We start from the raw sequence: 72089 nt of genomic DNA on the forward strand, positions 1-72089 counted from the left end.
TATATAGCCTTAAGCATGACGTAAGTGTAGGGCTTTTTATTAAAAAAAAGTATTATTCAAAAATATGCTGTAATTGCTGACATCTTAGGCTACAAAGAAGTGTGTGTTTACGCTTTATTATAATAGTATAGATAAACCATGCAATAGTTTATGTTGTACATTGTATGTAGACAATACACTTGCTGCGGTCGCACCAATTTATGTAGCGTGTCTTAAACCTTGGCACGGACTATCTGTGAGCAAAGCGCTTCCTTTATCTCAAGTCTGCTTTAAATATTGAAATGTTAGCTTTACAAAAATATCTGTTGTTAAAATTTTACAATTGAACTTATTTTTCCATAAAACAAGATACATTATAAATAAAAAACATGTTTTCATAAGAGAAGGGGGCAAACTAGGCGCGGAAACACAAGGCAACGACGCCTTTGTGTATCCACAATACCAATACCGGCATTTGGAGAAATGGTACGCTCGCTCCTTGAAGGTCCCTAAGTCGTATTGATTTGAAAATTCTGGATAGAATAGACAACACAACGCGGCTGATTTTCACTACGACAAAGCATTAAGATTAGGAACTCTGGTCATACTAGCTTCCGCCCGCGACTCCGTCCTCGTGGTATTAATAAAAACAAAAGAAAGTAGCCTATGCGTTTTTCCAGACTATCCTCTACATCTGTGCCAAATTTCATCCAGATCCGTTCAGCCATTTAGGCTACCAACTTTAACAAACATCCATCCATCTAAACTTTCACATTTATACGAGTAATATTAGTAAGAATAATGCATTTATCAGATTGCATTTAAAGTAAGTAAAAAGTTACAAAAACGTCTCTATTAACAAATTTAACATTGTCATCATATTCTTAGCAGATATTTAAAACCGTACCGTTTACAAACATACAGTGAATGCATGAAAAATGACGTCACTATTCGAAATGAAAATTTAAAGATCTTCAGCAAAGTAAAATACATGTTTTTAGTTACCGCAAAAAGTAATATTGTCTGAATATACACGTAAAAGTTGTGTAAAGTTCGCCTTGCCACATTAATCCTAGCTCGGCAACGTCCCAGTAGATACGTAAATCGGATACACAAAGCCACAGCTAGTATTAACACAGTGTTTAGTACTCGCTATTTTCTTTTTTAGAAAACAATACTTGAAATGTACTACTAATAAAAATTAATCATGGCCTTGTTTTGAATATAAAAAAACATAATAAATGCTATATTCTATAACACAATATATGTATATTCAAAAATGTATTTGCAGTTATATTTATATTAAAAAAAAAAAAACAGAATAACAATTAGCAACTTCAGCAATTACTTAAATTAAATTGGTTTAGCTGTGTACAATGCATTTCATTACAACTAACTAATCAACTGTATATTTTTATATGTTAAAAATTCCTTGTTTTATCACATTTTCTTTACATTGCACGCGCTTCATATCTTGAAGTAAATTGTACATATCACTACTCACTGTTTGTAAGAATTCCGTCCACAATCGCTTTAGACCGAAAACAAGCTGTAGGCACTAAATTAATGAACGTCTCAAACATTGGTATACAGCATGAATAGCTCTCTCCTTTGTAGTTTGACAAGCTTACTATGCTATTAAATATACGATAAATTTGTTTTTAATTGAAAAAAAAAACATGAATTATATTATATAGTAAAAACTATGAACGAACAAGGAGTTTTTAAAAATAGGATACACTCATTCGCAAAGAAATTTAAATCTCGCAAAAAATATTGAAATATGAATCTGACCTCTAAACGAAGGCCTATTGTTTCGTAGGGATTCTATAAAAAATAGTATTACAATCGTATAAAAGTTCTAGCACGTACAATTCCCCTTCTCATCGTGTCTCTTCGGGAAAATTGAGTTGTCCAACACAGTTTATAGGAAGGGCAGAGTGTGTTCTGAATAGTAATGTCCTTGTAATAACATGGAATTTAATGAGAGTGGTCTTTCAAAAGTTTGACTGAAGAGCCAGATTCATACACATTTTTTCCTTTTGCGGACACATTTATTCCAATATATAAGATCACACACAATCTATATCTATATCTATACTAATATTACAAATACGAAAGATTTGGATTTTTGGATTTTAATATGTATTGAAATAACTCATAACTACTCGGCCGTTTACCAAAAATTCTTACACCATTAAAAAGCTACGTTATCGATAAGTAACTTTTTTTTTAGCGGACGATGTCGTGAACAACAGCTAGTCATCAAAAACATTGTAATTTAACATATATCTTATATCTTTCAAAATGAAATGTCTTTAGAAGTCTTTCTTAATGTTATAGCTAGTACGTTAAATTAAATTAAAGCTAGTTACAGATATTTTTTGTCATTGGAACAGATGATGTAAAACCATTTTTAAATCTTTTTCTTCAATACTAACTGTTCCCATGCGGCTTCACCCGCATGAAATTATGAACGTTTTATATTATTGTTTACATTTGTCAAACTATCAATAGCAAATGTCAAAATGACATGACATGACAAACCTTGGCAATCTTGCTTCCTTGATGTTGGCAGCAACTTATGGTCTCTTTCTCACATTAGGGTTTTTATTTAAAATATTTACCCCTAAGTTCAATTGCTTGAAAATATATAGCCTAAAGCGTAACGTAAGTGTTGGGTTTCTTATTAAAAAATGATTATCCAAAAATGTGCTGTAATTGCTGACATCTTAGGCAACAAAGAAGTGTGTGTTTACGCTTTATTATAATAGTATAGATATATATTTTCCACGTCCTTATTTTTTGCATTCAATATGAAACAGAAAAACATTTTACGAATTAAAATAAAACCATATTTCCCAAAGACCAAATAAATCTGAAATAACGTATTTTAATTCAGGTGAGCCGCATTCGTGTAAAACTCTACGAGAGTACGAATTTCCATAATGGCCCCGACATTCGTAGGTTTCAAGCATTTTATTGGTTTTATGTTGGACCCTTTTTTAGTAATATTCCTACTCGCTTTTTTATTTTTACGAATATAAATATGAATGTTAGTAATCTACTTGTTTAATATCGCAAATATAAATATGTACGAGTAAATTTCTCTTGGATATTACTAACGAAAAGTTGACAGATGAAGTTGATTCGTGGTATAAATAGTTACTAAATAATAATTTAAATTTAAATTTACTGTGTCATATTAATTAATTATTAACTGTTTGTGGATTACCACAATCATTAGATTTCCTACAGATTTTTTTGTTCTTTTATTTTTTGTGTGTGAAGAAAATATCTTTATCCTTGTAGACTAGACAAAAATGCGATTCTCAAGAGATTTTTCTTTTTGTTTGTTGCTAAGATTTAAATCCAGTGTATGGTTATAAATTTCATGTGCTGAACAGTGCAACTGGCGTGCACAATGAAACTTCTTGAGATTTATATCTTCATTATATCTGTCAACGACGATAAATATATTATTAAAGTTTTGTTATTTAGATAACTGTTGTCATTTGTTATTTTTTATTAAGAGTTTATTTATTAGTTTGTTTGATAAGTCCTGTAAATAATTCCATACACTATTATCTTCATCACTTTATCGGATTATTTATCGATTTATGTAATATATACGTAGATTTATCCGTAAAACAGTTATATCATAAATGGCGATAAGATTTATACAGTTTATACTTTGGTACATACATTTTAGAGTTTATTACATTTGCAAATTGTTACCTCAAACTAGTCCTAAAAGTTAAGCGATAACGTTTTTAAAAAATGACCTTAAAATATAACCCGACAACACCACATGTTCGACATATAAATAACTTTTACATTGAAGTTAAAGCCCGTTATATATGTATGGACAAAACTTTAACAGAATAGTTCAACGGTTCATTTAATAAAAAGCATAATCAAAATCGGTCCACTAGCGGCGGAGTTATGACGTAACACATAAAACATAAAGACGAATTGAGTACCTCCTTTTGGGAAGTCAGTCAAACATATTAGTTAAAACGGAACTTTATTTGAATAAATAAAAATAAATGGATTTAATTAATTTTAGTTAAGATCTTTCTTCAAAATATGAAAAAGAATATTTAATATAAAGTTAATAAATATGAATTTACCATTGATGACAAAAAGCTGGCTGTCGGCGCATCGTTTTCCTGCACCATTTGTCTTTTGTGATAAATTTTCTCGCTTCGTTGAACTGTTCCATATTTTTTATGCGATGAACGGTAAATGTATTCCGCAAAATAAAATTTATAAAAAAACGTTACATTCATTTTTAATATATCTTCTTTTATTTCTATAATTTGTTTTCATTGCTCAACTATCCTAGAAATAAGTGTAATAAAACCGTATACGTATAGTTTTAAAAGAGTTCTCTGTTCATTTAGACACAGAAAGTCTATTAACAAATAATAGTTACGTTCTTTTGTAAAAGGCTTCTAAGCCCTCATATATAGAAATAAAATTTAATATATCGTCTGATAGAATTCTTGGAATTATAAAAAAGATAAACGTCATAATTTGGAACAGATAGTTATAGAGGTGCTTTGCATTGAAAATTTATTGCTTTAACATTTACGCTCTGCCCTAATAGAGGTGAAGCAGCAAAGCGAAGCCGCTATTAAGTTCTCGGTACTTTAGCAGGATTTATGTGTCTACAGCATCCATTTGCCATACGAATTAGGGAATGGAGTAATGGTTACTAGACGATGTGTGTGGTTTTATTTCAAAGTACATTGTTGTAATATGAAAGATTCTATTTTTAGAATTTATATTTAAATCTATTTACATTTATAATCTATGTACATTGACCTTTTTTTTAATTAATTATTTTTCAAGACGACCAACTTTTAATGCCAATAACACGAAGTTAGAAATGTTTCTGCGCCTCAGCAATAGAAACATCTATCGCATATATCAAATTAAAACATTTTCTAAATTAAATTATTAACATAAATGTAGATAACCATACTGATGCTAAATAAGTTTTTAATAGCAGTATACTGATATCGTTGATAATGTTATGGTAACCTAGTGGTCAGCATATAACTCAGAATATTAAATTTAATCCAGTTGTGAACGTGAAACGAGCGCGAGCGCACGTCAATATTTTTTAACAAAATTTCATGTTAGTGTAGTTATTTTTTTAAAAAATTAACATGGATTGGCTAGACACAAAGCCAGGTAAGTTTTACGATATTACGAATAATAAACATTTTAATAGATTTAAGATAACTATTGCGATTAAATACGCTTGTTTTAAATTCGCAAATTACTCCTTTTATCTATGTCAGAGGTTGTTTACAATGGCACACTTAACTGACTAGATAGTCGAAATCAAACTGTGCAGTCACAGATCTGTTTAGAAAATATAAAGTGAAAAGTATTAAACGTCAGTAGTTCATTGTACAATATTTAACGGTCATTGACCTCAACTTGTACACGGCATCCAATGCCTAAGAGAAATGACAAACAAGACATAACGTTATTTTTAAAATTAGTATTGATGTAAAATGGTCGAAGCAAAAATCGAACAAGAAACGTAGCAAAATGTGTGGGTATTTAAATTTTCACAATAACTACGATTACGAAAGCGATAATTTCAAATAATCCTCTTCATTTTTCTTGCAAGTTAATTTAAAAATTGCTTTTCTGTTGCAGTTTTATTTGCGGACAAATATCGCATAGAATGTTTGTCGCCTGCTACATTCCCGGGCGCATTGAGAGTAAGCAAGCTACTTAAGTAAATATTAACTATGGTTTATTTGTAATTTTCGTAAAATTCGTTTTTCTGTTTTTTTCATCATCGTATTGTGTTAATTTTGCAGGTTATAAAAGAATCGTTCTGTCAAGATGAATACGTGAGCATCGGCAGTGAAGTGAATAAAAATCCGATAGCAGCGGAAGAGTTACTGGAGCTATGTGCGGACGCAGCGCTTGATGGTGTATCTTTGGTCGCGGTTGAAGTCGCTACAAATGAAGTTGTTTCCGTCGCTTTCAACAAAATTCAAGTAAACACTATAAAATCTGCTCTAATTCAGTTCATCGTACTTGATACCAATAAGAATTTATACAGTATGATCAATTGTCTGTTCAAGGTACAATCTTCTAGTGGATCGGAGAAGCCATTTTTCGAAGTATTTGCGGATGAACGTTGCACTCAAGATTCCTCGCGTTCACTTATTCAATTTATGGCGACTGTAGACGGAAGGTGCCATCTATTTGTTAAGTAAGTGAAGAAGGTCTTTCATTTAAACTTTTAAAGCGTGCGCATAACTTAAACAAAACTATCGCATAACTGTTTAGTCGCGCTTTGATTCCTATGAGCTAATGAGGTGTGCACACTACTCGATTTTAAGTGCAACTAAATAGTTTAACTAAAATAATCGACAATCGCACAACTGTCGTGCGATAGTTTAGTCCAAGTTGTGCGCTCACTCTGAAAGTTAAAAATGTATAGTTAATTATTTATTATAAAATATTGTGAGAAGCTATAAACGGTTCTATATTCTTTTTTATTTCTATTATAGATACGGTGTTGACTGCAGTCTTGAACTAATGTTCCTTGCGACGTTACGAGAACATAGACATAAAAAATTAGGCATGATCTTATGTAAGTACTCTGTGGAACTTGGTAAGCAGATTAAAGATGGTCCTGTTGCCAAATTAACTGTACAAGACCTTGGTCCGAAATATTCTATGCTTAAATCGAGGGAACTTGTCGGAACCTATCCAAAGATATGTCAAGCTATTTGGACGTCTATAGGATCTCAAAAGATCGGCAAAGTTCTAAATTTTAAAGTTCATTTAACTGTACCTTTAAAAGAGTTTATTTTTGAAGGAAAGCCATACACGGAGCGAATAGGTGATGAAAACGCTTTTTGTGAAGTAGCCGCTATATCTCTATATTAGACTTAATTATTTTAAGTTAGTTTTAATTTAATGAGCAAGGTATTTAATTAACAAACCATCGTATTTACTTTAAGGAAAAATATGAGATAAAAACTTAGATTATATGCTAATAAAATGTGCGAATGTTCACTTCATTGTGTTTTTATTAAAATCCAGATAACTTTTTCAAAAACACGTATTTAATTTAATTTCTGACAAGAATAAAATGTTATTTGATAAACTTCACTGTAATGTGTTTTGTTTTGAGTAACGTATTGTTTTAAGTTAGCGCACAGACTAATGAACAGCGTGACTTCGCACAATCGATTTAGCAGTGTCATCCTTTTAATTTGTGCTTCTATTTCTACTCGATTAAAACGAATTTATAATTTATAAACAATTCGTTTTTAGTTAGTCTTATACAACGTTATACAGATACAAGTTTATGCATCAGTGATGGTATTGACCTTGCAAGAAAAAATCTAGCTTGTGTGAGACATGTCTGTACAATTAAATATACTATGAATTACTATTATGCATGCAGTCACGGCTTCAAGGTTAAGCCGATGCGATACCTAACGTGTGTGGCTTGCGTAATAGTTACAAAGTAAATAAGAAAGGTATTTACAAGTATATAGCTCGAACTGATCTTTATTCATAATGCGTTTTCGTTATCCATCCTTCATCAATAGAGGATAAATTTTAATCGTTCCTCAAGATCGGACGGATCTCAATAGGGCCGGGATCGAACTTAGCTTTGCAGCACTTGAAATTCAAATCCCGGACCAGATATTAATCCAACCCTATTGTTACCCGTTGCCATGACAACGCGCCTTGTTACCTTTTGATTTATATCGTTAAGGAATATAAGAATATTTTATATGCTTACTTTAAGTATACAATGTAAATGTTTTTTTTTTTTTTAATGTAAATGTTGTTCACTTAACTTGTTAAATAGAGTTTTTTCTTTATAATCATATAGCCCAGAACTTGGTCGATCAAAAATGCTTTCGAAGAAGACTCCTTTAAGTCAAGTTCCTATTCGTATCCTTTCTAGAAAATATTTGTATTTAATTATATAGCAAATTTATATGACGTTGAAGTTTCATGTGAAATAGATGCTAAAACAAATTGTACTAGGAAACAGAATGCATGCCAGTCACACAAGTGGATATGCGAGAGGCCGAGAATAGTCGAGTATCTAATGACTTCCAAAGCTAAGCCTTTGATCGCTTCCGGTTCCAGTGAGTGAAATTTAATATTACAGTATCCGGTACCAAGCTTAATTACCACTACGCTTTGTTGGATCATTTTGCGTTTGTTAATTTAAAAAAGTATGTGAATACGTTATTTCCATTTAAATTTTAGATTTTAGAAGTAAACAATACACTATCCGTATATATATATATCAAAACAATTAAGTAAATTGTTAGAGAAGAATAACAATAACTGAAGTCTTCTAATAGAAACTTCAGATTAAATTTATTCAACAAGGTCGGAATCTACAAAATATACTTGAATTCAGGTAACCATGTTCCTTGAAGAGCTCGTACAGCGAACCTTAATTTCCATAATCCTTCTGACGTCGTAGTTTTAAAGTATTTTCTTTGTACAACTAACCTTTTCGTATTCGGAGGCAACATTTTATTTTATTTTGTAGACGTTTTATGGCTGCTGAAATATATTCTTCATTCGATTACTTATATAACGTATTTTAAAATATATGAATTTGTTTTTTTAGTAATTGTAGTTGAATACAAGACTAATTTTATATTTTTTTCCAGTTTAATACTTTATTAGGTAAGAAAGCGATAACGCCAATCGGTCGTTGCCTTATTAAATCCTTACCCCGTACTTTTATGCATATTAGTGTCTCGTACGAATAGGTGAACGTTCTTATTCAAATGACATTAAGGACAAATAATGTAAATGACGTAATTTATTCTGCGTATCAGTCTTTAGTAGTTCATTCTAATATTGTTATTACTAACAGTGTGAGTAGTTTGGCAAGTTGTAGGGTTTCAAATATGAAATGATATTTTTTTTAATTGTATAGTTTTAAAAAACCGAAGCGCCAATAGCCTAATGGGGTACAGAGGGGTAGGGGTACAGATTTCATCACGCGGTCGAAGGTTCGAATCACGCCATTCGAATAACGTCGTGAACCATATCCTAACACAACTTAGTTGGACTGTTAAAAGAAATATTTGTTAATTAAGAAAAATCTACAATTACATATTTACGAGCTTCCGCCCGCGACTTCGTCCGCATGGAATTAAATAAAAACAAAAGTGAGTAGCCGATGTGTTCTTCCAGGCTATCTTTTCTATCTACATATACCAAATTTTATCGAAATCCGTTCAGTCGTTTAAGCTACAAACTCTATCAAACATCCATCTAAACTTTCGCATTTGTAATATTAGTATGATTAAAAAAATACTTTTAGATTAAATTTTGTATTACAAAAATCAGAAGGTCCTGATCAAGGTTAACTTAATCTTTTACGGTATAGGACATAAAGATATTTAATCGTTAAGACCGACCAAGAACTCGGAGGATATTAACTTTCGAAACGATCGTAAAATAGTTATAGTACAACCGTATCTTTAAATTCTTACAATAAGAAAGAAATGCAGTAGACAAAATTGAAATTTCTTTGCTATAAGTTAAGATCCAAGATTTCTTTGACTTGTAAAATCTTTACGCGTTTTTCTTATGACTAAATAGTAACCAATTTTAAAAAAGCCATTAAAAACATCCGAAAATGGCAACATAACTTCAAGTAAGCAGCTTAATAGATCACCTTGTTTAGGCTAAAAAAAAGTATTCAATTTGTTTTAAATTATTTTAATTATTAAAAATGTTATAAAACTATAAAATCTCTAAATTACTTTTAATAAAAAGTTAATTCATATCTTTTTTGTCATCTTTCGAAGCTTTGAAATAAAACTTGTTCCAAGAAAATTATTAATGGAAGACTTAAACGCACTAATTGCAGTCGCGCTAATTACACTGTGCTAGGTTCCTACAATGTACTTAACTTACACCTGTTAAATAATACGAAGAGATATTATTATGAACTTCTTTCGACTTTCTCGTATAATAATCCCTCAATTACGAGATGCGTGTCGATATAAAAAAGGAAATCAATATATAACTTCTTCTTGCCATTGCTTTTTTCAAGGAAAAAAAATTGAAGTAAACTTTCTATGAACTTGAGTTTTAAGTAACATATTTACAGTTAACTTTTTTATAACTTGGACCATACGCAATAGTGTACATTACCTTGTGCAACTAAACTGTTTACTCGTTGTGTTAACGGCGGAAAAGTGCATTTAATTCTTTTTCACAGTACGTTACGATGGAAAATAAAAGCAAAGGCTTCTTTGTGCCTAAGAATGTACAAACGCGTTTGCATTTTTAATTCCCTTAAGGCTTTTTATATCTCCTGTTGAAATTAATACTGTACATGATGGTTTAAGTATAACATTTACTTTATATATATTCACTTATCGAAAAGAAACAAATATTAACTAAATTCTTCACCAACGATATTTCCCTACCATTATTCATCTCATTGTCTTGCTTCTTTTTTTCTTCTTGCTTCATTCAGTTTCGCAGAAAGTGTAAACTAAATAAAATTATATAAACCAAAATTAATGTAGTCACACAAATACTTATAGAAAATATATAAACGTTGCAATCATCTGACCGTTTGTATTTTATAAGGTTAAAAACGTACAATAAAGAACGAACTTCCTTTAAATTTAAAACAAACTCAAACCCCCAAATGTACTATTATTCCGGCCACAAACGAAGCATAAAAATCAATGATCTACAATCTTCAAACAGCGATTTCACACAACACGGCGCGGGTACGTTCGTACCCTACGGAAGCAGTACTTCCCGTGCCCGCTGCCAAGCGCACGGTTCACTTTACACAAAACTGCTACGATAACTGTTAGCGTTTTACTACATATTTCAGTAACTATATGTATTTTATACTGTCCTTCAAAAGCAAATACACTTTTAAAAATTTAAACTCTTAAGAAAAATCTATAATAGTTAAAAATTTTAAAATGTAATCAATACCACTTTTTTTATTGACAGACAGTATAAAAAATTAGAGTTATTCATAAAGCACATCCATGATTATTTAAACAGTAGTTGTTGCTCGCGACTTCGTCTGCTTGAAATTACAAAAAGTAGTAAAAAACGCAGCCTAAGTTACTTACTGATGACGTGACGATGTTTAATGGTGAAATAATTTTAAAAGTCGGTTCTACTGTTTTTAAGTTATTTTTAAATACATGTAAAAAATCTTTTTTTTATTTAATAATAGTATACATAGATGACATAAGAATTATATGCTTTATTTTTAGGTTATGTAAAGCAGTTAATATACACGTAGTGTTAAATTGATGTAAAGTCTGTTAAAATACACTGTAAATACAAAAGTTGTCCTACTAGCTTTCCTTTTAAGTCTGTATTGTTGAAGCCTTGTAACTTTAACAAGCTTAAAGAGTTTTACTTGAAAGACTAGACATGTTGATCTAATTTGTTCCAACTGTGTACTTCCTTTTAAAAATGATTATGATAATGATCTACTAATAATCGAAACATCAGTATTAGACATGTTTCAGTTGTACTTACTTCGTCTACAACCTTACCTAAATTTTTAATGATACTTCATACTTATCTTACTTCTTACTGAAATTATAAATGCGAAAGTTTAAATGGATGGATGAATGTTTGCTAGAGTTTGTACCCTAAACGGCTGACCGTAATTGAACAAAAATTTTCATAAATGTAAAAAGTAGTCTAGACGAAGAAATAGGCTACTTACTTTTGTTTTTTTTTAATTCCACACGGACTACGGAAAGCTAGTTGTAACATGCTTTGTGGCTTTGCTGGATTTTGTGTTAATAAATCAGAACCATATCAGAATGTTATTAAGTATTTAGATTTAAATTATTCAGTAATAGTTATAATATACAATATGTGAGGTAAATAATACATTTAGAGAGACAAAGCGTTAGCAAAGTGATCGTCAGACAAAGGATGGCATGTCTATGCGATGTTTAGGTATTGTTCGTCACGAGGCTCGGCGCACGCCACATTAATTTACAGAATGAGTCGCGTCTCCTGTCTCGAGAGCTTCCCACTTCACAACCGTTACGAAGAATTTGTCTCCTCAAACAACATTTTACTATAACAAATATTTATTAATAACTACAAGAATTAATTAAAATATGTATATAATTAAAAATTAGAACCATTACTCGAAAGCTTTGTATATATACCTTTCTGAAGGTTTTAAAGCGACAGAATGTTCTGCCGCAATATGCTATACCATCAGAAGAAATATATTTCTTACTTATACACGCTTATATGGTAAAATAACATCAAGTAATTACGAATAAACTTTTTTAATCCAGAAAGGGTGTGAGATGTCTAAAACAAATGAATAAATTACTAGACCTAAAATAAAAAAGAATTATACAAAAATTCTTCATTATCTATCTTACTAAACTTTAAGAGCATTTACCTTTGACTATACTATCGCACAACTGTTGTGCGATTGTCGATTGTTTCGAAGTTAGTTCAACTGTTTAGTTGCAAAACTAAAATCGAGTAGTGTCCGCACCTCCATACAAGCTCATAGGAATCAAAGTGAGACCAAACAGATGTGTCTTAGTTTAGTATCAGATGTTTGCACTAATTATTTCTATTATTTCATAATGTCCTACATCAAATAACAATAGATATTGATTAAATGACACTCTTTAACATATGTATATATATATATATATATTTGGAAGCATGTGCTGAAATTTGTATGTAATCAGTGTGAACATTCTCGCAAAGGGTGGTACAAGATTAAAGTCGACACACATGGGAACGTTGTAATTTGGAATGTGAATACTTCTGGTCTATATGGGAACATTCGGAAGATTTATAGATTTCATAATACCCTTGCTGCCTCAGTGATAATCGTAAAATTTTATGTACCATGTATATTCCTTACAGTAAGTTTATTTGTATAAAATATAAATAACTATCAACTGTTTATTTTAGAATGGAATGAAAAAAAATGTCTACGCGTGTGAGAAATACTCGATATATACTTTTATCTTAATATTTCTAAAAGACTTCGAAAGAACATTAAAATGTATAAGAAAACAACATTATTTACGCCGAAGTGGTCGTTAAGTTTCTTTTTGGTCTATAATTTAGGAGCATCGTAAATTTCTAGTTCGCGAACTTAATGTGTTTTCGATTGTTTAAGTAACGAAATCCCCTCTTTGAGACAAAACAGATCCCAAAGTAAAGAAAACATTACGTGCAAATAGAAAAGTTATTTGCTTTACTCCGAAAAACAAAACAATGCTGCAAATTCATCTTCAGATTATTTAATTCAGTATTAAATCAAGTTATATTTCTTTTTAATTCAAATAATACATCTTTGTAATGGTAAACATTTACTTATTAGAAGGTTAATAACAAAAAAGTGTTACAATTTAAACTAAAAAAAATTTTTAACGTAAAAGCCGAGTTCGGTAAAGGTCGCACGTCCTAATTCTAAATCTTACAAGAATGCCCATTGTCCTTGCAACCCTTTCGATCCGCAATACACAACCCTAGTATTTTATTCTTGACTTTTATTGCGACATTATTTTCGTATTTATCCTTTTCGGTCAATCTTTTAAAATAAAAGTTCGTGAATGTGTTACATCCTTTATTGCGTCCTATACAATATTTTACACTTTAAAAAGGGATTATTCCCAACCGTCACCCGCTCTGTCCCCTCATGGGGACAAATGAGAAAGAAAGGTTTTATCCATCCCACCTATTGCGACGAGGGGACGGTTTGCTTTTCTTAAGGGTTTCATCTGTCACCTTATTGGTGATAGTGGGACTAAAAGGTGGGACGTATGAAACTTTTTATTCTCATCTGTCCCCATGTGAGAACAGAGTGGGAAGACGGTTGGGAATAATCCTTAAAAAGGACTATCACGTATGTTTCCGTCATCGACGAAAATGGAAACTGTTTGCAGAAAACAAAAATAGTTTCTCCTGAACAATTTTAAATGTGCTATGTCAATAAACATGTCAAAGCGTAGGATGTAAAATTATTCAATAGAACACACGAATTTATTTACTGCACAGTTGTTACTGCCATTAATAAAAAGAAGGGTCCCCTCTCGTCTACGAATCTGTATCTGACATCATAATTTACACCTTTCTTATACTTTTCCTCACAAATATGAATTGAAATACACATGTGTTATGGTGTAATTTCTAATGTTTATTTAATACTAGCTGTCGCACGCGATCCCGTCCACGTGGATTTAAAAAAGAATAAAAGTGTTCTTCCAGACTGTGCTCTACAACTATCCAAATTTCATCGAGATCCGTTCCGACATTCGACAAACTAATAAACATCCATCTAAACTTAATCATTTATAATATTAGTAAAAAGTAAGATAAGATAAAACTAAAAGAAAATGTTTTAGAAAAGTTTAACTAATCTACTAATAATCTGGTATCGTAATTCTTATGTATGCGAAAGTTTAGACGATGAATGTTCCTTACGTTTGTGCAGAACGTTGTTAGGCATTGGTGTAGAACATAGTCTGGGAGAATAGATAGATATTTTTTTTAATTTCATACCGATCGAATTATACAGCTAGTAATGTTATAAAGAGTTGCACAATATTTAAAAATACACATCAAGTTATGTAGTTCAAATATTTATTTGAAATCGAAGATATACGCTGTGGAGAGAGACATTATCTAGTAAGTATGAAAAATGAATGTGAAAGATAAAAGCAATATAGTGTTCTATTCCCTCCCCTTCAATAAGAAATCTTTTTCCTTGAGTTAACACTTTTGCGTGTGGTACTGCTTATAACTCTGTTATTTTGTCAAACACTTTTAAATATCTCTCAATATTTTCTATCAAAACATAAAAAACACTAGAATTATTTTGAAATAATTTTACACTGTTATTAATTCAAAGTTTAACCGATAATTATTAACAACAAAAATCAGCATAAGGTTAAATAATATAAAAAGTATGTTTTATAAAATTGTATTTCTTTAAACACGTTTAATAAAGGTATATGCAATTTAACAATCAATATTAGTAAAATATATGTAGATTACAAAAGTTTTATTTCAAGTTTTAGTCTTTCGCTAGCCATATATCTGATGTGCAATCCCCACCAGGATATCTGTGGAAATAACAAAAGAATTAGATTAATTAAACGTCTTTGTTAATTAAAAAAATGATAAGAAATAAATCTTTTCTGTCTCATCTCTGAGTCATATCCTAGACCGAACTATTACACTGCTCCTTTTCCCAACTCCGTGTTGTAGCAAAGCTTGTAACTCACGTTTGAATTTTAATTTCGAATTTGTAAAATGTAAATAAAAGGAAATCAAACAGAAATTCTAAGCTTTTAAAAGCTTAGCTAGCTCGATGTGACATTTTAAATAAAATTACCTCATCTCATGAGCCAGCACCGGTCCATTTGGCTCACATCCAAAATCTATGAGGAAATCTGGATCCAATTTCAAGCCACCATTTTCTATATCCACATCGAGCTTGACTATCCATCCACCCTGGAAAAGATATGCTTTTAAGATGTCGGTGCGTATATTTCATTTATATTTTCGCTAGTAAATTGTAGTCAAATACCAATCGTATTAGAATAGATTATACGACAGCTATTATTTTCTGATTATTTCAAAAAAAGAAAAAACGATTTTTCAAATTTAATAATTAATAATTACCTTTTGTACCATTTCAGGATAAAGTTGCTTATCCCAAGGGGAGTAGAGGGACGATGATACATACATTCGTTTGCCGTCCAAAGACAGTTGGATCATCTGGGGTGATCCGTACAAACGCCTGTTCTTAACGTAAATCGGTTCTGGTGACGTTTCCTAAGAATTATAAGAAGCAAATATAATCAATTGTAATTCTTCTGTAGCTGTATTTCTTTATTCTGTGTTTTAAAAAGGTAGTTACTAAGATGCACTGATTCTATTTCGCAGGAAAAAAGGTTGAGTCGGAATATTAATCAAACTCAAAGTGAGTCAACTTGACTATTATTGTTAGTGAGAGGTTAGGAAATGCTGTGTCGTCTTCTGTTTTTGTAGATTAAATAATAATATTAACCTGGAATTCTTTGTCTTCAACAACAGTTAGACCATCATTGATAATTTTACCGCCCAGGACAATACGGCCTGTTAATTTCGGGTGATCAGGATCGGTGATGTCATACTGTCGAATGTCACCGTGCAACCAACATGAAGTGTACAAATATTTATCATCCAATGATAAGAGTATATCAGACATCAAACCTGCAAGATATAAATATGACTTAGATCTTGATTTTATCAAATACCAGCTTTCTCCCGCAACTCCGTCCGCGTAAAATTAAGAAATAATATAAAACATAGCATATGTTACTCATCGACAACGTAGCTTTTTGATGGTGACAGAATTTTTGAAATCGGTCCAGTAGTTTTTGAGTTATTTTATTACAATCAAACAAACCAAGTTTTTCCTCTTTATAACATTAAGTATGAAAATGTATATCAGTAAGATTTCTCATTCTCTAAAAATATCGACATAAAAAACTGACTAATATTGTTAAGCAATACTTACCAATTTTGATAATATACTAAGTAAAGATTGGGAAGGATAGTCGTTATTAATATGTATTTTAGAAAAACAAATATTTACCATCCAATTTGAATTCCTTGCCATCTTTCTTGACAGTTTTAGCTGGAATGTCAATAACTTTTTTCGCTTTCCAAGTACCATCCGAAGTTATGTTGAAACTTGATTTATGGGAGAAAAAACACAAGAAAAGTATAACATATAAATATAATTTTGAAACCTTAGAATAAAAGTAAAATAACGAATGCAAAATCGTTGTATAGTATCTACTTGAAAGAAAGAACTAGTTTGTTGGCAGATACTGGTTTTAAGGGTTTTAGTTTGTTTTAATTTTAGCAGCATATTTAGCATTTAGCAAATATATTGTATTGCTTTTGAATTTATAATCGTTATCAATCACATTCGTAAATATCTTATACCGACTGATTTATATCACCCCTTTATCCCCTTTTGAAATGATTTTATTAATTGAGACAGTTGACATCTCATCTGCAAATATATCCTGAAATGATTACTACAGACTTTAGAAAATCTTTACCTAAACACGTTAGCTTGCACTGCGCATCCTACAAAACCCTGAGAGGACTTTGGCTCATGAAGGAACCTGATCTCAAGAGGACCACAACCTTCATCACCTAAGTCTATCACTTGCATCAGTTCACGAGTAGACCACTTGTAAAAATTGAGAGAAACTCCGTACAAATCTCTATTGGGAATATCTTCTTCACGCATACCGCTGTAAAGAAAAAATTATTGTTAATAAGTGAGTAAACTGTACTAATTATAAATTCATTTTATCTGGAAGGTATTAATAGAAATTCCAAAGCATACCGTGTAAAGCTTTTGGGACTGCCCCATTCAGATGCGACCATCACATCGTGGTATGGTTGATACCAAAAATCATAACCAAACTTTGCACGTTTATCACCTATTGTCCATGTACCTATAACAAAAGTTGTATATGATTACTAATTTCTTTCCGCGACTTCGTCCGCGTAGCATTATCAATAGACAAAAGTGAGTAGCCTATGGTTTCTTCCAGACTATGTTCTACATCTATGCCAAATATCATTCAGATTCGTCCAACCATTTAGACTACAAACTAACAAACATCTATCCATCCATTTTTCTAAAATTGCGTATATATAATATTAGTATGATTAAATATTTCTGTTAAGATTTTTAATCGTTATATCTCCTGCTACTCACCTGTTACTTTTAAAGTCTTAGCATCGATGAGCACAAAATCACCCTTTCCGTTGCCATTTTTATCTCCCATAGTTGAAATCATAATATTGCCGTCTGCGAGGCAATGAGCCGTGTGAGGATACGCGCAGTTCACCGATTTCAATTCAGAGCCATCAATCACCTAAAAAAACATGCCAGCAACAAGGTTTACAAGATTAGGTTAAGTTATCGATTATCCAGTAATAACTCGAGTAAATTTTGGTGAAATAGGATTATATCTAATCATATTCTAATACGGTATCAATGCGCGATCATTTCATTTGTAATATTGTATACTTAAACAATTACAATTGATTATGTCTTAGTTGAGTGATTACCCTTGTTTTGGCTAGATATCACCGTATTTAACCTTGAGAGTTTTTTATCACACAAAATACGTGACTTGCATATGCGAAGTATATTTTTGGCACACAAATATTAACATATTTATTCTCACTTTAAATTGCCATACATACCTTGTGTATCTCTGGTTTTCTAGGATCAGTACCCACATCGACTGCAAATACATTGGAAGAATGTAGCGCGGGCATTATGAGAAGGTCTCTTTTCAACTCCGGGTTATCGTGACAGCTGGAGCATACATTCCATCCGCTGTGATGCAATTCATTACCAACACTTCCAGTGTATGTGCGGTGAATAACCTATCAAACATTTAACAGTGGTAGTGCCCGCTTTAACATCTTAGTACGAATGGGCCGGCACGCCCGGTGTAATACCACGACCACACAGAAGTCTGGCGTGAAATGGAAGCAATTCCGTGTTTCGTCTGATGAGCGTGGTGCCGGAGGCCTAATTTAAGTCCTTTTCTCTTTACCACCCTTTTCTTATTAGGAGAGGTTGGGAAAAGGAAGTGGATTTGACGGTGGAGGAGATGCATAGGAAGGGGAAATATCCTCTTTATGTGCGTTTCCTCCTCCGTCGTATAAGGGTAGGCAACGCATCTGCAATTGCGGATGTCTATGGGCAGCGGTCGCTTCGCCATTTTGGCGGTTTCAGGTGGCCGCTTGCTCGTTTGCCACCTTATGTTATAAAAAAATAGGATTCTATAGAGATAGAAGTCAATATTATTCCCATAACGTTTCTTAATAAATTAGGCAACAAACACATCAGGAAAAACCATTTTTTTACCTTAAATGTGTTATCTTTGTTTTTTAACTTTAGTATACCAAAAGAAATTACCTGGCTATAAGTGGAGGATTCTGGATCTACGTCGACAGTTGCAAGATAATCTTGTTTAGTGGCGTCAGGCTGCACACAGACCACGTACAAAAGCTTTTCTCTTTCACCATTTTTGAACGCTTCTAAGGGAGTCGCGTACCCTGGCCCCTTACCTAGGGAGATTACAATAATAAACATAATCCAAATAAAATAGTTCGTTTTATTCAATACGAAACTACAAATTTTTATGCCATGTTATATTTTTTTTACCAAAAAAATCAATCTTTGTCAAAGTACACTCTGATGTACAAACGAGGGTTGTCAGCATAAGGGGGACTGAACCCCTCGCAATTTAGTAATCACATCAGGTAATGTTTGCATATAAATGACTCCTTTGTATCACAGATCTCATCAATAGGCTATTGTTTGTTTTGTAATGTTAGTACAGCAGCTATTGAACTAAATAGATTCAAGAGTTCAATTAAATCAAAACGCTTAAAGACTGATGCTGAAGTACAAATCACAATTCTCAAAGGTATTCATTTTAATACTGACGTTCGCTAAAAACCTTTAGACCTGGTAATTGACCTAGTTATGGATACTGTAAATCGTTGCTGGTAAAATATTACAAACCAAACAAAGGGAATGTTTGAGAAGTTGTAGTTATTACATTTTACTGGATTTAGTATAACGTGAAATGCATTATCTTTTAACGCCTCTTAAATGTTATTTATTTTAATTCGAAGCACTCCTCACTTTATTAGCTTGAATTGCGGTGGAGCTAGAAATATCGTAAATAAATATTTTAGATGCTCATGTACAGTCTGGAAATCTGGCGGTATTCCACTTTAAAACCTACAGTTTACAGTCGTTTGAATGTCGTATACACATTAAAACGACGACGCAGAACAATAACTAATAGGACACCGTTTTTAAATATGCTTCTACGACTAAAGGTCGGTCAGTGATACCCGACTATTAACTTATCAATATTATTCCGTTGTTTGTGCAACTCATTGCTACCTAATTGGATAGAGCCAGAAATTGTATTAATACAAGGAACAGGGAAAATTTTCTGTCAGTGGAAGACCGCTGATTTTCGTGACTGTACGTCGCCTAGATTTATGCTAAATAAATAGACAAATATAATTTGTTTTTCTTTTTTTGCAAAATGTGTTTATGTTGGAAAAATTAGGTTCTATTTTTCGATAATGTTAACGATAATAGACGTCACAGCAGGAATAATTATCATAATCTGAGACTTTCCAGCCGCGTGTAGGCCTAGGCTTGGTCCAGTAAATTTCTCCACGTCCATCTACAACAGGCACTATGCTCTTCCAGAAGTTGTTATCAAATTTGTTCTTAAAGGACTTCGTTTGCATAATGCTGATGCATTATCTAAAAATGCTATATAGAAGGATAATAGAGGCCACACTAGTCCTTACAATATTCTATTATGCTTCTGGTGTTATCAGCATATTCCGACATTATTCTAGTTGCCAACACAATATTATCGTTGTTATTATAATCATAATATCCCCGTTTACGTTGCACTTATCTGATTGATATGTTATTTCATAGTTGAATACAAAGGCCATTGATCGGTTACGTTTTTCATTGTATTTGGACTATACTTTAATATATTGCTGGACAGTTGACAATTAGAAGTGCCATTTCAAAAACGGAAGTATGTCATGTTAACATAGCACTGTATAATTTTGTGATTTGACCTGACTTATGTCCTATATCCCCAAAGTGAGGCCCACGTCCATAGCGCTCCGCCCTCTCTATCTGCAGACCGCATTTGGCTATGATTACGTGATTGCTATTGTGTTGGTCGCCAGTGAAGGTAACCTCGGTTGCTCAGGATTGCTATCTTTTATTCTTCCTAGCGTGATCACCTCCAGGTCCTCCTCGGGACTATGACAGATATCGCGACGAAGCATGTAGCCAATCCACAATAATTTTATAAGATTTTTAGTATTTAATAACTAATAACATATTAAATATACAGAAATAAAGTATCTTTCTATCAAACAAAATCTTACCCTAAGGTTTGATAGAATAGATAATGTACCTTCACCTTCACAGCCAATTATCTTACTTTTTCCTACTATCATCAATTCCAAGTTTAAATGGATGGATGTTTGTTATCAGGTAGCTCCAGAACATCTGTGTGGATTTGATGAAATTTAGTCTAGGTAACACTGCCTGGAAGATTACATAGGTAGGATACTTAGTAAGATTTTTAATTCCGCGCGAAAGAAGTCACAGTGGTAGTGCCCGCCTTAACATCTTAGCACGAATGGGCCGGCACGCCCGGTGTAATACCACGACCACACAGAAGACAGGCGTGAAATGGAAGCAATTCCGTGTTTCGTCTGGTGAGTGTGGTGCCGGAGGCCTAATTTAAGTCCCTTTTTCTTTACCACCCTTTTCTTATAAGGAGAGGTTGGAAAGAGGAAGTGGATTTGACGGTGGAGAAGATGCATAGGAAGGGGAAATATCATCTTTATGTGCGTCTCCTCCTCTATCGTATAAGGGTAGGCAACGCATCTGCAATTGCGGATGTCTATGGGCAGCGTTCGCTTCGCCATTTTGGCGGTTTCAGGTGGTCGCTTGCTCGTTTTCCACCTTATATTATAAAAAAAAAAGTCACGGGCAAGTGCTAGTATATTATGTTATGTATGAAGGTGACCACTGGAATTATAACATTACGTGAGATTTTGTGCTTCGAATTACTAATTAGTATTAGTATTGTGTGTATCAATATGTCGGTTGCCATATTGATTACCATTGAATCTATGTATGTCCTGTTAATAATCTAAAAAAAACTTGCTTGATTACTGTTTATCTTAAGATAAGTTATGTCACTACATTATTAAGCAATAATTTTGTGTCCGACCAAAACCGGCTTTTCATCCTAATCCTAAACAGCGAACTTTTTGTTTCGGTCGAAACTGAAATCGAAAATTTTGAAGACATTTAGGATTTTTTTTTTTAAATATATGGTAGCAAACAAGCAAGCGGCCACCAGAATCCACCGAAATGGAAAGCGACCGCTGCCCATAAACATCCGCAATTACAGAACCGTTGCCTATCCTTAATAGATGGAAGAGGAGACGCACATAAAGAGGACATTTCCCCTTCCTATGCCTCTCCTCCACCGACAAATTAACTTTTCCTTCCCACACTTTCCTCTGACGAAAAGGTTGTAAAGGGAAAGGGACTAAAATTAGGCCTCCGGATCACGATCGTGTACTAAAGTTTAGTGGGATTAAAAAAACAATTTGGATAAAACCGTATTATAAATTAGTAGGCAAAATTTGTGTTCGACGATTTTCAACTACATAAAGTTATTTTGTTTTTAGTAAAAAATAAAATGTAATATTAGATTTTTGAACAAAATTGAACCGTGACGAAACGCGAAAACTAAGGAACACTCCAGTTTCGATTAAATTTAAAGGTTCGGTTATATTTTGGCCGAAACCGAAAATAAAGACGATACTATTTTTAACCGAAATATAAACCAAAACCGAATGTTCAGTAGGTCATTAAAATTCTTCTTTTTTTTAATAGTGTTTGGATAGTTTTCATGTATTACAAAACAATTTCATCATATATTATTTTACAATATTGATGAAGTTATGAATGTTTTTTTGTAATGATTTGCATGATCTTAATATTTATCACCATTATAATATTACCAGATTTTAAAAATGGACAAAACCCAAAATGTTTGCAAAAATTTATTTGGCACTTAACAAAAAACTTGATCAATTTTAAAAAAACATAGATGAAATCAACATAAAAATGTAAACAGATTCAAAGTGATAACGTAATACTAATACGACATTGACCTCTCAAGAACATCTCTGCTGCATCGTTTGTTCAGCAATTATCAAGTCTTGTAAGTATAAAAACGTAAATGCTCATACCATGCGGTAATATTACTTATTATCACAACCCGATAACGTTAATAAAGACCAAAACTCAATAACAAGAAGTCCAATAAAGTATTTAAATAATTGTCAAATCGTACGTATTATTTATAGCAAATACATTCTTAATAGTATACAACGCTTAGGCACATTAAAATACATTTACAGCTAATTGATAGCAAAATACACAAAATGTAATACTTACAACAAGCCATTTTAAAGCAATCTCACAAATCAAATATAGAAAATATCTAATGACTTTAACCTTAACCACTTCGCTCAACGTTTGATACACGAGTGTGACTGTGCAGCTACAAACTTGTTATTAAACTCGTGTAGTAGGGATGGGCATTGATTCAACAAACTAGTTCAATCAGTTGATCAACCGTTCAACATTTCAACCGTTGGCTGTTTCGATCAACTATTCGCGGCATATAATGTTTACATATTATTATAGGAATTAACGTGTTTGGTAAAGGATGTATACGCATGTCTGTCTTTTCTGTCAAATTGTTAGTACCCTTCCCCGTGATGTACCGTCTCTAGTGAATATTTAAAAAAAGCCCGCGGTCATCCCTTAAGATTATCGGTTACCCTTACTGTTTGTGAACGTGATATCTTCTAAACTATTTATCACAATCATATATGCAATTTTAATCAAAATTACATCATTCTGATATCGAACATTATTTGGAAAAGTGTTCATAAAAAACTAAAAGTACCCAACCCGGAATACATAACCTACATAGGAATAAAAATTATATTTTAATCCGTATCATGGCTTACCTTATCATAGTTCTTAGTACAACATTCATGCGAAAGAGAAAAGCTGTTTTTTACAAGATATAAATATAATATAGAAGTTTTTGAGTCAACGTGGTCACGGTCAAGCCATATTAATGTTTTTATTTACAAAAACACGGTTATAAAATCTTACAACTGATGTTTAAAAGAAAATCATTACGTCCTAAAATAAATAAGACCCAAAGAAGGAATCATAGGAGGCAGTTAAGGGGCAACTGGTGGCAACCCTAGTGGATCAAAAGTGTAAAATTGATAATAAAAGTACTTCGAATAGTACCATTAATATCCCCTCGCCCTCCTAGCTCCATTCTTATTTAATTTAGTATTTTAAGTATCAATATAAATTTTACATTACATTATATTACCATTAAAAATAAACTACACAATTTTACTCAGTTCGATTTCAAAGAAATAATGGCTTCATTATAAAATAATGAGTGATCATGTTAAAAGTCATTTTCAATATTATAATTCTATTCTTATTACTATATGAGCAAATGTATATCGTACAATATTGCCAGTATTAATTTAAAGATACTAACAACATTTAATTTTGACTTTATAAAAATCAGCAGTAAAAAATGAATGATTTGAAGAAACATAACTCTTCGTAATTTAATTATTTCATACGCATAAAATAAAATTGACAAATGTCCATTCCTAAAAAACAAATCATACACCACTAAATAAACGAACACTTAATTTTTTATCTTAATAAGTGTGTACGACATTTTATATTTAATTGCAACACTTGATTAGAACTGTCAGTATGAAAGAAGCAGTGTTAAAGTTAAAACAATCTTCTTTTCCGAGTTGGAGGTCGATGTGTGCGCACATAACTATCCTGCATGATCCGATTGAGACTGGAGTGCTGGTGAAATTGATGTCGTATTGATACATGTCTGCTGATATTTTTAAATAAAATATGCCACAACGCCTTATCCTTATTTTTCCACAATAAATCCGCTGTCTTTTCCTTAATCCTACGCATATTTTCTTCCAGTCGCCTGGCCTTTATTTCCATTTGTATGAGAGAGCGAGTTGTATTTGTCAAAAGTCGGTACAGGTATTCCTTCCTTCTCGTTTTATTCTGTTCCGAGAAGGTTTCATTTGTCATAGACACGCATTCACTTGTATTCTTTTGCATTTGCAACTTCGTGTTCTGAAAGTCTCCACCGAAGGTTTCAATGCGAAATAAAATACTGACGAGTAGAATTGCCAGACCAAAACACAACAGCATTAATAGTTTGGCGTGCTTGTAAAGTGGTTGTGTTATAAAATTCATGTCAGAACATTGATATTGTATTTGAATTTGAATATATAACGGCCCATTTCGATGTTTAGCTAGTAATGAAGTATGTAAAATCTTTTAGGTGAAACGCGAACGACGCCCTCTCACGGCATGAGCGAAAACGATACTGACTGGAGTGAAAACACGCCGCCGGTGCGACGCACCCCACAAATTTCCCCAATGACTTTCCCTCTTGAATGTGAGAAACCAAAACATTGGATACGACATATTTATTAAGTTTAGAATTTAGAATAATTCAAAGCATTTGTATTTTTCATTACTTGATATGTGAAATATTCTGTAAGTGTTGTAAGAATAACATTTAGTTAATTTCAAGTTTAAATTCAAGAAATTCTAGTATGGCTCGGCTGGAAACTTCAAGTGCAGCAATTTAAAAACTTGTATCGTTGTAATATACAACATAAGAATTGAGACGTTCTTTAATACGATAGAAAGAACATCTTAGTATATTTCTTTGCTCCATGTTTTCTTAGGTGCGTGAGTAGCAAAGGGAGAGGGGGCCCGAACTCGTCTGTCTCTCGCGTCACCTCACCTAATGTAGTTTCGTCGCACTATCTTGTTGGCACCGGCATTAAATCAGAATAAAGAGATATATATAATCGTATTTTTAAAGATATATAGGTTAAAGCTCAAGATAAGCGGTCGAGTATGACATAGCTGGTTTGTACCAGTTTTGTTTTCTTGAAATCTATAGTAGACAGAATCCTACTGTATTTTGGTATTTATGTGACTTGTGTTTTATACCTTAAGTTATTTAAAAGTAAAAGTATTGTACTATTTAAGTTGTTACATAATTTAATTAAATCCGCTGTTTGAATTTAATACCAAACTACATATTAAAATCCGTTAATCAATTTGTTTAATTTCCTTCATACTATTATACTAATATTATAAATGCGAAAGTTTGGATGGATGGATGTTTGTTAGAGTTTGTAGCCTAAACGGCTGAACGGATCTTTATGAAATTTGGCACGAGGTAGAGGATTGTCTGGAAAAACACATACTAGCTTTTGTTTTTTTTATTCCACGCGGACTGAGTGGCGGGCGAAAGCTAGTAATCTATAAAAGCATTTTTAAATCTCGTAAAATATACAGTACCAGAGCAAGTAAGTGATAAAATAACCTCCCTCGAAGGCTACAAGGGCGACTTTCCTCAAAGGTTTAAAAGGAGTATTTATTATTATTCGACCCAACTTGATTTCTTACGGACAAAGGACCCATAAAATATTTAACAGCAGGATCTATAAAAACGATACAATTTTAACGCAAACGCAATATCTAGGGACTTGCTCGAGGGGTTACAGCTGTGAAAGGTCGCTTTTTATAAAGTTAGTATTTTATAAAATGTATTGCATAAAATGTTTGAGTAGACTTTTATAGAAACGATATCTGTGTTTTAGCTGGTATTAAAAACTTTATCATAAATAATCTGATAATTCATGATTGTAGCAAATATTTTCGTTTATAATTACTACGTTTTTTTGATTATTATTATCGATTAAGTCATACAATTGCTTTTATATTTACAACTTACTAATATTATAAATGCGAAACTTTAGAAGGATGTTTCTTAGAGTAGCATAAACGGCTAAATATATTTCGATGAAAGTTGGCGTAAATGCAGATGATAGTCTGGAAGAACACATAGCCTCACTCATTTTTGTTTTTTAAAAAGCAACGCAGACGGAGTCGCGGGTGATAGCTAGTACAATATAAAGAAAAGAAAGCCGAAGAGAATTTATGTTGCGTAAGCGAGCGTCAGTATCGGTTGAGGGTGCATTAGATGAATATATAACTTCGAGATTGTCGATTTATTGCAGTAAAGTTAAATAAAGAGGCGTATCTGAAACATGTTAAATGTAGACATTCTAATTTTCCCCCGTCTTATACGTATACAAAAGACGATATGACAATGAGACAATGAGTCTCAAAAGCCTCGTTAACAGTATACAAAAATCAATGTACAAAATCGTTAGCCATCGCCTGTTATAAAAATTATTAACTACATAGTTGGATTTGCACTATAATGTTTCTAGGCGCTGGTTAGTCCTTCCATTTATTGAATCTTTGTGCATTCTTGAGTCAAAATTGTTGTTCTGCGTATCATTTATTTTGTTTGCTCTGAACTGTTTTCGAGTATCGAGGAAAAATAAACATAAGTTATTAAGGCAGTGCACACATTAGTACTGAGAGAAATAGGAGTGTGTTATAATGTACTATCGAGAAATCTGTCGATGTCCCACCATAAAGGCGAGTCATTTGAGTACGTATTGAGATCACGCGGAACAATAACTAATAGAATGCAACTTTCAAATAGGTCTGTATCACATTATAAGTCAGTAATCACGAGTATGATTGCTTTTTTAGTATTATCGCCTAGCTTGCGCACCTCAAAGCTACCTAGTTCTTGCAAAAAGTGGTGATGTCTCTAAAGATACACTTTCTCACTTACAGAAAAATAGACATTTTACTGTGCAGAAAAATACAGAAATAGAAAAACATAAATACAAAATATAGACTTGTCCTTGTGAAATATATATTTTTGTGTTTACAACACAAAAATATATATTTTTTGTAAACAAGGAAATGTCTATTTGTCTGCAAATTGAACACCGCGAAGGGCTCAGAGTGTACATCCACTTGAGAATACATTAGTACTCTGTCAACTCCAGCATGACAAACGATAAACGTCGTGCCTGCCATCTGGTGGACAGTAACGCATTACCCTCGTAAATTACTACAATACAATATATTATTTCTTTTCACCACAATATTGTTCTTTAATGATAACTAGCTTTCGCCAGCATGAAATTAAAAAAGAGAGTAGCCCATGGGTTCTTCCAGACAACTCAAATTTCATCAAGATTCGTTCAGCAGTTTAGGCTACAAACTCTTAAGATTCATCCATTCATCTAAACTTTCGCATTTACAATATTAGTAAGATTTGTAAGAATTAAGTCCTTTCCGCGTATAATTCCAAGCCAATGTTAGAGATTGTAATAAACGGAAATAAAGAAAAAGAACGGTTTTCTTAAAAGGCGAAAAACAAAACGTTTTTTGTTTTAATGGCGACGTCATATTCATAAGAATTTCGCTACACAGAGCTCTTGTATGTTCTTGGTGTCTCACTGATTAATGGAACAAAGGAACTGCAAACTATCGTTAACAAGAGAACATTGTTGTATGCTGGCTGCCTTCTTCATATTAAATGTCGTCTTGAAATTGTTTTAGTACTAACACGGAACATATTATACTCCTAGTATAAGAAAATTTTGGTCTTTAAAGACTTGCTATCGAGATCATTTTAACCTATTAGTTCAGGAAACATAGATCCGCTTGTGAAGCAAAAGGTTAGCGTGGTATGGACATGTTATGCGAACAGACGATGAGGACATATACCAGAAAATGTTAAGAATGAAAGTTGACGGTCACAAAGGTAGAGGAAGATCGAAGAAAGTATGGATGGATTGTGTGAAAGAGGATATGCTTTAGAAGCCAGTGGATTCAGATATGACGGCTGATAGAAATTTATGGAAGGGCAGCGAAAACTGTACCGACCCTTCATAAGGAATAAGGGCAAGTTGATGATGAGTTCAGATTACATAGAATTATTCCTCAAAATAAATTATTACAATGCCTTTTGTTTTGTAGTTTTTAAATATTTTAGTATTACATTTATCTGGATATACAATGTTTTAACTTGTTTATTATTACCTAAATCAGCATATTAAAAACTTCGGAAAATGACTTTTATTCCTTTTTTACTGTATTAAGCTTGGGTATTTTAACATGTTCCGTAATGAATTTGATTAACAGTCGAATATGAATGTCCGGGCGATTCCCCCAATATTTGTTTTCGTGTCTGAAATACATCCACCACAAGTAATACCCGCGTAAGCAATTTTCGGATAAAATGTTGTCAAGCAATATTATACCCGAACAATGTTTACTGGAATTAAAGCCTCGCTATTTAAGTGCAAATAGAAGTAAATGTTTGAAGACTTGGATCGTGACAAAGGCCCGTCTATTGGAGATATTAGATAGTTAAATAAGGGCTGCTTTAACATTGGTCTGGTTATTGAATACGATAAGATGTTTTGTTCATTGTCTAAAGATAATTAAAATCTATAACTACTTGTTGAAAAATTTGATAAAATAAACAATCATACTAAATGCGAAAGTTTAGATGGATATTTGTTAGAGTTTGTAGCCTAAACGGCAGAACGGATTTCTATGAAATTTGGTATGGGTGTAGAGCATAGTCTGGAAGAATACATAAGCTACTCACGTTTTTTTTTTAATTTCACGCGGACGGAGTCACAGGCGTATGCTAGTGATTTAATAAGCGGTATTATTAGAGGAAAGAGTGAACAGATTGGGCTTACTAATTAACCCTCATTCGTGAAGAAGTTCTATGCGTAGCCCTAAACTTTTTTTAATTTATATGAGTATTCTATTATAAGGCACTGTTTTCCGCTTCACTAATACATATATCACATACTTTATTTACAAACTAGCTTTTCTCGTGCGGCTTCATTCGCATGATGTTATAAAAACTTTATTTTATTGTTTACATTTCTCAAATTCTCAATTGCTAATGTCAAAATACCAATTACCTTACTACGGCAATCTTGCTTCCTTGGTGTTGGCAGCAGAATATGGTCTCTTTCCCATATTAGGGTTTTGTTCCAAAATATTTACCCCTTAAGTTTAAAAACGTGAAAATATATAGCCTAAAGCGTAACGTAAGTGTAGGACTTTTTATTATTAAAATAATTATTTAAAAATATGCTGTAATTGCTAATATCTTAAGCCACAAAGAAGTGTGTGTTTAACGCTTTATTATATTAGTATAGATATAGATTATGTCAAAGTCTGATTATTAATCGCATCAGAAAATTTTGTCATCATTCGTATTGTTCAGAGACATGAAGCTTAAAAAATTAGTATACCCTAAAACCAACTTTATTGTTTTCCACTGCTACTTAAATCTAAGTATGCGGCAAACTCAATAAAGTCAGCCATTTCTGTCGTTTTCTCAATTTACAGCTGACCCTCACAGCAGTGTTAACCCTGCGAGTCTTGGGCGTTACGAGTCAGGTCTCTTGGGTGTGATAAAAAGCGGTTAAGGGATAAATTAAAGAGGGATAGGAGCATCGTAACATGTTTTGGTAATGAATAACAACCAACGTAGGCTAACTTTAAGTTATCACATTCACAAACAATACGCTATAACAGTGTAATAAATCTAAATTACTATGTCTGTTTGTTGTGCTATAACAAACCTTTATACAGATACAAAATAGCTTAATAAGGTGCGTAAATTAGACCTGGCCTCGACGTATTCAAAAGATAACTTTTTTACAATGTTAAGTTTAATCAAAGGCCGCTAACGATTCTGTAATTTTTCTGATATTATGGATTTCCACGGTCGGTATCCTCGTCGTATCCTCTTTTCTTATAAAAATTACTATAGGTTTAATTTTGATGTATCTCGTAATAAGATAACTGAATCATTACTATTCATAGAACATCATAAGGAAAATAACATTTTCATAAGGGAATACGATATCTCCCATATGAGAACAAATCAAATCAAAATGCAATTGCATCCACGTTATGCATCTCGCTATCGTCAATTCGATAGATTCAGTTTATTCCTCCAGGAAATAGAAATACGATTCTAAAACTCGCGAGCAAAAATTCTTATACCAAAGGCAAAAATAGTAAACTCTATAAACCTATAACAAATGTAAAACCATAAAAAACAAGCTGTAGCAAGAAATAAACCATAATTTTTCATAAACTAGTTAGAAGAAACTTTCGTTGTATAAAATTTATATAATTTTCTTTATCAACGAAGATCATTTTAAAAGCTCAAACAACACTTTCAAGCTTTTATGGATATTTTATGCGAGAAGTCAACATGAAAACTTTCCAAACACTAAATTATAGAATACATTGTTGTAGAAATATTCAGTTTTAACTTTGGATTTAGCGAGCAATGAATTTGACAGGATGACAATATTTTCTGGCGTCCTTTTGGCCACGACATCGTTACAAAGCAGTTAGAAAACTTTTCCCCCAGGACATAAAAACTTTAACGTGTTAAAGAGGAAAACATTCTCACATAAATAGGCTGTGGTGGTCATTCGTTGCTTAACAAGGGGGAGAAGTAACTTTTGTCATAAAATCAGGGACCAAAGTGCAGTTTCCTACACACGAAATGACATCCTTAACAAACACGACAAACAAGTATGTCTAATTCAAATAAAGCTACAGTTAACTCTTAATATTACCAAGAAAACATAGTAAGACTCTGTTTAGTTAAACGCTTCTTTTAACCCTTTGACTGCCGCTGATTGTCGTTAAACGTGTTTCTATGTAGATTTCGGTACAGGGATGTACTATTTATTGGTCAAGACCACAAATCGAAAGCCTACATTCCAATATATGATTTGTAAAAAGTCGCACAGGATAATTGGATGATAGGTCAAGATACAAGAGGTGTGACGTAGATTTATGCTAAAATGTATTTGAAACTCTGAGTTTTATAGAATTTTCCTTAAGTTTTGTAAGAACTGTTTTAAGTAAAAATTTTATTTTCAAAGATAACATGAAAAATTCCTCGGTAACGTCCATCTGGGAATCATCTGCCATCAAATTGTGACTCGGATGTCCCTTGTGTATAGCCGTTTTATTGGAAACATCCCTTAAAACTAAAATTGTATTGAACGCATCTGACCAGTACCGTTAGTGGGACAGGCAAATTGACGTTTGGACATTCAGGTGTCGGATTTTATAGACAAATAGCTTTTAGATATATTTTCAATGCGGTGTCGGTATTTAATAGGACGTATCGTGAAAATACATCAGTGGTAGAAGCGTACCAAATCTATAATATTTTTAGACTTCGTGGATATGACGTGATGTTTTGTTTTTATAGCTTAAATAAAAGTTACGAAATCTTAAGGCTTATTTACAATAAGTGTACTAGAAGAGATCGCCAAGAATGTGTATCTAAGTCAGGTTTTTAACGAATAGATATTTTTTATTACTTGCATTACATACTGTACTTCATATTTTAATTATTATTTATTACAAATGCTAACTTAGGGATGGATGGATTTGTAATTACATATTTTAAAACGGCTTAACGAATCTCGATGAAATTTGGCACTGATGTATTCCTAATTCCTCAAAATTTACTAAAGTCCTTATTCTGTTGAACAGCATGACGGCTCCGAGAATAAATAGCTATTGTAAAATATTACCTTCATGTTAATATCAAATATTAGAGGTGTTCAAATCTGTAGCGCCTGCGGGCTTAGTCGCGGCAATCCGTCGCACATGATACGGTCCGAAATTCTATTATCATCTATAGATTGTCTCACCGACAATTCTCGCTCGGGGCTACGTGAAATAGTGTTTATATAGGGATACAATTTGTAGTTAGACGTTTATTTAATCTATATTATATATAAGCTTTTATAAATTTAATTAAAATTGTTTTTATACAAAATTTAAGCGTAGAAGTGAAGATGTTAACACCGTAAATATAATACTGTATAGCTTTGGTAAGAATTTTTCCTCTCAACTAATTAGCATAATTTTTTGTCGCGCTAGACTTTTCCGTAAAATCGAAAGGTCGTCAATCTTCTTTCATAATTTCTGACGTTTTAGCTGAAGAAATATATGATAAATGACCTCGGCGAATTTTTAACTATAAATCATTCAAGACATAAATTTGGTATAATGACTAATGACAATGTAATGAGAAATTACACTAAAAATTATTTGGAATTTATAAACTATTATATTAATATTTCAAGTTATATTCAAGGGCTTTTTGGTTACAAAATAAAACATTAGGAAAGTGACTTAAGACGCTTGTCTCTAACTTACACTGTCGATTACATAAACTAGAAATTACTAGTAAAATGAGATATTTTATGATGTTTTCTGTTGTAAAGAAAAATAACATTTAATTAAAATGTTTAAATTTGCACTATTAACGTCTACTTAGATTAACTCAAACCGAAGTCAGAAATAATACCTGCTAAAATTTTCTTACAATTGTGAAATACTTTAATGCCAGTGTCGATATCATAACCTAAATATGAAGACTGGCGGATTTATTATAAGTCGGAATAAGCTCTTGTAAAAAACGAGGACAGATTAAAAATATATCTTTAATAACTGCTAGGTAATGCGACTGTGAATACTTTTTGTAACAACATTTTGCTCGCGCGACGGTAATAAAAAAGGAAAGCCTTGTTAAACAAACAACGACATAAAAACTTTATCTTATTCTAGCAAGAATTAAGGAGAGGAAACTCAAACTTTCTTTGATCCGATGGATGGTATTAAACTACATTTTTCGTGGTTAAAGGGGAGTAATGTGTTCACTGGTTTCGTATTCTTCTTTTATTTTCACAATATTTTGACATTAAAAATAGTAATTCTATTTGTAATTATTCAACGAAAAATCGTTTACAAGGGCTTGTAATAAACACTAAATACGTAAGTCATTTTTCTACCTATTACTATCAATAAATAAGTACATCTTTTTAAAACACTATGTTCAAAGTATTTTAAAACTAAAAAAATGACCAGTATAACATTAAAACAAATGATAACTAGCCTCTGCACTGCTTAGTTTGTAGTTCCCAAGTCTGTTCTAATGAATTTGATCTTTCACGTCCTCATGATGAAGAAGAATTAAACTTTCACTTCCAGTAGGAGTTTCGAGCATCGGCAAATTCTCAACTTCACCTAAAACATCATACTAATATTATAAATGCGAAAGTTTAGATGGATGGATGTTTGTTACAGTCTATAGCCTAAAACTGAACTGATTTCGATGAAATATAGTATGGACGTAGATAGCTTGGGAGAACACATAGGCTACTCACTTTTATTTTCATTTAATTACACACGAACGGAGTCGCGCGCAAAGCTATTGTTTTGTAAAAATTACTAACTTGATTGGTCAACTTATACAGAATGTCAGTTATGGCTATTGTTATTTAGACAAAATTTTACTATAATAAATAAACCAACGTCTACCGCGCTTTTCTTGTTTATTCTTTAGAAGATGTTTAATGGAATTACTGCGCAATAAGCTAATACTTTATGATTAACGTGACAGTTAATACAACTACGTTTTTATTTTTAATTAAAATTATATTCTAGAATTGATTTTGAATATGAACTTACCAATTCTTACAGTAAAATTCATCGATTCGCTGTCATCTAGCATTGAAAAAACATTTTCAACCGGAATGTACACGTTCTGTGTGTGTTCTAAGAAATCTGCATCCTTTTCGCATTTACAGGGTCGCCTAAAATGACAATATTAAATAAAATTTTCATTAATATTATTGTTTTCATTTTGTTAGCGTTAAATAAAAATTACCTGTAGACGATTCTTTTGCTCGGTATATTTGGTAAAAATAAATCAACTTCGAAATAAAATTTATCAGCATTATCATCGTTTACCAGAACAGTCCACATCATTCTACCTGGAATATTAAAATTATAATTAACTAGCTCCCGCTCGCGAATTCGTCCGAGCGAAATTGAAATTATAAAAAACAATTACTCAAAAAATGAAGCTCTTTAATAGAATGTTTTTTAATCGGTCCAGTAGTTTTTGAGATTTATTTGTACATAAAATAATCCATAAATACAAATCTTTTCTCTTTATAATATTAGTATAAACAATAAAATCTTTAACTAAATCAATTAATTCTATAACAATCAAAGAAAGTATTAGAATAAAATTAATCTAAATTGACATTTTTGGCAAACGTAACTTGTAATACATTTTAAAACTATTGTTTAAACAATTTGAACAATAATTTTGCTTCATTTTAAATCCGTTTTCCAAATTATTCCGTTCGACTCGAAACCAAGCTGTTAATATTCAAATGTTTTTTTGTTAATAGCTTCAGAAACAATACCTCCTCTTTTATCATAGATTTGATAAACATTGAACACTCTTTCGTAACATTTCATAAGGAAATAATTAAGTACAGGTTCCGTCCTCTTTGCATCCCATTTGTCCTTAACAGTAATAAACGGTAGTTCCGTCACTTTCTGTTTATGTTCAAGGAAACAATGATCCATCCATTCCCCTGCACGACCTTCCCACGAACAGTCACCTGGAAGGATTTAAAACAAATGAATTAATACTTTATTAAAGTACATATATTTTTATTTAAATGACTTAAATATGTATAAGCTGTGTCTATAAAAAAAAATAATTTTTTTTCTGATATTATAAATGTGATTGTTAGACTTTTTAGCCTAAACTGTGGAACGGACCTCGATTAAATCTATACTTCTATACTAATAAAATAAAGGGTAAACACACACTACTTTGTGGCGTAGGATGTCAGCATTCACAGCATATTTTTGAAATATTCTATCTTTAATAAAAAGGCCTGCACTTACGATACGCTTTGTGCTATATATTTTCATGCTATTAAGCTTAGGGGGTAAACAAATTGGAAAGAAAACCTTCACGTGGGAATGTGACCATAAACTACAACTGGCCAACATTAAGGAAGCAAGGTAATTTTGACACTTGCAATTGAAAATTTTACAAATGTAAACAATGAAATAAAGTTTTTATAATTTAATGCGGATAAAGCCGCACGGGAACAGCCAGTTTGGCATAAATGCAGAGCATAGTCTGAGAAGAACACAAGCTACGTACTTTTTTAAATTCTAGTTTTGCTTATAAAATATTAAGTTACTCACCATAAACTCGTGCCATAAAACAATTAATGATTCTGAATTGACAATGGGGAATGTGTTTCTCCAGCATCGGCAGGTTCGCGTGTTTCGGACATCCTGCATTAGTGCACGGGAACAAAACTTTATTCGCCAAAGACTCCAAAACCATCGGACGAACCAGAGAGAACTCTTTCTATAAAAAAAATAATAACCACAAACTAATTCATTGGCAAAATAATAGCGGAAATATACGTCTGATTAAATATCTACGTAATGAGTAAAGTCTGATTTAATCATTTTTTTTAATTAGATCTACAAAATTATTGTTTATGGAAGCAAAAATAAACACTAGTAACTAGTAACATTTATGACATGTCTTTTAAATTGAAGATTAAACTTTTACCTCTCTAGTTTTATTTTTTATTTTCCTTATCAAATAGTAGAACATGGATATACAATAAAAGTGTACATATACATCACTAGCAGGTTCAGTCAGTTATATATACTGAGTGGTCTTACCTTACATAGATGGCACTGATAACTCTTCTCAAAGCAAGGGCCACACAAGCTATGTCCATCAACGCACAGGTGGATCGGAGGTTTCATGTACTTTGCACATTTTGTACACGTCAAATCCTTAATAAGGCTCTCGTAGTGATCCGTTTCTAATAACGTACTAAGCACCACTGAAAGCAAATAAATATTAATCACAAATGATATTAAATATCATTACATTGGTTTCACAAGGCGAAACAGTCATTTGTTTTTATATGTGTTCAAAAATTATTGGTTTTGCGTTTAGTTTTATCTATCTATACTAATATTATAAAATAGGAAAGATTTGTATTTTTTTCTGTATTGAGATAACTCAAAAACTACTGTTCCGATTTTAAAAATTCTTTCACAGTCAGAAAGGTAATTTATCTGAGTGTAACATAGACTGTTTTTTTTTAATTTCAAGCAGGCGAAGTCGCGAGCAACAGCTAGTATAATATATACCAAATTATGCAACACGTTTATATTAATTTGCAGCATTCACTAATCCGATGGAGTTGAGTTTACTAACGTTTTGATTTGATACTTGTTTTGAACTAAACTCATTAATACTTAGTCTCAAAGATGAAAATAAATTACTACCATTTGATTTATCAAATGGTAGTAATTTGATTTATTGATACCATTGATTTATCAATGGTAGTAATGATGTTTACATCAGGAATACATGAAAAATAACAGTGAACACTAGTTCACTAATAGTAACTATACCGATAGGGTAATTAGTTTCATTTCTAATATCTGTTGCTCGCGACTTCGTCCCCGTGACATTAAAAAAATAATAAAAATAATAGCCTATGTTACTCACGGATGTCGTAGCTTTATAATGGTGAAAGAATTTTTGAAATCGGTCCCGTAGTTTTTGTGTTATTTCAATACATACAAAAATTCAAACTATTCCTCTTTATAATGTTAGTATAGATGAACAAGAAAATACTGATTTACATTTTATTAATGAACAATAAACAATAAACGACCGCTGTAATTTAACTATTATACCCTCTACAACGTCTTATAAAAACATTTTCGTAAAAAGTTATAAAGTCCGATTTAACATGTGTCGTTATTATCATGTATAAGAAATATTAATACACGTGCATTGAAATACTAAGTCAAGTGCTGACACCCAGCGATAGATCCGTCGCCAATACATTCAGTTGGCAGTTTATCTGAGCTGTGCAGACGCACTCTAACGTCAGTTTTAATCTCGTGATACACGGACGTAATGTTAATTACACAGGAGGGCAGCAGAGAACAGTACAGCCATTGAAACGGACGCTTCGATACAGAATAGTTTCGAAAACGAACGTTCACACAATAGTACTGCACCGTCTACTCGTCTGCTTCATTATTCTATCCTCGTGTGAAATAGCATAACCCTATACACACCGTATCGGAGACTAAAAGCTTTACAGCGATATGAACGAATCCGACTGCCAAATGTAATAAAACATATGCAGGATACACGATGTATATCTTGAAATCCACCTATAGAGGTTTTATATCGCTCTATGGTTCTCACCTTTCTCGCTACTTCATATTTACGTGTTCTTAAAAAAAAATCAAACATTTAAATTCCAAATGTTGAGAATTAATCAGCTGCTTTCCATATCTATAAGATATTTAAAATCCTAGCCTTCTAGGTACCTGATACCCTTGTGTCATAGTTGGATGTTAAGAAATATATAACAAGATATAAATAAATGTTAAACAAGCACTTATGTACTGGACAGGTCAACGACCAACTTATTTATCGATGCTAACTCCTTCGTAAGTAGGTCATTTGACAAAGGTTCTACATCCTATTATGGAACAGTTGTCTTTCTGTTTTTTTCAAATTAAATTTAAATTAAAAAAATATATCTGTTAAGGCCTTGGAATAGTTATAACAAAGATATAATGACGAAAGAAAAATTTATGTTGTTCGAATTTAAGTGAATATTAATGTATATTAAATATAGTTTAAAAACTATACATTTACTTTACAGTACATTTTTGAAATATAAAATAGAGCCGGAATAAATCGCATGATAGCACAAACGTCTAAACATGTGACTGAACACTGTCTAAAGAAATGAGACACATTCATTCACATATCTATGAGCTCTCCAATAGATTTGTAAATTAAAAATTACTAACGCTTCCTCCCAGTGAGTGACGACGTCGATGTCGACGACATGCCGAATACAAGCACCACACTTAGAACGTGAACACACCGCGGCACACCGACTTCGAATTATTAAACAATTTCAGAAACAAACGTATGGACGTAAATCGATTATTGTCTAATCGTTCAAACATTTTCAATGATAAGATGTTAGTGTACATATCACGGAGGCGATTGCGATTGTGGCCGAGGTGTTGGCGACACTGGCCGGTCGGTCTATATTTAATTTAAAACGACAAGGTTACTGCTACGCTAGGGCCGCACTCACCCGCTTCTGACCAATTACTAGAGAGTTCTTGGCCTAATTAATTTAAAACTAAACCGTTTGCTAGCATATTTTAGGTTCAATTTTGAATATTTAATTCTGATTGTTTTTTCTTTGCTATTTTCTTACGTGACGTTTTACATGTAGTATAACAATTTTAAAGTCTGCATTGTATTGATTTTCTTAATACTTTCTACGTGACTTTAATTAAAAAATCTTCACGAAACATTTTAAGAGAACTTATGCATACTTTAGGGTCGAAATAATAAAATGGTGACTAATTAAAGAAATATCGCTTTTCGGACTCGTAAATGAAAACATACATTTTCAATGTTAAAAATGCATGAAAACTCATTCTAAAAAATGTACCAGTACACTTTAAACTTGAAATTCGCGATAGATATTTTAAAAATCTGTTTTAGAAAACACTACGCAGATTGGAAACATTATTTTACTGTAACAAAAATCAATTGAGTCGAGCAATACAAACATGAATTTCGACCACTGAAACATTTACACAAAAACATACAGCCATCTCTCTCATTGTCGTCAAAAAAACAGAGATAACAATATGTTCGTGTGATTTCGGCAATGGAAATTAACATTACTTACGTTCAATAGGTACTTCCATAGAGTATATTCACAAAAAATGTTTACGTCTTTAGCCTTTGTAACTAATCAATCCAATAACTTGTTACAACGACACGAACATGTGACTTTTCTACCTTTGATGATTCTATCTGGAGAAATGAAATGAAATGAAATGAAAATGCATTTATTGCCACAAAATAGAAATTAGATAACAAAGACTTATTCTAAAGGTGACATATTCGTGGCAAAAGGTAGCCAGCTCAGCGTATGCAGGACGGACTAAGCCGTTCCTGCGCTGATTTTCAGCTGGCTCCTTTGCACTCAAGTAACATACATCTTAATCACTAGGGTAACCGGCCGTACTAATTACATATCTATACAGAAATAAAAAAGTAATAAAATAAAAAAACACACTTTTAAATAAAAGAAAAAAAGAAAGAAAAGCAAAGCAAAGAAAGAGAAGCACTTAGTTCAAATATCTGTTTACGTTATCGCTTTAACAGTTACAATATTATAGCGTCCTGACAAAGAACAAACAACAACTGTTTACGCTGGAATTAGACCTTAGTCTGTGCCTGTCAAAGAAGATGTGGTCTGTACAAACGTGCCAATGAGTTAAAGACAACTGTTAGCCTAATATTAATTTGGGTAATCGCATTACACTTCCTAAATGTCTCGCTTTTATTCCTTTTGCCAGTTGTACTAAAGTTTAATTTTGCGATTCTAAACGAATGCAGAGATTTTATAGTCGGATAGAGATATTAAATAAACCAATGTGATAAAGTTATCTAGTATATAGGGATTGCCAATATAATTGTTAATGTTATCTATATGCTTGTAATGTCCGGGCTGATGTTACTCGTTTATTATATACATAAGTACATATTTGAAAATAAAGATTTTATTTTACCTATTTCTTGTGATACATGATCCTTATACGTCTATATTTTGCTTTAGTCATTGTAATAGTTTTTTTACTTCAGTTTATCTATTGAAGTTGTTAGTTGACCGTCTATATATAAGCATGAGATTATTTGCAGATACAATTATATACTACTGTTCCTCGCCTGAAATTATAAATAGTTACTTAATGTTAAAATTGCTTTTTAATGCTAAAAGAATTTTGAAATCAGCCCAGTGGTTTTTGAGTTATTTCAATCACACTAATATTTTAAATGCGAAAGTTTAGATTGATAAATGGTTGGATGTTTGTTAGAGTTTGTAGCCTAAATGGCTGAAGGGATTTCTATGAAATTTTGCATAGATGTAGAGGATATTCTGGAAGAATACATAGGGTACTTTTGTTATTTTTAATTCCACGTGGACGGACTCCCGGGCGAAAGCTAGTAAATACTAAATGGCAAATCTCTCAACTTTACAATATGATAAGCAATATAAAATCATCTTCCTAGCAGTTTTCTGGTCACTTCTTAAACATATTCTTATTATTGATTCGACGATCTGATCAAAGTTGTAGAATACCTGTGGCAGGAGAACTACCATAATGGTTTTCAATAGAAAAGTCGACATCGGATTTTATTTCCATTTTTAAAACATAGCTAAAATGTGCAGACGATATGGTTACGTCACCTTTTTTGTTTGTTGAATTAAAATTTCCGACGAAAATGAAATACCTTACAGAAATGCGGTACAACGATAACAATCTGAAAACGCCGCATTGTATTTACGCAAATCGATTATCTATGATTAGACTCAAGTACGTCAGATGCACCAACGATAGTTAATCATGGACTAAATTCAAGATAATGTTGCGAGTAATTGCTTCAACATGATACATATTAACAATAGGATACCTATTTACTTTTAACAAACAATTGTAATAAGACGAGAACCAAAATTACTTCAATATTCAAAACATAGAATATACTGTGTATTAGTTTCGTACAAACGTATGTAAACTCTGGCCAGGATTTTTATTTAAAATACGTGAATTACAGATTTTGAATGACGTCGTTATGATTGAAAAAACAAAATATCAGGTATGTATGACTTTACTGTATTTTCATTTTGTTCAGTATGAAAAGTATTATTGAATTAACTATTATATACTGTCTATTGCCTTATTTTAAACTAGCTGTTCCCATTCGGCTTCATCCGCTTGAAATTATGAAAAAAATATTATGACATGATGACAAATCATGGCAACCTTGCTTTCTTGATGTTGGTAGCAGGTTATGGTATCTTTCCTGCATTATTTATTTACCCTCTAAGTTTGATAGCGTGAATACTAATAGTCTAGAGCGTAAAGTAAGTGTAGATATTTTTATTAAAAAAAGAATTAGTTAATCAAAAATATGCTGAAACTGCTGATATCTTGCGCCACAAAGTAGTGTTTGTTTACACTTTATTATATTAGTACTAGCTTTTGCCCGCGACTCCGTTTGCGTGGAATTAAAAGAACAACAGAAGTAAATAGCCTATGTGTTCTTCCAGACCATGTTCTACATCTTTACCAAAATTCATTTAGATCCGTTCAACCATTTAAACTACAAACTCTAACAAACATCTATCCATCCATCTAAACTTTCGCATTTATAATATTAGTAAGATAGTAATTATAGTAAGAGAGTAGAAGTAAATATTAGTCTTTTAAATAAAAACTAGCTTACGCCCACGAATCTGTCCGTATGGAATGAAAAAAACGAAAGTTTAGACTTTGTGTTCTTTCAGACTCTCCTCTACATGTATGCCAAATTTCATCGAGTTTTAATCAGCTGTTTAGGCTACAAATTTCAATAAACATCTATTCATCATTTTGCATTTATAATATTAGTAAGATAAGATTTACATAATCGAATCAATGCGGACCAAACGACAAATGTGAGGTAATTGGCTTGAATTTCTGTGAAATAACTTGACAATGCGAAAACGGCTTCGTGATTGCAAGCTCGACACATTTCACGTGCCGATGTATTGACACGCACGGGCTCGCTATAAAATCAATAGCTAGCGGAACGCGGCGCGCATAATACAATTACTATAAACACTCGATTAAACTTTTGAATAACGAGCGTGTGAAAATAATACTGAAGCCAGTCGCTGCAGTTCTAGACTACTGGACCTATATTGACTCAATAAAGTTCATATTCGTTCTGGTCTTTTGCTTTGATGCTCAATGTAACATAACATATTCCACAGATTGGAAATTTAAAAAGAGAACCATACAAAACCACAGAGTATGTAGCAAAAGTATTATTCGTACTAAAAGAAACTAGGTTGTGCTTGAAAAGTAAAAGAAACAAATTTAAAAAATGAAAGAAAAAAATATACAGTCATTGATTTTAATAGTATTTGGTAATTTTCATTACATCACAGGAAACAGGGCACTTGAATAAAAAACTAACAACAGAAAAACACGCGAAATAGTAAATAACATACGTATACGCAAATCTAAAGGCTAAAAACAATTGTAAGTGAGTTTAAAATCAGTTTTTAAATTATGTTGAAACAGTTTAATTTTAAGAGATAGGCAATTAAAAAAGATTCTTGTAGGCGTGTGAGATTAACATTAGATGAGTCAGATAAACTTGTTTTTTTATATTTCTTTATCAATATTAATTGTTATGAGAATACACACGTCATCACATGATATTACTTTTCTAAGGAAATAACAAAAGTATGTTTTTAACTAAACAGTATCTAATTATCTAGGAATGTAAAAAAATCCCGAAATTTCGAAACGTACAGAAATTTCTAGTCCTTTTCTCAAAGAGCTTAAACATAAAACAAACAAAATAAGACATCAGCGCACAATACAGACAAGGGAGAGTAATTGTATGCATTGTAAGAAGCACAAATATGTACATAAATCTAGAGAATATATCTTAAACGACGTTATATAAATAGGAACGTGTCAGATGTTGTTAACCTTTTAAAAATGCATAGAAATGATCATAAACTCAACATATTTAGTAATATTAATAGCAATTACTTTGTAATTTAACTTCAATATTCTCACATCTCAACGATGGCCTTGTATTATCTCACAAAATATTTGAGGTCAATAAATTAGTTGATAACGTTAGCACACACGAGGGAGCCGCAGTGTCCCCGTAGTCTACAAATGAAACTAAAAACAACGCGTTATCAAACATCTATTTATAACAAGAGAATCAACAGATCTTTAGGAATCCGATACACGTGGTAACTATGGAGACATTGATCCCTACAAGATGTTCACCTCATTGAAACGTGCAGGCGACATAATAACTTATTATGGAAAACCAATTCTTACAAAGTTTGTACAAATAATTATACTAAAGACAGATTACATTTTCTTTCTCATTAATTTTGAAGATTCAATTTAATAGATTTTTTTAACAAATAATGTAACTGTTAAAAAAGACATTATTAATAAATTACATAATTACACAAAATAAATATGAATGTTATGGGTTTGATAAACGTATATACACTAAATCACAGGTAGCAACAAAAAATACTTGAACGTAGCGTAGCGAACGTAGCGAAATTATCAAAGTGTTTAACTCCGACGCTCTTAGCAATATTATTTATTTTAATAAAGAAATAAACGCAAATGTCATAAGTGCAGTATTGGCCTCGTACATAAAATCATGTATCTTAGGCTCTACATTTGACGACACTTCTAACCCAGAGGTTCCTCATTTGTAAAAATAAATGTACGGAATTTGCATCTTTGATATATATTTTTGATAATCGTTTTCCTTGTAGAGAGCTTGCTGTGCACACGCCCTAACATCTCGAGGCGACCACTTGTTGTTTTGAACTGAATGTCGTACAGTTGTCATAATTGACACAGGTTATCAATTCTATTTAATGAGAGCTATCAACATACTATACTAGACGGAACTCCAGTTTCTCATTTGCTCCGTTAGAATAAACAATTGCCAAGAAATTCGAAATAAAAATGTGCTTATTATCAAGTATGAAAATTCAATGGATTTTATACGGAATGTGTATTTGTACAAATGTGATGAGTGGTGAAACGTTGATAATAAATATGGTGGTGAAGGAAATATGTGCTCGATCTCTTACGAATGTTATATCATATCTTTGTATAGACAGCTTTAGTGATGGGGATTCTTCGGGGATCCAATATAAAGGGAATCGAGCAACTTTTCTTAGTGAAAGGTATATGAGAAATTACATAGACGAATGTTGCCTACGTCCATGTTCTATATCCCAACTAATGGAGTACTGTCCGTAGCGTTGGTGGAGTTAAGACTATGAACAGTTCTTATTTGTGGTACTTTATGTGCAATGTAACTTTCCTGGTATAAACAGTGACAATACTAGTATATTATAGTGTGGAAGATCTCCAAATTTTCTGTTAATTATAAAAGTGTGTAAGGATTTTTGAGTAGCATCAAGATCAAATGATAATTTTATTAACAAAATTGTATGTTTGTCTTTTAGAACTGACTTAATTTAAAGTATTTGTAAAATGGTAATACTATTTATTTTATTATAAGTAATTATATTTTCTAGTAAAATTATAATTTAAGTACTTGCAAAGATATATTTTTCTCAATATTTAATCAAGCAACATATGATAACTTTACACTTACTGAGATTAAATTTAATGTTATTTCATTATTGCCAAAAGAGTTCGTACATTAGATATTGTATTTGCCCCATTAAATATCTTTAAATTTTTAAAAACTATATTCAAATGACAACTAAAGGAAATTTTACTTGATAATATACAGTCGCGGCAATCCGCTGTGATCTTACACAAAAAATTACCATGTTCCTTACAACAAGACAAACTCCACATCTTACAAATAACCAATTAGGTTGCAATGAGGTAAAGAGGCATGTACCGATCTTTATTCGTACAAACAAATTTAAAACCTGTATTCAATTGATTATGGTTCACATTCATTCATCTTTTTGGGAGGAAAACCGCTAAGTTCTCCAATTGTACATATTATTCTAGTTATTCTTCAAAAAAAGCATTTATGTGGTCTTCATGATCAAAAATATTCATAGCTTCTAATTCTTTATAGAAAGAGGTTTCCACTGCTGGATTTCTAAGTGGATAATTGTCTGTCAATGTACTCGGCTGGTCCGAACTAATACAAATATTTTTCTAAAAATATTGTACTCCGTACTTACAATGTTGTAATGCCATATGACGAGATCTCATACAAACCATTGTTCTAAATGTAACCGTGGCTTTGCACTGCAATATCATTCCTACAAAAACATTTAATCAACCCTGTATTCAGAGTTATTCATTTTTATAAAAATACGTTAAAGTATTGTTAATTAATTTTGTAATGTTTTATATTATAATAAAATACTTGTTTGTATTTTTAAGAAAAATACAATAATATTAGATTATCAAGGGAAGATTGTTTCATTACAAAACCCTAAACTAAGTATAAAAAAACTAGCTACCAACCCTACATATGTTAAGACATCGCGTTCTTTAAACAATTGTTGCATATTTACAGGAAGAAAGAAAAATGTGAGAGCCATAAGAAGTTTGACTCTTCGGGTTATACTTGTGTGGTAAATTAAATTTGAAATAGTAATTCGGCTATTTATTATCATTACAAAATGCCATCATTTGAACAAAATATATCGTATTCACGTTCAGGGAAATAACAGTTTATCAAATAATCTATTTAGGAAGTGTGACGGATTTAAAAAAATCTATTATATTTTTAACAAACAACAAGAATCTTACTAATATTTTAAATGCGAAGGTTTAGATGGATGTTTGTTAGGGTTTGTAGCCTAAACGGGTAAACAGATGTCGATGAAATTTGTCATAGATGGATAATCGGGAACACATAGACTACTCACTTTTTTTTTAATTTCACGCGAATGAATTCGCGGGCGAAAGCTAGTAGTTACAAAAGGGTTACTTTACATATGATTCCAGGATAAAGTTCCAACAAAAATAAGGGTATAAGCTTAGTAAATTCAGTAAAGGGTACGTTTAAGCTGCAACTAATAGTATCATTAAAGTTTGTTGAGATCAGAGTGCTTCTGTAAGGATCAACGAACAGCGAGTTACAAAGTTTTTCGTGTCCGTTATACCTTGTGGAAATTTTAAATATTTACAATAGAAGTTGAAGTCATACAGATTATAGAATTAAACACCTGTTACGTTTAAAATTTTTGGATGACAACAATGCATACAAACATTTCTGAATTTAAATCTTATTTATATTAAAAAAAGTGAAAGCTTAGATGGATGGATATTTGTTACTAGGAATCTCGGGCTCAAAGGATCTTGATGAAATTTGACATCTATGTAGGACATAAATTTAAAACCCCCAATTGATTGTTTACAGTTTTGTGACGTAGTTAAAAAAATGCTACCGAGTTAGATTTTTATTATTTCTTAAGTTAAATTTAGATAACTTTTATATATTTCGCTTTGTGTACAACAAAATTGTTATTAAGACAAACTTTCAACGCTAATGTAAATTTACGAACAGAATCGGTATCCGATAATGGCGCTTTGCGGTTGTGGCGTTGTTTTTAATGAATTTATTTGGAAAACGGCAATCTCAAAGGGATTTCCAAATTAAATGTACGTATCAAATTTTATATGTTGTTTTATTAATTTAATTAAAATATAAATTTATAAGTTAAAACTCGTTTGCCATAGAATTTACGAATTACGAACATACGAATCAAAACATCTTTTTGGGCCAGTGTAGTAACATTTAGATGTAATTCTCGAAACTTGCCATTTCTAATTACCAGATCTAGTTACCTTTTATATTTCCTAACTACTGCTGACTTTTTGCGCCGGTTCGCCCGGTATAATACCACGACACATGTCACAGAAGTAATAATACCACAGAAGACAGGCATGAAATGGAAACAATGCCGCGTTTCGTCTGATGAGTGTGGTGCCGGAAGCCTAATTTCAGTCACTTTCCTTTTCCAGCCTCTTTGAAAGAAAAAAGGATGGAAAGGAAAAGTGGATTTGACGGTAGAGGAGACTCATAGCAAGGAGAAGTGTCCACTTTATGTGCGTCTCCTCCTCCGAGAATTAAGGGTAAAGGGGGATCTGCAATTCCAGATGTCTATGGCCAGCGGTCGCTTTTCATTTTGGCGGATTCAGGTGGCCCCTTGCTCCTTTTCCACCTTATATTATTAAAATAACTAGAGTGTTTGTTAAATTGGATATTAAATTTTAATATTACAAGGTGCAGTGTACAGAAACTCTGCACTCGGCTCGCACGCTTGATAAATGACCGCCGTCGACAATAAGCTCTTTCTGCACTTGACAGTTGCGGCTATTGTAAACGAAACGTTGCTTACTTAATGCTATGACTACAAACACCTTAATGCATTGTAATCTGTTTTTTCCTAAATGGGATAGAGGTACAACAGACTGCAATACTCTTTTTTCTCTACCTTTTAACCCACAACAAAAATGTTAAGATATATTTAGTTCATGTTCTAGCAATTTTCGTCTTTACACCTATCGGATAATAAATTAAGAGATATTCGTTAAGTCAAATAATCCGAAATAGGCAAGTGTGGAGTAAAGCTCTGAGTCTTTTAGTGTGGAGGAATAGTAGTTGACTCCAGTTAATGTATTTAGACAATATTTTTTACTAAACCACCAAGAAAATGTTTTTTTTTTATTAAACCGGGAAATGCCCCCAAAAATATTTGCTTGCCAATAAAGTCATAGGTCCAAGCAACGAAAACATTGTTAAACAAGCAAAAAGTTTCATTAAAAACGCAGAAGTTTTTTAGATTTTTTGGCACTAATTTTTTTATCACGGTCTCTTCAGTGGTTTAGAATCGTATGACAAATGATTCTTATATTTGTACTAATAACGGATTTTAGAATAAGAAAACATTTCATATTGTTATTATTGTTGTCTGCTTTTTTAGTTATTAATAAAACCCTTGCGATAAGTTATGCCATTTAAACTACAATTTACTCCAAAGAGTTGTTATTTTTGTACTTGATAAGTAGAGTATTGTAAACAGCCACATTTATATTATTGTAATAATATATGCTAATTATAACTATTAAAGTCTGGGAAATCAAACAAATATAATCAACATAATGCCCTTTCATTACGAACTACGCTTCTTGCAAAATGAGTGACTAAATTATATCGCAATGTAACAATCAATTTATTTTACAAACAAGAGGTACTTAATTCTCTATAACAGTTGGCTTTCACTAAATTAATCATTGTATAAAAATATGCTATTTTTAAATTAGTCTTCACGATTATCCCGATTTCTATCTATTTAGGTATAATTATTACCTGTAATTAAAAGTTGCTAACCCTGGAATAGCTCTTGTACTTTTTCTTAAGCGTGTTTTCCTTTATTTCATCACCATCACCAGGTCACTATACGTTCCCGCTAAAGGTCTAGAAGCCTACCCTATGTATGGTGTGGCTTGATTAGCTTAACTAAAACAATATTTTTAGACATACATAGGTCACTTTAAAAAAATCCTTACATACTTTTATATATTTCTGACAAAACAATTAGACAAATTAATTAGTTTTATCTATTAGAATAGGACTTTTTTTCCTTTTTAGTTAATTTTATCCGTTCACTATAACATCCACAAATACACAACTAAATTGCCATTTGAAGGAAATGAGTTGGAAATTTTGTGCTGCAATAAAAATATATTGACGATGCGACTGATCTGCCACACAAGCCATTAAACTTTAAACGACCAGATAGAAAATACCGAAATAGCATCCATAAAGGAAAATGTTCGTCTATACACGTATCGATTCCAATATTTTTGGCAAAGTTAACTTATTTTCAAGTTTGATTCTTAAATGTTAACGATTTCTTAAATCTATCTACATAGATATCCGAGTTCATAAGACGAATAGAATATCATTTTTATATGTCGGAAATAAACAATTCGTTAGAAATAATTTTTAAACCTAAAGTCACTCAAAAGGTTAGAAGTAAAATCCAATCCAACCTTTCAAAACAAATCTATTTTATTTTCTGTTCAAGCATTTGGTTAAACAAATGTGATAAGACTTATTAAGTACTTAGTATTATTAACAATCGTTTATTTCAACCCTTGTCATTCAGAAGATGTAATGCAAATGACATCTGTGTCACATGTCTCATACAGCCACCATTAATCGTTCATATCAACTAAATTTGGCACGTCGCGTCGTCTACGCCTACACGACGAAAGAAGGTGATAGATGGATTCTCCTATACGAATACATTTTAACTTTTGATTTCATTTTCAACGTTTTCTATCAAACGAAATACACAAACATAATCTTACTTATCTTAACTATCTTATAAATACTAAAGATTAGATGGATCGATGCTTGTTGGAGTTTGTAGCCTGCTGAACAATGTAATTCAGAGTAGACGTAGAGGAAAGTCTGCCAGAACAGATAGACTACCCACTTTCATGTTTTAAATACAGGCGATCGGAGTCGCGGGCGAAAGCTACTTTTGGATATAATTCTTCACATCATATTGTGAATATCATCATTACTTTTTTAAAGTAACATAAAAAATTACAAAGGTTAAAAATTCACATTTTCATTAAGACATTTTATTATTTGGTTTTCAAATATAATCAGCGTGAACTATGGAAGTGAATATTAAAGTTTTAAATCACATCTCGTACTTAGAGAAAATTTATAACAATACTCAGCTATAGAAATGCCACGAAACTTGTACATTCACGCGATGTTGTGCCGTTGCGGAAAACTTTCCTTCTTTTGACTGTGAATTTTGGCGTTGAATTGAGAAAATTGAGAAAGTCAAACGACTTACGAGCACGCTGAATTGAGAAAGGCGATAAACTTGAACAAAGTGCAAACGGGCGTTATGGCAACGACCATGAGTAGTCTGAGAACGTAGGTATTAAATATAGAGGCACGTACTGTTGAAAGGTTAAGCGGTATTTGAAACTAAACGACTATACTATTGCTATTTCAACCCAAATATTTATCATAAAAGTACCGCCTGCTTATTACGATAAAGCACATAGCATTCTTGTACTCTTACAAAAAAGCCAGAAATCCTTAAAATACTGAAGGAACATAGAGGAAAGCGGCAAGAGTAACAAGCAAGTTACTACAGAAAAGTTGTGGTTTAGATCATATAATGCTGACGTTTTCTCAATTACTTTTTTAGTACCTTTCGACCGCGTATTTGCCTGCGTGGAAATAAAGAATAGTAAGTAGCCTACGCATATTTCCAGATCCCATGCACCAATGCTAAATTTCATCAAGATATGTTCAGCACTTTAGGCTACAAACTCTAACAAACATCCATCCATTCAAGCTTTCGCATTTATAATATTAGCATGATTAACAAACATCGTGACGGTAACTTTATTGTAAACTAGAGCGGAAATCTTATGATTTTTTTTCGTACAAGTTTGCTTGGAGGTGTCGGTAGATTTACTGGTCCATTTGCCACAGGTAAAGTCGACAAGTTAGTGAAGTGTTGGCAATCACATCCGCTATTGCTATGGTGAGCAAGACAAACTTAAACCAGCTTAAAAAACCTATATTTACTCAAATATATCACTCGTTGTTCTTTCAGTATTTAATGTAGATTTCTTAATTAAAAAGAGCTCAATCAATCGGAGTTATTGTAACATTCACTGCGATAAATACCTTGGATTTCTACAATTGTTAAATACCTATAAACATTTCAAACTATACAGAAAAAGAAGTAATATTTAGTTTAAAAAACAAATGAATGACGTTGGCTTCGTTTTGTTTTGTTTTAATCTTAATGCAAAATGATTTTTCATTTTCCATTTCGAGGCAATGTTCCTCGTGAAGGTTCGTCTTACGTACTGTATAACTTTAGAAGTTCATATGAAGTTCAAGAGACAATGCACCCAACCATAAAATCATCTATTTTACTTTCTACAAATGTTTGCTTTGTAACTATAATAGTAAAGCTGCGGTACATTACGAAATAGTAATCAATTTTTAATTAAAACAAAAGCTGGTTATACCTTCTTGATGAAGGTGACAGCATTAAGTCCTAACTCACACCGGCATCTTTGAAACCAATTTGACTAGAAATAATAAATTTTTACCAATGTTCTTTATGTTTACCTAAATTTACTAATGTAAAAACAGATACGAGTATAATACTTTAACAATATAACCTATTCTTAATCGACGGAAGGGATGGCATCATTATTTTGCAGATATCATAGTGAAAACGTACCGTCAGATATTTCATATAAAACAATGTTTACAGAATAGTCCAGTGGAATAAACTTGGCAAACATGGAACCTCTAGTGTATCAAAGGCTTCACCAAGGTAAACTTTACCCAGACCCTGAATAAATCTATCGTATTTCTAACATCTGTTGGAGAGCAAAACTTGCGGTGTGTTCGGAACGTGACAGGAATTTTAACTTGATTAAAACACGCATTCGATATCGTTCTGACGTAAGCTTTACATTTCGATGTGTAATAGAACTTCACACGACGCTGCGATAACTAGAATAAAAGTTTTTTTTTAATTTATCAGAACATAATTACTAGTATGACTTACACAATGACGATATATAGCGATGGAAATGACTGTATGTTCACCACTAATACTGTATCTCACGTTTACGATACAGTCAGTGTAATTTTTATTTTATTTACGAGGGAGCTACGACCTTTAAATTAACCAAAACAATACATTCATATATTTAACTGTAATTAAAACGCTTTTTATTCTTTGTTACTTCTCTTTTTATAACCTAATTTAATTGTACAAAAATGCATATTTAATTGTGAGCTGTCAGTTCTTGACAGTCTTTTAATTAAAGACAGAGAATAAAATAGCCGTGGTCATGAAATTAGCGCAGCGTATCAAAAGAAAATTCAATGAAACGGGCTATGAACAAGATACAGAAAATTAATTGGCCCGCTCTCGGTCTCTCGGCCTCATTGATTATTCTATACGAAGCCATAATTCAATTACAAGAATAAATTTCTAATTAAATCAAAACCTTGAAATATGTATATAAAGGGAAAATTCAAAATCAAACGAGTACCTCTCGAGTCCCCATTTATCAATGAAAAGAAAATCCCGCCTATTCATTTTACAATTTCTATAAGTCATCTAATTATTTAATTAACAAAGAACATTTTTCGTTAACGTTTATACGTCATAATAAGGACGAAATTAAAACTGTAAAATTGCGTATTTTCATGCTCTTCCATATTTTTCTTTACGCAATTTAATAAACAGTTCTGACAATTGTAAGGTTCATTCCGTTTTACAATAAGATAGGATTTTTTAGTTCCAAGAAATTGCTTAATTGACCTTATATTAAATTTTTACTTTTAAATATGAACATGAAATGCAAAGAAAGTTAAGTATAATACAAAAGTACAATCCTCTACATCATTGCCAAATATCATAGAAATCCGTTCAGCATTTTAGGCTACAAACTCTAACAAATGTCTCTAACTCTAACAATTTATAACATTAGTAAGATTTGTATTTGAAATAACGTAAAACTAACAAACTGCTATTATTAATTGATAGGAGACTAAGGGCCTGTGCCACCACTGGCTGACTGAGGCTCAGACATCTTAAAAATAACGTCACTATCAGATAAGGTAACAAAATTCGTTATTTCCATCACATATTTTACACGTTGGATTTTTATCAGACAATTTACAAGAATTTGGTAGTACTGACTCTGAATATTGTAATATTACAAAGTTCATGACGACGTAAGGCAAACAATGATTAATGATGAGTCTGTCGTGTGTTTCAAACGTGACTGGCCTTTCAAATAAATTTCAACATGAATGATATGCAAAAAGTAAATAATTTCGTTTTCTGCTCATATTTGTACTAAAGCCCACGTACGCTTAGATCAGACAGTTTTAACTGAATAGTCAATATGACCTTGAGTTTGATTCTTCAGTTAAAACTGTCAGCGTTATAGTTCATCATGTCAGGCTATAAATGTTTATAAAAATACTTATTCATGAGCATTGTTGTAGGTGATATTTCTAACATGAATTTTGGTACATCTATTCTTATTTGTGAAGTTATTTGTTGTGTACACTCACATACAGTGCTGGCGTTAAGGTAGGGCACGGTAGGACAAATTTCCTGGACGTTAAACAAAAAGATGTGGAATATGTTAGCGAATTACTCAGTTTAATACAAGCCTGTTAATGTTAAACTCCCATTACCTTAAAGCTGGTAAAATAAGGGGGCGCTGAGAAATTCTCGCCCAGGACGCAGTAACACTGAAACTGGTAGTACTTTTAATTTTGAATTAGATATGTAATGATGTATCCTGTACGTTTTATCTTTATAAAAGCAAACACTTTAAAAGTAAAATAAGCATTTACCGCATCATATTCATTGTTAAATATTTAGCAAAAAACAAATAAAAGCTCTCCGTATGGGTAAAGCGATATTGCCAAAACTTTGTACGAACTTTTGTACTAAAAACTTTCCTTCTTTGTTCCGTCGAAATCCATTGGGTGCAAATTGACAAAAGTGAGAAAATCAAACGGAACACGAGACTGTTGATTGGTAAAAGTGAGAAAAATTCTTACAAAGTATAAAAGCGAATTTTTAAAAAGGGTGCAAAATGATCAAATGCGTTAGATATTTTGTATACTCGTAAATAGTTAGCATTTCATTTGTTTTCATGTATTTACATGGGGGAAGATTTATGTCCGCCAGTGGGCAGATTCTGATGATAATGATGAATTTTATTAAAATAATCATTTTTTTTTAAATCTAGAGCGATATTAGAAAATTAGAGTCCTTGATGACGTTTTGCATTGGATTTTTTTACGATGTAAGCCCGTTTTATTGTCCTTTAATATCAAGATAAGATCTCTCACGAGTATGAAGGTGCAAAGTAGGGCGCTGACGTAAATGGAAGCGATATCGGCAAACATAAAACCTTGAATGGAAAAGTTAACATTTGCAACGCACAGGTCGCTCGGGTGAATAGACCCTTTATAAAGGCTTATCGATTTTTTTCACTTAAAGTTGACGCATTACAGATTTCTTTGCATGAGTTGCTTTGTAGCGGAACATAACAACAGAAAACAAACTCATTTAATATAAATACTTTTTAAAATTTATACTAAGATATTTATAAATTTAGGTTGACATTTTAATACTTTTCTTGTTAGTAATTATAGTGTTACCTTCGAAAAAGTAAAAGAAACAGTTAAAAAGTTAAACAAGCTAATGAAATTTTAATTTACAGCTGAAATGATACTTATTTAAGCTGAAGTGTTTCAGAAAACTAAATTCAATATTTAAATGGTAGTAGCTTGCATCATTTAAATAGTTTAAATGAAAAAGATTTTATTAACTTAGTAAATTTAACTCGAATTTGCTAAGTTAATAAAATTATTTTCAATAATAATTACCCGTTGAATTTAGAAGATTTTTTTAAAGACTTGTGTAAAATCTTACTAATATAAGGGAAAAATGCAAAAGTTTTGATGGATGGATTGATGTTTGTTAGAATTTGTAGCCTAAACTACAGAACGAATCTAGATGAAAATTTGCAACTTTGGGATAGTCTGAAAGACCACATAAGCTACTCACTTTTTGACCGACTTCCCAAAAGAAGGAGGTATTCAATTCGTCGGTATATTTTTTTTTTTTTTTTTGTGTGTTACGGCATAACTCCGCCGCTAGTGGACCGATTTGGATAATTCTTTTTTTAACCGAAAGGTAATGCTCGCAGGTGGGTCCCATTTTTTTGTTTAATTTTTGGAGTCTAAGACTACGACGTAGTTAAATAGTTTAGCTCAAAATCGCGCGACGAAATTTCGGGTCATTTTTGCTTTCTTTGCTTACGTAGCCTAAACTATAAGACTTACATAAAAATGATGTATGGAAGAATTGTAGCCCATTAAATTTGCTAAATAAAAGTCCGCGATAGCATATATCTATCTATTAAGGTTGTCGCACAATAACCACTTTTTTCATCAAAATATCGCTCGAAATCTACACCCAACTTTCAACGCTATTACTCGTGTTCGGTATGAATCCTTATCCAAATAAATGTGTCTTTCATCAAGAGAATTTAATGTAGATTATAAATGCCCTTGGAACTATATAATTCCGATCAATAGTTTAGGAGATATCATAAATTACAAATTACGAGTCGCAGAAAAAAATACCAACTTGTAACAAAGTTTGCTTTCTTGGCTTACGTAGCCTAAACTATAAGATCTACATAAAAATGATGTATGAAAGAATTGTAGCTCTTTCAATTAGCTACATTAAAGTCTGCGATAGCATATATCTATCTCTTAAGGTTGTCGCACAATAACCGTTTGTTTCGCGAAAACCGTCAAAAAACCGTATGAATCCTTATCCAAATAAATATGTTTTCACGGTAGAGTATTAAATGTAGATCATAATTGCCTTTTACAGTATGTAATTCTGACAAAGATTCTAGAAGTTATCAAAATATTAAAACTCACGGGCAACAGCGGCGCGCGGCTGTGCAGAATTATGAGTGAATGATCGCAACGATGTATTAGATCTTTACTTAATTTCTTATATAATCGATTTAGATAACTCATTCTTTGTTTGAAAGCTAGTGATTATCATACTGCAATGTTTAGATTCACTAAAAATCAAGAAATAAATAAACTTTTTAATAAAAAAACAAAACCGACTTCCAAACAAAATACACGAAAAACAAAACAAAATGCACTAAAAACAAAACAAAATACACCAAAAACAAAGTATTCTCAAAAAAAACAGTACACTAAAAAGTAATGAAATAATTCCTTGAAAATAGTAAACCTACCTTATTGTAAGTGTTATGTCTATATTGTACAATTATTTTTACTTTGAAGTCGGTGTCAGTCAATGTAGATTCATTACTTAATTGTTACTATACTTTCAATTGTCATTTGTTATGGTAAAAATATGGAAACCCTTACGTAGAAATATCACTGCATACCTTGGCTGACACCGACATCAAAGTAAAAATAATTGTACAATATAGACATAACACTTACAATAAGGTAGGTTTACTATTTTCAAGGAATTATTTCGTTACTTTTTAGTGTACTGTTTTTTTTGAGAATACTTTGTTTTTGGTGTATTTTGTTTTGTTTTTAGTGCATTTTGTTTTGTTTTTCGTGTATTTTGTTTGGAAGTCGGTTTTGTTTTTTTATTAAAAAGTTTTTTAATTTCACGCGGACATTCACGAAATTTTTATCTGAAATTGCAAATTATTTTTTATTTATTTCAATTCAAAAGAAAACTGTCTGCTTTTGCAAATATAAAGAGATAATCACATATGCGAATATATATATATATATATATATATATATATATATATATATTTGTAAATTTCCAGCGAAGTAAACGTGCAAATATGTTAAGAACATCAGAGCGAGCTATAAATTTCAATTTGCTCCCCTAATTTTTGGGACCCCGGCGCGTAATTTCACATCCAGGTGTATGTCTCCGGTATAATTTGGAGACGCAGAATAACTATCTTCTGGTAAACACGAGGGTGTCGGGAGTAATCGCTGCAATCTGAAGCGACGCCCCCACAACTCCGAGCTCATCCTAAATTTCCCTCGAGAAAATCTACTTAAATATATTTTCACACGTTCACCGCGAAATTGTCGATGTCTTTTGTTATTACTTTTGCATTTTGTTGCTTGCAATACTTGCGAATTTTTATATTAAATATTATAATAAAAGGGATTGAAATATAAATAATATACGCTATTTTAAAAAAGCTTCAAATCTCACTAGTAAGAAATGTATATGGTAGTTTGTTGGTAACTAAGGTTAAAACAGGGATTTTTTGTGGTTATTTTCAGGTTTTCTTTCAGTAAACTTTTTCAACTTACTCTTAGGGATATCATTGTTTTATTTAATTAATTTTCGATCATTCGATACAATGTATATTGCTAAAAAAATTCTCGAAACGTAAAATACAATGTCGCTCCAAATTTCAATGACTGTCTATCAATCATTTCGTTGAAAAATAAATTTTGAATATGGATTTGGATGTATTGTGTTTTTAATACTTTTTTTCTGTTCCTTGTTTCGTTTTTAAATTGATATTTCAAACAGATTAACAATAAATAAATATACTATTATTAGAAAAAGGAGCTTGTAGCAGAATCGTCGTATTGACTATATTATCATAAGATTATATCGTCCGAGAACACAAGATACTCCTTAAAAATGAAATTAAGTACAAATATACTTAACTAGTTTTAAACCAAGGTTCTGTTGTGCTCAATTTCCATTAGCTTATTAAAATTAATAATTGCCTCTTTCTTATACTACTTACAAAAACATAAGTCAACTTACAGCCTCTCAGCCAACAATTAAGTACTGTGTTTCACTAATTAAGTGAAAAACAGAGTAAAGAGCAACAAGTTTTAAGTAAAATGGATTTCTCGTGTCGTTGAGATATGAGTCGTGATTACTTTTCATTATGCTCCAAAGTATTGTACACACTTTTTTGGAAGATTAAGATTTAAGGGTTTGTACTCGCTTTTGAAGTACATAACCAAATATATTTCGTGTTCTTTATGAAATTGTTACTCTATCGGCCATAATATTATTTAACAGCAATAGTTGAATACGAAAATCGATTGATAACCTCCTATAAATAGATCTGTCTCTATATAAGATACTAGCTGTTCCCATGCGACTTCATCCGCATGTATTTATGAAAAAAAAATATTTGTATTTGTCAAACTATCAATTGCAAATGTTAAAATTACATGACATGATGACAAGCCATGGCAATCTTACTTCCTTGATGTTGGCAGCTTGTAGTTTATGGTCCCTTTCCCACATAATGGTTTTTATCAAATTTATTTTACCTCTAAATTTAATAGCGTGAAAAAATATATCCTAAAGCGTGATATAAGTGTAGGGCTTTTTATTAAAAAAAAAGAATTGTTTAAAAATATGCTGCTATTACTGACATCTTGGACAACAAAGAAGTGTGTGTTTATGTTTTATTATAATAGTATAGAAGATAGATAGATAAGATTTGTCTTATTAATATAAAGAATTTCAGAACAGAGCTTATAGGTATAAGCTCTGTTCTGAAAGGACCTACTTATAACAGTTCTACGAAGTGATAGAAACTATTCCTTCCATGATCTATTCAGACAGCAATCAGATGAAATGCTACTTGCAGAACATATAGAATTTATATTCAATTTTTGTAATTACTATATCTTTTTAAAAACTATACCACCATTATAACGCTTCATTATCTCTGAATTAAATATGCTTTATTTAATGTTATAAAAGTTTTTAAATAAATATTCACCAGTGCGAGACAAACCTCCAGTGATCTATATAATGTTAAGCAAGTGTTGAAAAATATCGTAATTTTAAATATCGTAAAGAACTATTAATAATACTGTTAAAGGCAATTCATCGAGTTCTAATCGCACTGGTAATTTATCAACCTTTTGACAAGTAATGGACTCAATATCGATAACGTACAAGGTGCTAGTTGGAAAATATTACACTGCTTTTATAAGTAAAATAAGTATTTTTGGGAGTACATTTTTTAACCACGAAATTACGCGATTATCAGTAGTATAACAGTAAACAGCAGGAAGAGACTGAAAACAAATGGCCAATAATATTTACTCTAACCGACAAGTTAGTGCGCACAAGGGAAGTCAATAGATGCGGAAGACGGAAGACCGTATTCTGTAGAAGGTATTAAGGCCTATGTCCAACAGTGGGCAGATAAAGGATGCTAATCATAATGATTTACTCCTTAAATGCCCTCGAGTACTACAGATTTTTTATCGACTGATAATTTTGTTGGGACAGGCTAAAAAACTAAATGGAATTAAAACATAATCGATGTTATGTTCGCATCTCCATCCGCGTTCAAACAGATTAAGCCCAACTAAACTATCGGACGATAAAAAGTCTGTAGTCTTCGAGACCCTAACACGTTAGGAAGTTCAAGTAAGCAGTAGCTAAAATCCATAAAACATAATACAAATGTGCTTAGCGACTAGAAGGCCGTCATGTTACGCTCCTAAATATACATTTATCGTACTAATTTCGTAGAAGTGTGAGTCACGTTAAAAAAACAATAGACTAACCACCAATTTACGACACAGTTAATGTCAAGGTTACTGAGAATGTAGCTTTCAATAACTTAAAGTGGTAATATTTAGTGTGATTTTATGAAAACTCTATGAACTACAAATACGAAAGTTTAGATGGTTGAATGTTTGTTGGAGTATGTAGACTTAACAGATCTATATTAAATTTAGCATAGATGTAGAACATGTTCTTTTTATATTCACGCAGACGAAGTCATGGACAAAAGCTAGTCTTAATGAACAAAAACTTAAACAAGATGAATTGTTAATGTTCCTATTCATAATTAAATAGACACGAGTAAAAGGTTAGTTAGAAAATTGTTATCAATTTTATTCAAAGAAAATTGCTACTGTAATTTATAAAAGCCTTTAAACGACGTTTAAATGTATCACTAGCATGAATAGGCCACTCGTAGCAAGGGGGCTTGGTCTACGAAGAGCCGTAATCGATCATTGCGTGCATTGCAGTGAGACGTGCTACGGATCTGAAGTAAAGGTTTCAGACGTAAATTAACATTTACCTTAATTAGTGGCATAATGATAAACGTGAGAAACGATTTTTCTTAAAAGGCACCTGATAAAAATTAATTATTTATCTGATAGGAATATGATGTAAGCTTTGTTTACTTCGCCCTAATCGTATTATACATAACCATCCGGAGTGTAGCTAAAAGCTACATTTAAGTTGTAGGAAAAATATTTACAGAAAAAAAATTATAACACAATACATTAAAAATAAAAAAAACGAAGAAAAAAAGTTTGTACTGATTCTGTCTGAAAATTGTGTAAATTTGTTTAACCAAGTCAACAAAATAAATCCTATATTTTGTTTGTTTATTAAAAACAGTTATTCGTTTAAGTAATAGTTTAAAATAAAACGTGAGTTAAATTTCCGACCGATTTATTTAAGTATTGTCCGAAGTCAACAATTTTATTTATTTTATATTATGTACACTTATAAAAATATATTTACATAATGTAACAATACCATATTGTATATACTATATGGTTTACAAATCAAAATTATTACGCTTAAAAAATACAAATAGTTTATATTATGTTTATTTTAATTCTAATAATTTCGAGTGCATTTCGGCTCTTTTCCGATGGCGTGATCCATGATGCCTCAGATGTATTCTAGACTCTCTTAGCTTCTGTTCCCGTAGCGCGCGTATGTACGCCTCGTCAACAGAATGTCTATTTTTACTCGGCTTATTCATATTTTTTTCACTATCTTTGAATAATACACACCACAGAGACTTATCCTTGTTATCCCATAACAATGACTTAGTGTACTCTTTCAGTCTGCGGCTATTCTCCTCGACCCGTCGCATCGCTATCTCGATTTTAATCAAGTCTTTGTAATGGTCGGAGACGGGCGATGCGGTCACATTATTTCCCTCGCCACTCGATCTAGCTGCGCTTATATTAATTCTCGACAAGTAATAATTCTCATATTGACTGGTCGAGCCTCGAGTTCGCAATAACCACACGACACTGGCGACGAAAGCGGCCGATATCACGAAAGTTAATATTAGTAAAGTCAATCGGAATACTGAGCGATGGGGCGCACAACTCATATCACTTTTTGTTTTTGTTTGCCGACGTTTATTCGTGCTATGGTATCGTACATAACGCGTTGGCTGCTACGAGCTACGGTGCTACGGGCGTCCGACCGCTACGGGGCGCCGCTGAACACTGCCGTGGGGCGACTACGCGACCAGTATCAGCGCACTCACTGTGTCTATCCGTTGTAATTTGCAGTCCGAAGCTGTATTCGAGCTGCAGATGCTTTCAAATCTCTTTGTGCGAGTTTTCTTTACAGTTGTGTAAAGTAATTGTCCTGGATTATTACAAAACTTTCGTGTTAAAATTTAAAAAATACTAGTCATTATTATAGTAATTCGTAACCATTGTAATTAATCGTAATTTGACGGATTTATAAGTCATATAAATGAATATTAAACAACAATTTCTCACGAATTAAATTATAGTTATTTTTCTAATCACAGGATAAAATGGAAAACCACTGAAAGATAATTACGAATAGCAAAAGGCCACGTAATAACCTAAGGCTATCTTGTTTATAAAATCGTTTGTAGTAACCTAAATATTATTTTTTATTTATTAAGACTTTAATGAGTTAACTTAAATCCAAATAATAATCAAGTAAGTAACTTAACTTTGATGTACGAGATTGCACTATAGAAATATTAGCTTATTGTACGAGTATTTACGCAAATTCATTTCCATATGAATTTATAAAAAATACAATTTCAAATCATCTCATAAATCAGGAAAGACTTATTAAATAATTAGATTAATGTTTTACTTCCAAATTCAGTGAAAATAAAATATTTACTCATTATATAATACTTCACCTTACTTACACTAATTATGTTCTCCACATTTATGTAATGTGCAATATCCTTTGTAGTTAACTAAGAGCATACATTTCCTATTCCTTTTGTACTAACATTATGTGAGTTTTTACGTATTTTAAACAAAAGCCTTTTCATTTTCTGTAATCAAACATTGGATAACTTTCATGCGAAATGTACAATTTCCTCATTATTTTATTACTTAGTCTCTAGTCATACCCTTCCTTTGATGTAAAATATAACTTAAGTTACTCGATTGTAATGTATCTTCCTAGTGTCAAAAGAGTTTCTGTAAACGGCTCAGTAGTTACTAGGACTTTTGTTACAATAAAACATTTGTATTTTTCTATTTTTGTATGTATTGAATTAACTCAAAAACTACTGTTCCGATATCAATTACCGCACCATTATAAAGTTATGTTATCACTTAGTAACATTGGATATATTTTTACTATTTTTTAATTTCACGCGCGAAGTCGCAAGCAACAGCCAATTGCTAAGATTTTTGTAACCATTCCAATTACACTCTATGCTTGAGATAGGATTAGATTCACAATAGCAACGAGCATCGCACCACGATCTTGCGATCGGACCGTCTTCTCATCTATCATTCACTGAATGGTTTTACTGTTTCCACATAATGATTGTAACTGGAAAACTTCAGAAAACAAAACATTAGCCTACATTAATTTTCGACTAAAGTAAAGTATTATGATAATTATTTTTAACAAACTATTAAATAAACCGTCTTGGTAGCTTCAAAAAGACTTGTAATTTATTAAACTCATGCGAGTGGTTACTTCAACAATACATTAAAAGGTTTTTTCAAAGCTTTACCGAGCTTTTCACAAAGCGCTTTACTGATATGAGTAATTCATTAAATGGAATAAAATGGTAAAAGATACGGCGTAGAGAATATTTTAATTTCGTTTTGATTTTAATAACGTATGTTCAAATGATTTAATGATTTAATTTAATATCCTTATCGTATACTTAAAAGTGTTTGTGTTTAAACAATAGCTTTCGCCCGCGACCCCGTCTGCGTAGGATTAAAAAAATGAGTAGTCTATGTGTTCTTCCAGACTATCCTCTACGACTCTGTCGAATATCACAAGATCCGTTTAACCGTTTAGGCTACAAACTCTAACAAATATCCATCAATTAACCCATCCATCTAAAATTTTACATTTATAATATTAATGAGATAGTAATAAGTAAGATTTTCATATCAGAGTTCAGTTCAAAAAACTTCTTATAAACCAATTTTAGTAGATCTCCTTTGAGCGTAGCGTAAACAGGTACTAGTTACAAATAAAAAATCGCAAATCAAAAATCATCACATGTTAGTGTTACAATTCAATATATATTTCAGAATATAATTACAATTCATAGATATAAATACTTGAAATGTCAGTAAAGAACCTTCGTTACAGCACCTTAATTAGATTACATCAGACATGGGTATGACATCTGAACATCTGAGCCTTAACACCTTTACTTATATAAGCTAACAAGGTAAAGAAAACGGTAAATCAATAATAATTAATTTTAACTCATTGCAAGATACTTATGCGTGTAATAATCAATATTAGGTTTTTTCATCTAAACTTTTTGTTACTATTTCTACTAACAGATTTACAGATATTTACTACGCCCACGTCTCCGTCCACGTGGAATTAAAAAAACAATAGCAAGCAGCCTGTCTGTTCTTCCAGACTATCAAGTCAAGTCCATGAATTTCACATGTTGCCGCTAATATGTTAATAATTATTTTTACAAAACATACTAGTTAGAAATAAAAATACAAAATAATGGTATTTATATTTACTACGGTTAAATGTACGGTACTGAACTGAATTATTATTCGTCAACTGGCGGTACATAATATTCGGTTAACTACACTATACTACACATTCTTAGTCTAAATATGAAACGGTTAAATGTATGATTATTTAACGCAAATTTACAACAGTTACGTCGGCACGTAGGAAATCACTTGTGCGGTAAATTTTAATGAGTAGGCCGTTGCGATTTATAAATTCATCAACGTTGAAAAACATATTAGTATTAATTTAATTATTAACAAACGATATTCAATATTGATAAAACTGTTTAATAAAATATTACAAATACGTGATTTTCTTTTGTCTATCGTTTTTAAAAAAAGTATTATCTACTAGCTTTCGCCCGCGACTCCGTCTACGTGGAATTGAAGAAACTGAGCCTATGTGTTCTTCCAGACTATCCTCTACATCTATGCCAAATTACATCGAAATCCGTTCAGCCGTTTAGGCTACAAACTCTAACATCCATTCATCCATCTAAACTTTTACATTTATATTATTGGTGATGATGATGATGACATAATTTAATACTGGAAATTTTCACCTTGAAGTAATCATAGTGATGACAAAATTTAGCATTGGGTTCTTGCATATTGAATATGGATTCGTGAAAGCCATCCACTTTCTATCCTTTTTTTCCTTTTGAGCACTCTATGGAACCCTACTCAATGCATATGGAAGGCTTTTAGGAAGAGTAAACATCGTAGATGCGTTATACGCGGTTATACTGTTTATCTAAAACGCCTACGTTTTAACAGAATTACCACGTGTTACGTCATTCACAAAGTAATAATTTACGAAAGAATTTAACCCTTAAATGCAAACTGTTGTACAAACACAATATTCAACAAAAAATATAAACTAAGATGCCGTTTTTTTTCATTACTTTTCCCTTATACCGATCTTGCATCAAATATATCGATATCTTTTAAAAAGTTACGGATATAAAAATTTAAATTTATAAAATTAAACACTATTTAAAACTAAATCAAGCTTCAAAGCTGTTCTCAAAATATAGATTGTATTTTTTTTAAATATAGATTTTTTTGAATAATATTCCAAGATGAAAGGCGCATAAGAACTCATTTATACTCGGAAGACGAATGAAACTTTTAAAAGCAATAACAAAGTATGAACTTATTAAGAATATGAACACGTAGGGCTAGTGGAAGCGATATTAATATCCTACACAAGCGGTCAACAGCGGGAGTTGAAGTCTTAAATTAAAAAAGATACTAGAAAAGACCTTATCTGATAAGGTTAAGATGTTTTTAGTGTTAATATTAACTAACAACAAATACAACATATTGCTTAGCGTTTAAAAAACTAAATGATTGTATAAAAGTTATTTTTTTTTAATTAATAATTTCTCTTTTGCCCTTATTTCACCCGTTAAGCAAAGCGTCCTAAAACCGAATTATCTTGGTTTCATAATCTAAATGAATCCCTTAAAGTCTGAGATTTTTCAGCCGGGACGCCTATATCTCAAACAAAGCCGAATAAATTTCTTTCCTTTTGGCTGGTAACAAAGGTTACTAGCAACATTTATTTCCTCGAGAGACGCACCGAAAAATGCTAATAGCAAAAAGAATTATGTGCAAGATTTCTTGCTAGGTCTTCAGTTTTATAATATGTTTTATGTTGACCTTAAATTTACATGAACATACAATCAGGTTATGGATATTCTACCGCTTAACTCTTTCTCATTATACAGGTGATTCTTAAAGGACGGATCAAGCGTTTTGTGGAATTTGAGGTCCTCAATAACCATTATTTAATTTTTGTAAAACTATTGAGGTCTTCTAACTCCACAATACCGTTGATACGTCAGTTAAGAATCACGTTGTATACGCTACTAATCTCTATGCATTAGCTAATTAATAATTCATGATATTTCAAAAACATCTGTATTGCTGACTTATCTATTGGATTAGAGTGCAATGACTTCACGATATGACTTGCGTTTATTTAAAAACATTTTGACAGTGGTAGTGCCCGCTTTAACATCTTAGCACGAATGGGCCGGCACGCCCGGTGTAATACCACGACCACACAGAAGACAGACGTGAAATGTAAGCAATTCCGTGTTTCGTCTGATGAGTGTGGTGCTGGAGGCTTAATTTAAGTCCCTTTCTCTTTACCGCCCTTTTCTTTTAAGGAGAGGTTGGGAAGAGGATTTGTCGGTGGAGAAGATGCATAGGAAGGGGAAAAAGGGTAGGCAACGCATCTGCAATTGCGGCTGTCTATGGGCAGCGGTCGCTTCGCCATTTTGGCGGTTTCAGGTGGCCGCTTGATCGTTTGCCACCTTGTGTTATAAAAAAAAAAACACATTCTTATATGAAACATCTTATTAGTTTAATCATTAAAATGTGTACTCATAATGAGGAATGTGAATGAACCCGTATATTGCATGTATATTGTATAAGATAAAAGTGTAATATTCGCCTCGTTCAACTATCCCGTTTCGTCATCTCATCCTAACTTAATTAAGTTCGGGAAGTAATAAGAACGGAGTGTAAACGTGCTTCTCATTGGAATGCCTTCGCAATATTGTGTCAGAATGTTGATTGAATCATAACTCGACCACTTTTCTGTTTCCTTATGTCTAAGTCAAAGCATAGTCCCATTTAATTAGTAATCTTTAAGATTTTATACTGAAATATTATATTTTTTACTATGTAGCTTGCCGAATAATGATATGTGAAATTCAGGAAATTGATAAAAGCTATTGCAGACATTTTACATGTATACATATGTGGTGGTAGGTAGTGATGGTGTCGCTGGGGTGATGAGTGTTGGTGCAGATTTTAAATGATGCGACCGTTATTCTTCAACCAATTTATTCACACCAAAAACACTTAATCCACAACACAATATATATAATAAAAAGAAGTAGAAGGAGAGTGCAACACGTTATAAGTAGAAGAAGAGAAGAAACACAATAATAATAAGCTGGGATAACAAGAGCGATAATTAACAGTGGTCAGCGCGGGCACAGTTTGAAAGCGACTGTTAATTAACCGCGCGCGCCGCTCGGTCAATGACCCCGGTCAGCTGTGCAGTCGCGAATTTAAATGCACCAATGACAGGTCACAAAAATAGATGCGTTGCACTATATTTCGACCACTCGTCGTGCACCGTGTTTAGATGTGTGAGTGATTGTACGTGTTATGTAAGTGTGTATGTGTGCTGTGTATGAATGTCAAGTGTAACTGTGGAGTGTTTTCGTAAAATGTATCAGGTTCCCTACACATACATGGAATTAAGATTTTTTTCTACTATGAAAAGCCATTGTTTAACTTGTTACTGACAGCGTGGTAGCCGAAAATACACTTTCTATATTAAATCAAAACAATCTTTATTTTAACCTATTCACATATTCAAAATTAGATTCTGCAAAACTATATTATATACGCTTCTTTTCCTTTTTCCGTTTTTTTATATAATAACAAACGACGCAAAAGTCTTGGTGGCCAGTATGCAACCTCTTTGCCTGTATTCATACTTCTTGTCAGGCAAAGAGGTTGTATTTTGCATTAAACGGCCATTAAAAAACAAAATACAGTAAGCTAAGTATGAAACCTTAAAAAACATAATTAAAATAGTGCCGTATCAAATGGTTAAACAAAAACCATAGTTTTTCATTCTCTATAGTTTCTAATTCATTTTTAATATTGTCAGTATACACACTTTGTAGTTATTTGATTTAGATAACTTGTAATGAAATAAAAACATGTTTGTCATGCTCATTAGGGAAAAAATACGCAAGTGAGTTTGGTAAAATAACATTCCTTTGTTTTGCAGATGGTAGTAAAATCTCTCTATTGTTCGTCGTCTCATATTATCTTTTGCTTAATTCATGATTCATTTGTGTACTTTCGATTGAATAATTTTATTCCATAGTTATGTTTATTCCATGGCCAATCATGTTTGAAAATAACATCTTCCTGCTGAGAAATAAATAAACATTTTTTATATGAATTACAATAAAGTTCATACATTTAAAATTTATGATTTTTTAAACATCAAATACATATTTACATAAGGCATAGTAAATAATTATGAGACGTACTAGTTTTCGCCCGTGATTTTCAGCGTACGCGTGGAATTTAAAAAAAAAAACAAAAGTAGCCTATATGTTCTTCCAGAGTGTCCTCTACGTCTGTGCCAAGTTTCATCGAGATCCGTTAAGCCGTTTAGGCTACAAACTTCAACAAACATCCATTCATCCATCTAAACGTTCGCATTTATAATATTAGTTAGATAGATTAAAACCATCCTTGAGATTCATAGTTATATCTCAGGTAAAAGGAAAAAAAATAATTTTATGCAGAAAAATAGGTATCAGCTAGTTGCTACAAAGTAAAATAAAAATATCCTTTTTAATTTCTATTTTAGCTTGCAGTTCTTCTTAGTACCTGAGTCTAGCAATAAAAAGATATGCCATCTTGAAATAACGTCAGTTTTCTTTTTTACCTTTTTAAAAAAATTGTGAATTCAAGTATTGGACAAGAGTAGGTGTCAGAAAAGCAAGTACCGCTTGCTTTAAAAATAATTTTCGCACATCGTCGCGAGTTAAGCTGCCAAATACGTTCCTCAAATTGTTTTAGAAATAGAAATGGCAGCCTGCCAGCCTTCCAAGCCGTCCAAAAGGACTTTTAATCTTATATTCTGTGTCAAAACCTTATCTCTTTAACCTTTGAATCGATCTTATATCTTCTTACCGACATATAAGCACTTTTTTTTTAATCCATACTAATATTCTAAGGAGGAAAAATTTTTATTTCAATTATTGAAATAACTTAAAACCTACTGGACCTATTTTAATAATTCTTTCGCCGTTAGAAAGGTAATTTGTCTGTGAGTAACATAGGCATGTTTTTTTTTTATTTCACGCTGGCGACGTCGCAAGAAATAGCTAGTTTAATATTACTTAAATAGTTCTAAAACTAGTTTTCGTCTTTTATGACATTCCGTATATTACTTATGTTGATATAATGCATAATTCATGAGTACTTCCGCTTTACTTAGCGGTCAAGTTACTAGCTTAAATAAGTACTTCGTTTGTATGCATTGTACTCCTGTATACTGTGGTACTGTGGTATAAAGACATTTTATTTATCCCTTAAATGCATGATGATGCATTTATACATCATTCTTTTCTTCCTTACCCAATAGACTACTTTGAAAAATCATTTTTTTTTATTTTTCCCTTAATCTATGTCCAATTTACCAGCAGTTTCAATTTATGGTATTTAAAACGAAAAAATCGTGCATTTAAGGGTTATATAGTTAACTATGTATAAGTAAATAGCAAAATTGACATAAGGACATGCCAATTATTTACTTATCATCGACACAGGACAACTTTAGTTTGTCAAAATATTTGTATGTTTATAAATAAAATCAAATTTCGAAAATTGATCTATTATATAATTTACAAAAACATTGTTAAAAGAAAAATACTTTACTGGACATTTTTTAAGTCAAGGCACGTTGCTTTGAAATTTGTGATTACAACTTCAACCGGATATTGAGTCGCCATTAATGTAATGAGATGCTTCGCTATGCTCCTAATGTAGATGGCGTTTAGTGCAAATTTTTATTTAAAACTCTATTACATTAGAAAATTTCCAATCTTTCAACTTCAAAGTTGATTATTAAAATGGTAAATATCATCTGTTGCTTGCATAGAGACATACACAAAATGTAATTTATAAACTGGATTCAAAAACCATTATTTGACGGTTTTGGAATGTAGGAAACAAAAAGTCCCAGAAGCCTTTCTTGGGAGTTGTCGCTCAACATAATTCTTATAGTTAAATATAAACATTGTCTCTCTGTATTCCAAAAGGTTAAATGTCCATGTAATACACAACGACACGAAGTCCACTCTAAAGTGAGCGTAACACTTTGTAAATGAGCTAATAAACAATAATGGTTCACTTGTGGCTGGGACTCTACCTAAAGGTTAATTTAAAAAGGCAATATCTTCAACGCTTCTGGTCACGTACCACCAAGTTACTGTTACCTTAGACATCGAATTTTTCTTATTCGAAAAATTTATTCTTACGAAAATTGTGATATAATTTTTTACGCTATTTTATGTATTCACGATAAAGTTTTTTTTTTGTTTCAATGTCATTTTAAAAATAAAAGATATTTTATTGTTAGTACATTTAAATTAGTAATGTAAAAAATATGAGTTGCCAATCATTTGAAATTGAATATAATGTTATTTAAAAAGTTACTGAGTACTTTATAGCTAAATTAGCTGTTTAAAAGCTTTTCGCAATTACTGTTACTTATAATTATTTCTAAAACAACATTGTTCGATTAAAAACTTAATAACTTTGAGCATTTTTGCCAATATTTTCCATAATTAAGGAAACAAAATTGGTTTGATTGAGATGTTCTAAGTCTTAAGGCAAATAAATCAGCTAAAAAGTACTTAATTAACGTTCTGAAGTTCAAAGGTAATAAAAATCATTAAGCTTTTTTATTTAGAATGTTGGAAGCTCGACAATTAATTAACCTTACATTTCTAAGAAATTCTTCGTTAATATTATTGAAATTTAGATTCATGCGATGTCTTAACACTCGGCATTGCTATCTTAAGCCCGTTACAACGCTCAGTTCAAACTAAACAATCGAACTATTAAGTTATAGTGGGCTTTATGTGGCTTAATTTTGTTTTTAAACGATTCTTTGGCGGTAGTTTCAGTTAAAGCTTTCTAAAAGCATTTTGCTGTATCAAAGCTGTAATCGTATCTATACAAGCTCTGAGATTATGACGAATTGTAGTCGGTTAACAAAAATCATTATTTAAATTTAGAATTTAAAAAGCATTTGAATACAAATTTCTGAAAAATATTTTCTTATACTTTTAACGTCATTTTAAAAATTGTTGACTTCATTTAAACCATATTTTGCTTGCTTTAGACTTATCTTGTTAAAAACTGAGCGTAGAGCAAATCAGTTTCGATTGTAAGATTATAAAAAATAAAATTTAGTAGCCAAGGTGTTCTTCCAGAAGATGTAGAAGCATCTATGCCAAATTTTATCCAGATCATTTCAGGTATTTAGGCTACAAGCTCCAACAATATCCATCCATCTAAACATTCGCATTTAAAATAAAATGAAATCTAGTAGACAACCTTTTATGTAAAGTATAAATTATAAGGATAATCCTCTAACAACACATGCAAAAAGGTAACCAATTCTTACTTCTAATGAACAAAGTAATTCTTATGTAACTCTGTCCCATACAAGTAACCCTATTAATTTTTGATAACTTTGTACAAATAAGGTATTAAAAGGGGTTGCTTTGAACTCGTTAAGCACATTGAATATCATCGCTTCCAGGAAAGTACTAATTGAAAATGTTAATACTTATCCAAAAATATGAGAACATTTTAATATTTTCCTCGTTAATACGAAACATTTTTAGTAAAGCTGGCTCTACTGGAAACCATATAAATATCGTAATAAATCAATGATATTCTATTATAACTCGTTTCCAGATACTGTTGCAAAACAAATAATATTTTCATGAGCCCCAATAAATTGTTAAAGACCCTTTAACAACAAAACCGGAGTCAGCACATCGCCCCTACAGCGTCTTAAAAGCCAATACTTATCTATCAGCCATTAAAGATATGTAACTTTGTCGGCGAATCCATTAAGAGGCCCCGAGCTGCCCCTTGTCTCGGAATTCCGGTCATCGGTATTGGATAGCGATAACTCTGGAGGTAATTTCAAAGGGGGATCGTGATCCAAATTGACTTGCGCTGATTTTTATATTAAGTACATAAATCAGATTGTGAGCATTGAGTAAATCGGTTACTGTTAGAAAATTAGAAATGTTCGTTTATCATTTTATTTTCATAATATCAATTTTATTTTGAAGTCAAAGAAATTGGATATTTGTTTTTGTATGATTCAATCAGGACTTCCGTATTTAATTCGGATAGCATTGTCACGTGGGGCACGTTCCTGGCACTCTGTTCTTATTGTTGGGTAAACTTAATTAAGTTAGAACGAGATGACGACGGAATATACGTGTCAGGGATTTGTAAGTTGTACTGCGCCGACTTTGCTATACCAATTGGACGATAAATAGTAAGCAGTGTTAAAAAACATCAAAAACGGTGAACCAGAAACTTTAAACTAATAACTATAGAAAAACGCCATCTCCGCAGTTGTAATGCTTTGTCGTGACAGAAAAATAATACCTTAATTGATTTAGTATACATCAACCTCAACGACAAAATCAATGTCTACATCGACGCCAACTTCTACGTCAACGCAAAAATGAACGTCAACATTTAAGTCAACGCCTGCGTCAACATTTACGTCTACGTCAACGCATCAATTTATGCCAACATTGAAGTCAACATCTA

At 31.9% G+C, this 72089-nt stretch overlaps 3 protein-coding genes across 5 annotated transcripts; 1 reads left to right on the top strand and 2 right to left on the bottom strand.

Annotated features, from left to right (window-relative positions):
* Nucleotides 1-5083: 5083 nt before the first annotated feature.
* LOC106104556 lies at nt 5084-7043 on the top strand. The gene is made up of 5 exons (XM_013284633.1): nt 5084-5181; nt 5659-5723; nt 5826-6008; nt 6096-6226; nt 6528-7043. Exons 1-5 carry the CDS (start codon nt 5157-5159, stop codon nt 6907-6909), a joined length of 786 nt encoding a protein of 261 aa, XP_013140087.1. The 5' UTR covers nt 5084-5156; the 3' UTR covers nt 6910-7043.
* Nucleotides 7044-14967: 7924 nt separating this feature from the next.
* LOC106104659 (selenium-binding protein 1) lies at nt 14968-23239 on the bottom strand. The gene is made up of 11 exons (XM_013284780.1): nt 23135-23239; nt 19010-19161; nt 18286-18471; nt 17792-17951; nt 17414-17525; nt 17121-17318; nt 16646-16743; nt 16076-16260; nt 15688-15840; nt 15398-15516; nt 14968-15125 (listed from the first exon to the last, which is right to left on the bottom strand). Exons 1-11 carry the CDS (start codon nt 23142-23144, stop codon nt 15077-15079), a joined length of 1422 nt encoding a protein of 473 aa, XP_013140234.1. The 5' UTR covers nt 23145-23239; the 3' UTR covers nt 14968-15076.
* Nucleotides 23240-33042: 9803 nt separating this feature from the next.
* On the bottom strand, nt 33043-40106 carry LOC106104669 (cysteine and histidine-rich protein 1-like). 3 transcript variants are annotated; one of them, XM_013284792.1, is made up of 8 exons: nt 39930-40106; nt 39388-39515; nt 36308-36474; nt 35813-35981; nt 35011-35211; nt 34464-34569; nt 34265-34389; nt 33043-33820 (listed from the first exon to the last, which is right to left on the bottom strand). In XM_013284792.1, exons 2-8 carry the CDS (start codon nt 39404-39406, stop codon nt 33726-33728), a joined length of 882 nt encoding a protein of 293 aa, XP_013140246.1. In that variant the 5' UTR covers nt 39407-39515; nt 39930-40106; the 3' UTR covers nt 33043-33725. The 3 variants fall into 3 exon arrangements, with proteins under 3 accessions (XP_013140246.1, XP_013140247.1, XP_013140245.1); XM_013284793.1 differs by having other exon boundaries at nt 40028-40043; XM_013284791.1 differs by lacking the exons at nt 39388-39515; nt 39930-40106 and adding an exon at nt 38483-38725 and having other exon boundaries at nt 33044-33820.
* Between the last annotated feature and the right edge of the window lie 31983 nt (nt 40107-72089).

The sequence above is a fragment of the Papilio polytes genome, unplaced genomic scaffold, assembly GCF_000836215.1.
Source record: "Papilio polytes unplaced genomic scaffold, Ppol_1.0 DF823510.1, whole genome shotgun sequence".
Taxonomy (NCBI): Eukaryota; Metazoa; Arthropoda; class Insecta; order Lepidoptera; family Papilionidae; genus Papilio; species Papilio polytes.

Excerpts from the sequence above, each read along its gene's own strand:
- LOC106104669 (XM_013284791.1), bottom strand. The coding sequence starts at position 38,522 with ATGTCGTCGACATCGACGTCGTCACTCACTGGGAGGAAGC. Across the intron at positions 36,475-38,482 it reads GTCACTCACTGGGAGGAAGC|TGGTGCTTAGTACGTTATTA; the intron begins GTTAGTAATTTT and ends ATTTGCTTTCAG. Across the intron at positions 34,390-34,463 it reads AGCAAAAGAATCGTCTACAG|GCGACCCTGTAAATGCGAAA; the intron begins GTAATTTTTATT and ends TTGTCATTTTAG.
- LOC106104659 (XM_013284780.1), bottom strand. Across the intron at positions 17,526-17,791 it reads TAAGACTTTAAAAGTAACAG|GTACATGGACAATAGGTGAT; the intron begins GTGAGTAGCAGG and ends CTTTTGTTATAG. Across the intron at positions 15,126-15,397 it reads GTGCTGGCTCATGAGATGAG|ATATCCTGGTGGGGATTGCA; the intron begins GTAATTTTATTT and ends TTATTTCCACAG.
- LOC106104556 (XM_013284633.1), top strand. The coding sequence starts at position 5,157 with ATGGATTGGCTAGACACAAAGCCAG. Across the intron at positions 5,182-5,658 it reads TTGGCTAGACACAAAGCCAG|TTTTATTTGCGGACAAATAT; the intron begins GTAAGTTTTACG and ends TTTCTGTTGCAG. Across the intron at positions 6,227-6,527 it reads AGGTGCCATCTATTTGTTAA|ATACGGTGTTGACTGCAGTC; the intron begins GTAAGTGAAGAA and ends TTTCTATTATAG.